The following is a 72,089-nucleotide window of genomic DNA, read 5'->3' on the forward strand; positions in this document are numbered from 1 at the left end:
GAAGGTTAACACAGCAATCCCCATCTCTGTGCACCCGGAGCAGGGATTGGAACATACACAACCTTCTCAGAGTGGAAAAGGGACAATAAAGTTAACAATACAATGTTTGTCTATATCCCTTAACTCAATAACACCCCCACCTTAAATAATAAAAGGCCAAATAATTAAGACCATAGACTGCTTAACAAATCTTGGCCATTCACCACCTTGTGGTGAATAGTGGACTAATACTAAGTTATCAGTAAATATTGGCCAGACACTTGCATTTTCCCAACAATCCCCCACAAATGCAAGGGAATGATAAGAATGCTAATACTCTGAGAATTATAAAGGTTTGACACTTAAGTGCTAGTGAACGAATCTTGAACTGGCACGAAGTGACACATGGTATCCTCTGATCTAGTGAGTGAACAAATCTTGAACTCTTCGACTAGAGGCTTAAACCAAGTGGCACGCATCACACCTTAAGTCTTGTGTAAGTTCCGCGAAAAACTACATATATATTTAGCCCAACTGAACTTCGGGTTGCTCATGAGTGCTCTAGAAAGATAGCCCATTATCTTTCATAAAAGGCGGCTAACCCTTTTCACTCAAGTAGGTGATCTTATTAAGTCTATCTCAATATAGACTATACCCAAATTTGGGTATGAAATCATTAAGAGCATTTTATGCTCACCCTCTCAATTATTAAGCGATGAATTCATTAAGTCCATCTCAATAGGACTACCCATCTCATAGGGTTATAAATTCATTAAGAGCTGTAACTCAAGCTCACCAGTACACACATCATAAGAATGACCAATTAGTGTACTACTTTGTGACTCTTTCCATGGCTTCGTTTGACCACAAAAGTGGGATCCACCACGAATTCATCACCTCTTGGGCTTTGAGTCATTTCATCAATAACTCAACAACTAACCTCATAATTAGTCTTCTCTATTAAAGTAAGTTGATCCTCTCGATCAAACTTACACTTTAACATGTACTTTATTTACTCACACCTTGAAATTTTCATGTTCAACACTAAACATTCTCTTTTACCATTATTCTCGGTATCACAAAGAGACTTATAAGAAATAAATATATATAAGGAGTTAATTACCCCCACAATGCATCACTTCCAAAAACTTTTCTCAAAAGTATTTGATCGCTTACCTAGTTTGATCTTTAACGACCAACATTGGCTCCTTTGTAGACTGAGTTTCACAAATTTGTTTTGTGAAACATAGTAGCTCCACGTACACTTCAATTAATACATACTCAATAATCGAATATATTTCAACAAACCTAGTTATCTCAACCCATCATAATTACCCTTTAACCAAGAATTATAGGTCTTTCAAGATGACTCAACCAAGAATTTAAATAATATATATACAAACGCTCATTGTTAGTAAGCCATAGAGATAATGTTGTCCGCATGCTGCTTCAAGTTGAACAACATAATCACAAATTTCACATCATATTCTTACAAGAAATTAATCTCATACGCAAAGAATATGTTCAAACTAACATTTATTAGGGAATATCTCTCAATAAGGTGAATTCAACAAGTAATAGTTTTAATATTTAAAACTGTTTCGACTTCACCATTTTTCTTTACTTGCTGAGAAAATTCATAACTCATAAATAGCATTGATATAATACAAATCAATTCAGATTTCATATTTATTCCTCAAAGAATAAATAGCCCCACTTAGTAATAAAATGATATTTAAATCAATGCTATTATTATAATACTTAAGCAATATCTTTTTGCAAGGCTTATATTTTAACATAATGTAAAAGTCAATCTCATTTAGGTCAGGATCAAGTGGCACTTTAACTAGCCTCAAGATCAACGCCCTACTTCTTAAAATTCCCAAGTCAAGTGGTGAAACCTAAGTTTGCTTAAAAAACCTCCTAGACAGAATATTTAATAATGATGACTCTTCCACGTATTAACAAAATTCAACAATTTAAACTAGCTAGCCTTTGATATGTGCTTATAATAAATCAAGTACATGCTTCAATTTCTATTTTTTTTTTATTGAAATAAGTACATGCTTCAAATCGAAGTTATATGACAATAACATACATGCATCTCATATCCTCAAATTTTTTTTTCTATGCATGTTAATCTAAATTACATGTGACTTTTCATTTGAAGGTTCACAATAATACATTATTTTCGTGCAAAGGAAAATTTATGATACACAACTACATATATCACCATAATTATAACTTCTTGTATTTAAAAATTCAAGAGCATAACACCATATAAATTCAGAAGGATATATGTGGTAGATAAAGCATCACCTTAATTGTAATATAGACTAAGTCATGATACATTATGAAAAATTAGCACCTTTATTGCATTAAAGAAGCTAAACCCCTAGTTATGCAAATCTCTTGCAATCTTAGTCCATAGGATTATATATATACATGTATAGCATGCATGCACATCCAAATTAAAGGGACCAGAAGTGAAACTTAGAGATAGAGGATTCATGCATGTATTATTGACACCCATTAAATGATAAAATGATTAATCACACATGCACATTTAAACATTAATAATATATAATACTTAGCTCAAGTAGGAGGTATTAGACAGCCAACCATTGTTCTGAGATGACAAAGCCAAGGATTTCTTAGAAAATGCTGAAGACGAGACCCCAGAGAACAATGGGCAGCGAAACAGCTTCTCAAACAGCCACTTTTACAAGAAATTAATTCTTTCGCTTTGCCAACACAAGAATAGATCATAATTTCCTCAACAAGTGTTCTTGATCAAGGCATTTGGAATTCATCTTCCACCTTCCACCTTGAACAGCTACACAACTTGCTTCACCTGCCACCGCTTGAATCTCACCAAGCCCAACTGTTTTGAGAAAGGCTTTAGCAACGCAATTGAGGAGAGAATGGTCGAGCTCATGGAATCCACACTGTTTAGAGTGTCGAATCTCATCCAACAACAATGAAGTCTCCAAGTTAATTTTTGATGTTGTTGTAATCTCCGATCTTCAATTCTCTACGATGCAAACCAGTTAATGGTTGCAAAGTGCCATTGATACATGATTTTCACTCTTCATCAGCAAGAATTTCGCTTCTATATTGTTGGAAAAATAGACTGATAAAGTGAAAATTAAATAAATGTTGTGTCATGGTATAACCACTGCCATAGAATCGAATTCGCCGCTACCGGTGCAGGCTCACAACAGCGGCGTCGCCCCCGAAGGTTAACACAGCAATCCCCGTCTCTGTGCACCCAGAGCAGGGATTGGAACATACACAACCTTCTCAGAGTGGAAAAGGGACAATAAAGTTAACAATACGATGTTTGTCTGTATCCTTTAACTCAATAACACCTCCACCTTAAATAGTAAAAGGCCAAATAATTAAGACCATAGACTGCTTAACAGATCTTGGCCATTCACCACCTTGTGGTGAATAGTGGACCAAGACTAAGTTATTATCAGTAAATATTGGCCAGACACTTGCATTTTCCCAACAAGAACGGCTTCCATCTGAACCTTCCAGATAGAAAAGCTAATTTTCCCGTCGAACTTCTCGATATCGAACTTGGTAATAGTCGACATCTTTGAAAATAATTCTCAATTAAACCGCTCTGATACCACTTGTTAGGAATATAACGGAATAATGCGGAAGCGAAGAATCGAAAATTGAGAATTATAGGAAGTTGAATAATAGGGAAAATAATATAAATGAAGAAAATTATATTAAATGACAAATGAATAAAATAATATATATATGATAATCTCTTAAAAGAGCATACAAAAATTATATATATATATATATATATATGAATACGTGGGAAAGCTAAAAGAGGAAAGAAGAATGAATTCTAATTGATGTGTGAGGGGATTACAAATGCAAATTAAGTATGCTATTTATACAAAATGAAAGGGAGAGTATTGCGCATGTGATGGGAGAAATGATGCAGCTACGTGGGGAACTGGTGCAGTACTGTAGTACGTGGGTGCTGGAGCGCAATGAGGATGGCCATGCGACGTGGACAACAAGCAGAAAAGCTTCATTAATTTGAGCCACACATTATTTTCTTAACACAAACAAGTAGAAAACAACCCGTTAGCACGAAGCTACGTATAACACCACTCAACCCTGTAAAATACTACAACATATACTTTTGGAAAACATTCGTTTCACACACTTAGATCAAGTATTCTCAATCACTTAAACAACATTTAAACACACTCAACAGTATTTCTATATGCTTGCAACCTAATTATCAAATAGGCATACTTCCTCAATCATTTAACTTAATTATCAACAAACTCATTCTTTCACATACATATCTTATCATGGCGAAATACACTAATCATGCTCAAACTGATGGGTAATAATATACTTAAACTTTAACAAGCAATCTCATAATATCATATATCTCAATAAGCAATCTCATGCTATCAAATATCTCCATAAATAATCTCATGTTATCATATATCTCAATAAGCAATCTCATGCTATCAAATAACTCAATAAACAATCTCATGCTATCATATATCTCAATAAGCAATCTCGTGATATCATACATCTCAATAAGCAATCACATGCTATCATATATCTCAATAAGCAATCTCATGTTATCATATATCTCAATAAGCAATCTCATGCTATCAAATAACACAATAAACAATATCATGCTATCATATATCTCAATAAGCAATCCCATGCTATCATACATCTCAATAAGCAATAACATGCTATCATATATCTCAATAAGCACTCTCATGCTATAATATATCTCAATAAGCAATCTCATACTATCATATATCTCAATAAACAATCTCATGTTATCATATATCTCAATAAGCAATCTCATGCTATCATATATCTCAATAAACAATCTCATGCTATCATATATCTCAATAAACAGTCTCATGCTATCATATATCTCAATAAACAATCTCATGCTATCATATAGTGAAGAATCGACAATATAAAGTCATGCTTCTTATCCTACTTTCATGCAACACGTGCAAATCATTTAATCATGCAATAAAATGAACATGATGCTTTAGTATAAGTATAGATAGATATACATATACACTCCTTCTTTTGTAACAAGGAACACTTGTTATGTGGACGTTTCTTAGAGTCACAATGACTCGCTTTTCTCTTCTTTCTCTAGAGTCACGTTGACTCGCTTTCTTTCTTTCTTTAGAGTCACAATGACTCGCTTTTTCTCTTTACTTTTACTCGTGAGCGAGGTAGGAACTTCACCATAATGTGAACGGACCTATCTGGTCTCGGCATCTAGCCTGCCTAATACTCATCTCGCCCACAGAACCATTCTCTTGGTTATTTTCTCAAACTCTGTGAAATCAGGTATACCGAGATTCCAAGCCCGGCGGGTAGTATCCTACCTAGTAACTCGGGAATATCAACCTCGTTACTTCACATCGGATCACAATGTCCGTTCCTTTCTTTACTTTTTCTTTTCTTCCGAAAGGACATAGTCCTATCGAGCCTCCAAAACCTCGGATTACTCACACTAGATACATATAGATATAACTCGTGCAATTCATTCTCATGCAACAACTTTATTTATGAAAACTTATGCACATAGCTTCTCCACAACTTCTTTTTTCTCACAAATTGAAGTATTATGCAACTAGATAATGATTTTCCAAAATAGATATAGGTTTTTGAAAGAATACTTAGGCTTACTTAGAGCCGCTAAAACACTTTAGATTATGAAATGCTAAACAAGCTCTTTTGCTCTAAGAAATAAATCAATTTCTCTTTCACTGTAAAGTACACAACAACTTTTCTTTCATTATAACCTAAACAAACATAGTGCTGCTTCATGCTTATAACTCATTACTTAGCAAAACTTCTTAGCAAATACTTATCAAGTATTGATCATGCTCTTTAAACTAAAAATAGACATCATGCTCTAATAGTTCACTTTACTGAACAAATAAGTTCATGTACTGTACAACCAAATATCTCATATTCTTGACAAAATTCTCAATAACTCACAATGGATATTTAGACATGCTAATCAAGCAAACTTAACAAATAATGATCATGCTTTTCAATCCAACAATCAAATAATGATCATACTTCTCATTCAAATAGCTAAGTTCAAACACTTCACATTTTCCTTCTCTGTAATCATACAAATGCACTTCAATAGCAATTCTCAACACAAAATCTACTGTAATTTGCTCATTTCAACTCCAAATTCAACGAAGTTAAATTCTACTACTGCGTCGTAACGAACCCGAGTGTCCGAGCCTCAAGGGCTTGCGAGTCCCGGACCAAACGACACGTATCTTAGCCACAGAGGGCCCGGCCACTACACTGACTTGGCCTGGCGGGGCTTGAGGAGCCCCGCCACTTGGCTCTGCCAAGCGGCGGCCCTAGGCGGATCTCCTCGAGATCCGTTGGCTAGTACCGTTAGGCTATCTGGTGCACACTGTCTGGTGCACCAGAGCCTTTCTCTTCACTTGCAAACATGCTCAGTGCAATCCAACACTCCCAAATCCTCAACAACACAATCTTTGATTAACAATAACTCACAAATATCTTCTACAACAACATTAAGTTAACATTTCTAGGCATTTTCATCAATAAACTTGACTTCACAGAGTCTAAGTAAAGAGGTGGGAGTCCATGGGTTATACCTCTTCTTGTTCTTCCTTTTTGTGTGGATCTCAGCCTCCACTCTACTGAAACACCACTTCCTTCACCTCTTAAACACCTCAAAAACCAATACAAACAACACATACAAGGCCTAAGAAAAGATCTCAGAGATTGAAAGCTAGGATGGAAGCTTAGAAGGAAATGAAATGAATGGAGGAGATGAGAGCTAAAAAACCTTACTAAGAGTTTTCTTCTTCTACAGAGAGCTTGGAGAGGCAAAGAGAGAGATCAGGAAACACAATGATGTTTTCTAAAGTCTAAAAATATGATTTTGGATAACTTAGGGTCAAAAATAGATTTTCTAAAAATAGTTTTAGTTGAAACACTTGGTTCAGGTTTCACAGGTTTTTTCCGGTTTCACTTAAACTGACTTTTGGGTCAAAACTTAGTACTTAATGTACCCGACAATTTAGGATTTTTGAAATAGAACAATCTCAGTGTTGAATTTATTTAAAACATAGCTCAAATTAATTAATTCAAACACCGTTTCCATCGTAAAAATTTTGGAAGAGTGAGAAATGACTATTTTGGAATTTCTTAAAACGGAATTTAGAAAATTAAATTTTGGGTTGTCACATTTAGTGTAGTAGTCATTGATGGACATATTTCCCTGCTTCAGGTTACTGATATCGTTTTGTAAAAACGAGATCATGTGTGCAAAACGCTGTGAGAACCGCCTCTTCAGATCATTCCAGATATCCACGGCTTTGTCCATGTGTATTACACTCTGAGCGATCGATGGTAGCACCGACTTGAGGATCCACAAACACACAATCAAATTACAACTCCTCCAAGCAGGATATTGTGCATGAGTTCTTTCCGGTGGTAACAGGCTCCCATCAATCAAACTCCATTTGTTCTTGACTTCTAGGGCTACCTGCATAGAAATACTCCATGATCCATAATTCGCACTACCTGATAGAGGAGGATTGACCAGAACAGCGCTTGGATTTTCATTGATGTTGAGATACAGGGGATTTTCGATGTCGTCAGCACCACTGTTCCTCTACGGAGCATAATTTCTCTGTTGATCGGCTAAGGATGAATTCTGTATCGGGGACTACAGAATCGGCGGCGTCGGATGAGCTGCTGGATTGGACTCACCAGAGCTGGTGACCATGGCGGAGTAGCTGAACCGCGGTGGCTCTGATACCATGACGGAAACACAAGAGGGAGATCACTGAGAGGTTATAGGTTGAGAATACATGGAAAGGAAGAACTGTTTATTTAGTCTGGACAAATGAAGAAGACGAAATCTATATACATGGAAACTAGCACCAAAAGCGGTTACAACAAAAATAAGAATAGAATTACAAATAAGCCCTTGCTTATATCTTTGTATGTCCATGCTGCCCTTGTATCTTTGATACACACTTATATATATTGTTATTAGTATTCATTTATTATATAATATAAGTTTATGTATATTTTATAATTAAAAATGCATAATGATTTAAACTTCTTAGTTTTTTGTTAATGAAAATTGAATAGGAACAACACAAATAACCTAATGAGTAAACACTTGCCATTGCCATCCCTAGATAGTGCCAAAACAAGTACTCCGAAACTTTCATTGGAAATAATAAAATCTGAATTTCAAGAACAAGTTGTACTCAACCGTTGGTTAAAAGTCTACCCTTATCAAATCTTTGCAGGAATAAAATATTGTAAGTTGCTTTGTTCAAATTTGTCTCACTCCCACTGACAAATTTGAAGTCCAATATAAATAGGAGTGGAGCTGATGAAATGTAAGGACGTGATGATTATGTATATAGTCATTTTAATTAGTCAGAGAAAATAGCAATATATTTGAATCTTGAAATTTCACCTATCAAATAGTCCATACAATACAAATATTTACATCATAAATAATTACGAATTTTATTAATTGACCAATAAAAATCAGTTGGTAATTGAATATTTACGAAATTTTTAATTGATAAATTTGGTATTTCTTCTAGTTGTAGATTCAAGCCATATATGTCAATATGAATGATTCATATATATATGTTGACGTGACCTCATAATAAGTACAACTGTTAAAACAACCCAAATGCATCATGCATGCCATGTTGGTAACTTGAAATGGATGAATGAATCCTCAGTGGCTTTAATTTGCTCAAACAACCCATGAGTCATTATTTTAGCATTATTGGTTTAAACCCTAAACATGAGGGTCTCTCACCTCTTGTTTGATCTGGAAATTCTGGGAGTAAGTAAATCGCGAAATGTGTCTCAATCACGCAAGGTCTATGTGCTTACTTGTTGCCCTAAGTTAGGCTGAAATGCTCCCATATTGAAGATTCCAAGCAGGTATTTGTTGGGTCACTACACCCGCACTCAACCATTCACAACTGAGCTATGCCGGGGCTTATTTTAGCATTATTGAGATTGGGATGGCATGGTATTGACGTGCATGGTACTATATTATCGGGTGCAAGGAAATGTGGTAATTCTTGGATTGACACAACATAACCGCAGGTGGTGGGGTTTTCTGTTGGTCGTGCAGTGTGATTTCTTTGCATTTTCCTTCCTTTTCTCGTTTTAGGAAATTACTTACGTTGTTGCCAGTTCATGATGTACGCCAATCATCTTGGCTTTTTGACCCACGCAGTTCAACTCAATCGTCGAAAAATTAAAACCAATTTGATAGATGGTGATGGGGGAATGGGGAGAAGAGAGGAAGCTTCTTAGTTACCTCTTGTAAGAGACAATACTTCACGGAGTAATATATACAAGATTTGTACATACACAATTTATATATTGAATGTTCACAATTTACCTGCTGAATGTTCACAATTCAAATTGTGAACATTATATGTAAATTATGAATATTTAGTATATAAAAGTTGTGAACATTTAATATATAAATTGTGAATATTTAGACGTGAGTCCACCTTGCAAGGTAGATCCAAATCTAAAGAATAATTTGCGGGGTAGAAAAGGTCATATTCAAACTATTAAAGCCAATTTTAGGCCAGCCTAGAACTCCTAGTTGCTTACTCGTGCTGAAGACTACAGGTCAACGTACAGTCAATCACACAATCACACTTCAATAAGTTCATACACGTTTGTACACATTAGCTAGGATGGCCATGTTATCTCTTAGAATCACCAGAACTGAAATTGTTTCATTGAGGCATCTTTGGAGTGGGGGCAACACATATATTGTTTTAACCATTCTGGGCCTTCGTAATATTTCGCAATCTTGAATCCTGTTAGATATATTAAATATAATATATTTAATATAATATATATATATATATATATATATATATATATATATATATATATTTGAGAAGAAAGAGGGAGAGAGAGAAATATGAATAGATGTTTATTCACTTGATATCTTTGAAATGCTTTGTAATTGAACCTATTTATACTAAAACACGAATAGCAAAAGTCCTAAATTGATGCTAATAAACTCCACGTACTGCTGCGAACTCCATGCTACAATCCCACGTATTAAGCATGTTGCAATCCCATGTATTAAGCAAATAATCCCACTACTTGGTTTAATAAATATAATACTAATAATAATAATAATAATAATAATAATAATATTATTATTATTATTATTATTATTATTATTATTATTATTATTATTATTATAACATTGCCTCCTTTAAACCAAGTTAGAAATATTGGTCATCCCAATATCCTTCTTCAATTTAAGAAACGTCTCGGTCTTTAACGGCTTTGTAAAAATATCTGCAACTTGACATTCACTCGAACAGTACTCAATGTTGATTTGCTTTTCAGCAACCAATTCCCTGATTTTGTGATACTTGATATCAATATGTTTGCTGCGACCATGAAAGACAGGATTCTTGGACAACGAAATTGCTGACTTGTTGTCACAAAAAATAGTTGTAGGTGCTTCCTGCTCGTGTTGTAAGAACTCCAAAATTCTCCTCAACCAAATTGCTTGAGTAGCACAATTTGCTGCTGCAATATATTCTGCTTCTGCGGTTGAAAGTGCTACAATCTGCTGCTTCTTTGAAGACCAAGAAAATATAGCTAAACCAAGATAGAAAGCATATCCTGATGTGCTTTTTCTAGTCTCAACATCTCCAGCCCAATCACTGTCTGTGTACCCAACAAGTTCCACAGCTTCATTAGTAGAGTAAAAAAGTCCATCATTACTCGTACATTTGACATATCTCAGAATTCGCTTTGCTGCAGCCCAATGTGATTCTTTTGGTTCCTCCATGAATCTGCTAAGTATCCCAACTCCAAAAGAAATATCTGGCCTTGTTGCCACCAGATACCTCAGACTTCCAATTAAACTTTTATAAGCTGTAACATTCACATTCTTACCACACTCATCTTTGGACACCTTTAACTTTTCAGCTAACGGCGTTGAAACTGGTTTGGTGTTTTCCATTTTGAACTTTTTCAAAATATCAGTAGCATACTTCTTCTGTGAAATAAAGATTCCACCATCTATCTGAATAACCTCAAGGCCAAGAAAGTAAGCCATAAGGCCCATATCAGTCATTTCAAACCTCTTAATAAGTGCCTCCCTGAATTCTGAGATTAGCTTCAAGTTGTTTCCAGTAAAAACCAGATCATCAACATACAGACAAATTATCACAATATCACCAGAATCCGTGCATTTGACATACAAAGTGTGCTCATGAGGACATCTCATAAAACCACTTTCAACAAAATATGAGTCGATGCAACCATACCACGCCCTAGGCGCTTGCTTTAAGCCATACAAGGATTTTCTCAACCTGTACACTTTATTTTCTTCCCCTTTCGTCAGAAATCCTATAGGTTGCTCAACATATATTTCTTCTTCAAGAAAACCATTCAAAAAAGCAGACTTGACATCCATTTGATGCAATTTCCAATCATTTTGAGCAGCAAGAGAAATAACCATTCGAACTGTATCAAGTCTACTTACAGGAGCAAAAACCTCAAAATAATCAATACCTGGTTTCTGCTTGTAACCTTTTGCTACTAACCGTGCCTTAAAACGGTCAATTTCTCCATTTGACTTGTATTTCGTTCTGTAAACCCACTTCACTCCAATTGGCTTCTTTCCAGGAGGTAAATCTGTTAACTCCCAGGTACCATTCTTTTCAATGGCACGTATCTCCTCACCCATCGCCTTAAGCCAATGAGTTTCTATAGCAGCCTCCTCAAAAGTTAAAGGATCACAATCTGCAAAGAGAGCAAATTGAACAATCTCTTCATCAGACAGGTCATTATCATGACCCAAAACATAATCTTGCAAGCGAGCTGGTAAGTGGCGCTCGCGCTGAGATCGTCGAACTGACGACTCTGGCTGTGAAGGAGACTGGACATTATCTGGAATCGGTGGCTCTTTAACAATATTGTCAACAGCAGGAATAACAACTGAACTTTCATCTTTAGCTAACCAATCTCAAGCACCATATTCATCAAAAGTGACATCACGGCTTATAACAACCTTTTTAGTTTCAGGATTATATAGTTTATAAGCCTTGGAAGCGTCACTATAACCAATGAATATACACTTCTCACCTTTATCATCCAACTTCTTTCTCAACGGATCTGGCACATGTGCATATGCCAAACATCCAAAAACCTTGAGATATTTGATAGAGGGTTTTTTCCCACTCCAAGCTTCTTCGGGTGTCTTATCACGAACACTTTTAGTTGGACACCTATTCAACACATAGACAGCACAAGCAACAGCTTCGGCCCAAAAAGGCTTAGGCAGATTCTTAGATTTCAACATGCACCTCACCATATCCATGATAGACCTATTCTTCCTCTCAGCCACTCCGTTTTGTTGTGGAGTGTATCTAGCTGTCATCTGGTGTTGGATACCCTTCTTCTTCAGAAAATCATCACAGGCAATATATTCTGTACCTCTATCAGTTCTCAAGATTTTAATTTCATAACCACTTTGCTTCTCAACAAAAGTCTTAAATTGTTTGAAAACATCACATGCTTCAGACTTTTGCTTCAGAAAGTAAACCCATGTCTTCCTACTGAAATCATCAATGAAAGTAATAAAGTACTTACAACCTCCATGTGAGGGAACCTCCAACGAACACAGGTCTGAGTGAAAAATCTCCAACTGTATTGTGGCTCTCCTTAACTTGCCCACAGGGAATAGATCTCTATGCTTCTTCCCAATCACACAAATCTCACATATACGATCAGGGACATTCACAACAGGTAAATCAGAAACAAGTTCCTTTCTCGCAAGATAGTGTAACCCAGAGAAATGGAAATGCCCAAATCGCCATATGCCATAACCAATTTTTATCACAAACTTCAGAATTAGAGCAAGCAAGGAGAGTATGCTTAATTTTCAAAGGAAATAGTCGATTCTGAGACATATTTACCTTTGCAATCAAAACTCCTTTATCACCAGCAATGGTACAACACCCCTGAGCAATATCTATCTTATATCCTTTTTCTGACAACTGTCCCATACTCAACAAATTTTGGTGTAGTTCAGGGACATAGAACACATCGGATATAAAATTGTGAATACCATCCTTCAACTGAATGGAGACTTTACCTTTTCCCAAAATTGGCACCTTTGACTTATTGTCAAATGTCACTTCAGACCGGACTGATTCATCCAGTTCAGAAAACAATTCTTTCTTCCCACACATATGGTTACTACACCCAGTATCCAAGAACCATATGTTCTTATGTGCAGAAAAACTATCGCTGGCTAAAAGTAAAGTTTCAGAACTCTCACCAGACTTTTCAGCAGTGTTTTCAGCAATGTTTGCTTGATTTCCACGATTGTTGTCCTCATTATACCAACAATCTGCAAGCTTGTGCCCATACTTGCCACAATTGTAGCAATGAAATGGAAATTTACCTTGTTTGGTATTACCTCCACCTCTTCCTTGGTTGGAGTTACCACGTCCTCCTCCTTGGTTGAAGTTACCACGACCTCTTCCACTAGAACCTCCTCGTCCTCTTCCACGACCTCTACCAGATCCTCCACCTCTTTGATTAGTGCCAGCCACATTAAGGGTGACTTGACTCTTCAAAGCTTCCTCTGCTAGTGGTTCCGATTTTGACGCAATTCTGTCAATATGACTTTCTACCATACCTTTCAGCTCTGCAATTGACAAGAGCTCGGTGTTGTGTGACTCTGTGATCGAAGCCACCACATGGTCATACTTCATCGGCATAGTTCGAAGAACTTTCTCAACCACTGCACCATCTTCAATTGTATCTCCGTATAACCTCATCTTATTCACCATATCAATAAGACGAGTGAAATACGCATCTACTGTTTCTGTAGAGGTCATCTCACAATTATCATACAACCTTCTCAACGACTGCAACTTAGACTTCTGCGCCCGATCAACTCCTTTGTGTGACACCTTTAAGATGTCCCAAGCTTGTTTTGCTGTTTGAGCATGAGCTAATTGCCCAAAAATGGAATAATGAACACCTTGGTGAATCTGACCCAAGGCCAATTTATCTCGCCGTATAGCGGCTGCATCAGCTCCTTCGGGTAGACCGGGATCAACAAAGCTCCAAAGATTTTGAGCTTGCAAATGTGTAGACATCATAATTTGCCAATAATTGTAATCGAGTTTCCCGTCCAATTTGGGACCCGACCATACAATATTGAAATTTGTTGCCATATTTCACTACGGGAAATATTTCGGGGTTGAAAGGTTGACTGGCTCTGATACCAAATGTTAGATATATTAAATATAATATATTTAATATAATATATCTATAATATATATATATATATATATATATATATATATATATATATATATATATATATATTTGAGAAGAAAGAGGGAGAGAGAGAAATATGAATAGATGTTTATTCACTTGATATCTTTGAAATGCTTTGTAATTGAACCTATTTATACTAAAACATGAATAGCAAAAGTCCTAAATTGATGCTAATAAACTCCACGTACTGCTGCGAACTCCATGCTACAATCCCACGTATTAAGCATGTTGCAATCCCATGTATTAAGAAAATAATCCCACTACTTGGTTTAATAAATATAATAATAATAATAATAATAATAATAATAATAATAATAATAATAATATTATAACAAATCCTTTTCCTTTTGGGGCCTATTGTAATGGTAAATTATATTGTGCATCCGTATGCACCATTGGGGCCTATTGTAATGGCAAATTATATTGTGCATCCGTATGCACCATGCATGGTGCATACGGATGCAAAAACGACGTCGTTTTAATAAAACGCGCGTCTCCCATTAAAAAAAAAAATCAAGTTCGATTCCCAGCAACAACATATGAACTAAAATTCCATAATCGATGAACTATAGTTCCATAATCGATGAACTATAATTCCATAATCTAATCTATGAACTAAAAATATTCCATAATGAATGAACTAAAATTCCATAATCTATAAACTAAAATTTCAGAATCGATGAACTACAATTCCATAATCGATGAACTATAATTCCATAATCAATGAACTATAATTCCATAATCTATGAACTAAAATTCCAGAATGAATGAACAATATAATGTTGTTGCTGGGAATCGAACCTGAAATTTTTTTAAAGGAGAGACGCGTGTTTTTTAATAAAACGACGTCGTTTTGGCATCCGTATGCGATTGTATTGTAATGGGAAAGCGAGTACAAGACATAGACGAGCGTAGGTTCTGGGCAAACTACAAGTTAAGAGGGGGTTGAACAGACTTAAACAATTTATGAAAAATAATTTTAAGTGAGTTTGAATTCAGAAATGGAAAATAAATTTTCTTGTAATGAATGTCTTTTGAGCATGCTAAAAAGAAATTGTAGCTAATTTTGATAATGTTAACGTTTGAAAAAGCTAATTATAGTAGTTTGGAAAAAGTTAATGTTCTAGTCCTTGTACCTTACAAAGTGATACAATTAAGGACAATAGTTAACAATGTTAATATTATCATTAATTTAACTTATGTGGCGCTGATATCATAATATTTATATTTCAAAATCTTATATTGCTGTCACAATCTTGAATCCTTTTCCTTTTGGGGCCTATTGTAATGGGAGAGCTAGTACAAGCCATAGACGAGTGTTGGTTTCGAAAAATAACTTTAAGTGTGCTTGAATTTAGAAATCAAAGTAAGGAAAATTAATTTTCTTGTAACGAATGTCTTTTGAGCATGCTAAAAGAAATTGTAGCTAATTTTGATAACGTTAACGTTTGAAAAAGCTAATTATAGTAGTCTGGAAAAGCTTCCTACTACAATACTCTTCCCCCTACAAGAAGGATTTTCACTATGTATTCTAGATTACAACAATACAAGTGAAATAGAATACAACTTGCATCTTCTTCATTGGCTGATCAGAGCTACCCAAGAGTCAATCACAAACTTGCCTTGCTAGGTTGATCTCCTAACTTCCTTATCTTGAAAGATGGAGTTCGATCTAGTTGAGTGCTGGACTTTGAAAGAATCAAAGTGATTCTCTTTTTAGCTTAGAATACTAGATTTTGCACCGTAGTAGTTTATCTCAATAACTTTCAGTACTTGATCATAAGAAATTATTTTCCAGTATTTTCATCTAAGCTTGGGGTCCTCCTTTTATAGAAGATGAGAGGTGAGTGCCAACTTGAATTTGAATTTGTCCGTTGTTACTTAGCAAGTGGTAGCCGTCTAAAAGCTGCCACAATTCCCTAAAATTCGTTGCTAAATCCTATTACTTGTGCAGCTTGAAAACCATATGGTAAATACCGTTTTCCTATTAGTGCTTCGCTCAACTTTACTCTCTACTCTCCATTTTTTTTAAGTAGATAACTTTTTCTGGACCCACATGATGAAAATGTCCTATACTTGCTTGCTACATCAGGGTCAAAATACTTATGAGGTCCTTATACTATAATATTTTGTTCAGTTTAGTCCTTGTACTTTACAAAGTGTTTGTTCAATTTAGTCCTTGTACTTTACAAAGTGTTTGTTCAATTTATTCCTTGTACTTTACAAAGTGATCGATACAATTAAGGACAATAGTTAACGATATGATGTTAATATTATCGTTAATTTAACTTAATTATGTGACGTTGACATCATTACTGTCACATCATAATATTATATTTCAACTCTTATATTACTTTATAAGTATTTAAAATTAATTATTTTTACGATTAATATATTATATTTTTTGAATGCTATAAAATAAGTAATTACAATCATCTTCTCAATGAGATTTGAACACTTTGATATTAACATGCTTCTAATTATTTATTTTGGATATATTAATGTAAACATAGTAAATCTTTATTTGGGTAGTTATTACAGGTTTGTGATGTGTATTTTGCTGGTCAGAGGAAAAGAACTAATAAAGGTCATTCAATCTTTGATATTATTACAATTTAACTAAAAAACAAAAAAATTATGGTGGGACTAAAATTCATTAGCAAAACAAGAAAAATCATGATTCGCGACGGAAAAATTCTGTCGCAAAAACGCAAAATTCTGTTGCAAAACGCGTTTTGCGACGGAATTTTGCATTTTCGCGTCAGAATTCATTCCGTAGCCTCCAGGCTTGTCGTATTTCATTTTGCGACAGAAATAATCCGTCGCGAGTGGTGGTAACAGAAAATGGCAACGGAATTTTCCGTCGTGAAGTTGGCGACAGAAATCATTCCGTCGCGAATCCGTCGCAGTTTTGGCAACGGAAATGTTTCCTTCCGTCACCATTGCATTAAAAAATATTCCGTCGCTAAACTCATATTTCCTCGCCTATTGCTGTCGTGAAGTATAACGACGGAAATAATTGTTGTCGCTATTCCGTCGCCTAACTTTTCTGTTGCAAATTTTATATTCCGTTACAAAATTCCGTTATAAGAAAACGATGTAACAAATTTCCGTAGCAATTCCGTCGCTAAATATTTCATCATAAAAAATTAACGGAACTCATTACTGTCGTGATTTTGTCGCGATTATGCTAAATTATCCTCTCTTTTTTTTTTTTATAAATATTTTGATAATTATTATTTATTTTATTAAAATTCTAATGCTTTTATTTAAAATGTTAATATTCAATTATATTTATAAACAAAAGCACTATTTAAACTAAAATACAATCTAATTTGTAATATAAAAGTAATACTATTTTTTTTTTTTTTGGAAACAATGTAATACTACTTTATTGTTCAATAAATTGAATTTTATATTTAATACCAAATTTATGTCTAAACAACAATATAATAATCCTTAAAAAATTCAATATCAAGTTTAATCCCGTTGTGATGAAGGTGATGAAGTACCAGCTCTCTCACTGTGGTGACAAAACTTAATTCCGTCGCAAAATCCGTCACCAAAATGTGGGCGCCAAAATTTCCCTCATTTTTTTTCATTTTGCGCCAAAAATCGCTACGGAATTGAACTCCGTCACCATTTCCGTCTCAAAATCGCAATGGAACATATTCCGTTGCAAAATCCGTCACGAATCTACAACGGATAATGCTCCGTCGCGATCTTCCCGTCGTGATTTGTGATTTTTCTTGTAGTGTACTTTTTTATATCTAATTTAAACATAAGATCTCTGATCTTGACGAGCACGATAACTCCAATCTGGTTTTGACCCCCTCTTCCATTGCAAGGCAATGATCTTCTCTAGCTCACATGGCCTACAAGGATGTTGAAAATTTATATAGTAATGGAGATTAATGTTTCAGATGGACTATCATGAAAACTTAAATAATATTTGGAGTTGTGAAGTTATAAATATTATTTTAGTTTGGTAGAAAGTAAGTTGGGAAAATTGATTTGGAACCGAAGCTTAATGATTCATTGGTGTTAACGAATCGTTAGTTTTAACGAATCAATGCATTAATCAATTCGATGGTATCGAATCTAAGTTTGACGAATTTATGTACAATTTGTTAAAATTCGTATTAATGCACACTTCGTTATTTATTCAAATGATTTCGGTGAAGGCTTAACGAAAATTTGGTTCCGTGCTCGACTCGTGAAATGAATTAGCGAAAGTTGATGGTCCTTTTGTTAATTTCGTTGGTTAAGTGCGAAATGAATTCGTCTTAAACTATGAGTTACACGAATCTTTTTATGAAATGGTTTGCACCTTTCGGCCAAATGAAATTAACGAAAGCATTTTCAAAAACCTTTTGGTTTGTGCCTACAGCATGCATGTAAATATTAATATATATTATTTATTTATTTGTTTTGCATGTTAACATGCAATGAGTTTATAAATGTATGTATATATATATATATATATATATATATATATATATATATATATTTTACTTTGTTATATTGTATGTAGTGCATGAACCTATCTTATGAAAATATATAAGATACTGTTAATTTTTTCTCATGTCTGATATATCAGATAAGATATATCTTATGGAAGTTGAGTTTTAAATTCAAATAATTAACTTCCATTTAACTTCTCCAACAGTTATATTTTGCATCTATAAATATATGGAGAAACATCTGAAGAAAGACATGCAAAAACTTGCATTAAACTGAGAAAGTTCACAGAACTACATTTCTACAGGAAATTCTTAAACAAAGAACTTAAGAATTTCATCATCTTCTTGTATCCCATAAGATTAAATCTTAAACCTTGTTGCTTTATATAAGGGAGATTTAAAACTTATAGGAAAGTGATTACACGCCTGAAGATCTCTTTTCCTCACTTCCCTATCATCAAACACTCCTATTTTTCTAACAATCTATAAGCTTTAATTTAAATTTGTTTCTGAGGAAGGATGAGTTCTGGTCTTCTAGACTTTGCAACCAACTTCCCTAAGTTGGAGCAGTTTTAAGGCGTGGGCTTCCGTAGGTGGCAGAAGAAGATGAAGTTCCTCCTTCCGGCTCTGAACGTGGCATACGTACTAAGTACCCCAAAGCCGGAGGAACGAGAACATGAGACTCTCGAGGCAACTCGCTGGAGACTCAAATGGGAGAATGATGACCTTGCCTATCGTGACCATATTCTGAACGGTATGTCTGACACCCTCTTTGATATTTATCAGTATGAGGAATCCTCAAAGGACCTCTGGGATGTACTTGAAGCAAAGTACATATCTGAGGATGCCTCCAGTAAGAAATTCCTGGTAAGTGAGTTCAATGATTATAAAATGGTGGACAATCGTCCGGTCATGGAACAATTCCATGAGATTGTCAGGATACTTGGGCAAATGAGGCAACATGATACGCATATGGATGATTCCATTGCCATAGCCAGTATCATTGATAAGTTTCCCCCTTCCTGGAAAAAGGTACAACGTACCTTAAAGCATAAAAAGGAAGCTCTTACCATGGAACAGTTGGGGGTCGACCTTCGGGTTGAGGAGGGAATCAGACTGCAGGAAAGTAAGAATGCAGGCAGTGCAAAAGTCACCGGGGCTTCAGGTTCTGTCATCAACTATGTTGATGAAGGCAAATCAAGTGGGAACCGTAAAGGGAAATTAAAGGGAAGCCGGGAAAGGCCACAAATTCTTCAAAGTTTAAGAAGAAAAGAAAAGGAAAAGGAAAGGCATCTGTATCATGCTGGGTGTGCAACAGTCCACACTTTAAAAAAAACTGTGAAATCTGGAAGAAAAGAAAGGCACAGATGGAAGGTAAAAATTCTGGTGATCATGGCCAGGGAAGTGGCCAATGGAAACAAGGTAAAACAATTATTCTTGTTTCTGATAGTACTGAAAATTCATTGCTATGATATCTGAAATTTGTGTCATGCAGACTGATGACTCGTGGTGGGTTGACACTGGGGCAACCAGACATGTCTGCAAAGATATAAATCTCTATAAGATTTATTAAAGTCTGAATGATGGTACAAGCCTGTACATGGGAAATGATTCCATGGTGAAAGTCAAAGGCATTGGACAAGTTGAGTTCTTGCTTACTTCAGGAAAGAATTTGACACTCACAGATGTGTATCATGCCCCAAATGTTAGAAAAAATTTAGTTTCTGGCATTGTATTAAACAAGTGTGGTTTTAAACTTGTTTTTGAAGCAGATAGATTTATTTTATCCAAGGCCGGTATCTTTATAGGCCAAGGCTTCCTGTCAAACAATATGTTTAAGTTAAATATTAATGATAGTGTTGGTTCTGGGCATGGTTGCAAAAATCGCGCCTAGGCGCCCGGCCGCCGCTGCGAAGAAAGCCGGAATCGGCCTCCTCCGCGGCCAGCCGGCTAGGCGGTCTAGGCGACCTCCTAGACTGCCTAGCCGGCTGAACCGGCGCCGAACCGGCGTTTATATATATATATTTTTTTTTTTTTTTTTGCGTTTTAAATTCTGAAAAGTTCGGGAAGGCATAACTTTTGACTCAGTTGTTCGTTTTGGACAATTTTTTTTTTCAAATCGCGTATTTTTCAAATCGCGTATTTTGGTCCACTAATTTCTCAAAAAAAAAATGCTTCTTTAGCTCTTAATTTTAGTTTTTTTTATATATTTAGATGGTTTAAACAATCTTTTGAACACTTTTACAACTACTTTCGTAAATAGTTTCTAAGAAATAACTATGGAAACCTTATGATTTCTTACTAAATTTTAAAAAAATAAAAAAAAATAAAAAAAAATCGGCAGCGCCTAGGCGCCCTAGGCGCTAGGCACCCCCTTGCCGCCTAGGGGGCGCCTAGCGTGTTTTGCAACATTGGTTCTATGTATACAGTATGTTCATCTTCTTTTATGGCATTTTCGTTTATGTCATGTAAACTATAAACGTGTATGTGAGATGGCTAAAGATGGATTAATTTCATCCTTTGATCTGAACATGGAACAATGCAGTGCATGCATGTTAAATAAAATAACTAGGAATCCTTTTCCTAGTATAAAAAGGAATTCAATTTTACTTGAATTAATTCACAATGACTTGTGTGATTTTCATAGCACCCCATCTTTGGGAAATAAAAAATATATAGTCACATTCATTGATGACTATTCAAGACTCTGCTATGTGTACCTCCTGCATTCTAAGGATGAAGCCTTAGAAAAATTTAAAATATTTAAATTATAGGTGGAATTGCAAACTAGTCAGTTAGTAAAAATTTTACGTATTGACAGAGGTGGTGAATATTATGACCCATTATATTTCCAATATGTTGGTATCATTCATGAGACCACAGCTCATTATACACCACAACAAAATGGTGTAGCAGAAAGGAAAAATAGAGTACTCAAAGAAATGGTAAACTGCATGTTATTAGTTTCCGGTCTGAGTGAAGGTTTCTGGGGAGAAGCCATGCTAACTGCATGTTATATTCTCAACAGAGTTCCTAACAAAAGAAATAGGGTAACTCCCTATGAACTTTGGCACAAAAGAAAACCAAACTTGAATTATTTGAAAGTTTGGGTATGCAGGGCCGTGGTACGGTTGCCGGAACCTAAACGGAAGGCTCTGGGAGAAAAAGGCATAGACTGTATTTTTATAGGATATGCAGCACACAGCAAAGCATACCGGTTCTATGTTATAGAACCAAATGACTTTATTTCGGTTCATACCGTAATAGAGTCCCGGGATGCTATCTTTAATGAAAATCATTTTTCATCAATAAATAGAACTAAGGATTTAATTCCTAGTTCAAGTGGGTCCAAAGTTGATGATCAAATTTATGATCATGCAGTTTTGCAGGAACCTGAACTTAGAAAAAGTAAAAGAACAAGAAAGGAAAAAACATTTGGACCAGATTACTAAATGTACTTGATAGAAGGGTCAAGGGAGTCTACAGAGACTAAAAATCTATATTATTTTAATATAGAGGATGATCCTAAGACCTTTGAGGAAACCATGAATTCTCAAGATGTTGCTTTCTGCAAAGAAGCAATAAATGATGAGATGGATTCTATAATGGGGAATAATACGTGGATTTTAACTAATCCACCGAATGGTTGTAAACCAATAGGGTGCAAGTGGATTTTCAAAAGGAAAATGAAAGTTAATGGTACCATTGATAAATTTAAAGCCAGACTTGTCGCACAGGGCTTTAAGCAGAAAGAAGGAGTTGACTTCTTTGACACTTATGCTCCAGTAGCAAGAATTGCTACTATTAGATTGTTAATTGCCATTTCGGCTATACACAATCTAGTGGTTCACCAAATGGATGTTAAGTCTGCATTTTTAAATGGTGAATTGGAGGAGGAGGTTTACATGAAGCAACTAGAAGGTTTCGTGGTTGCAGGCCAAGAAAATAAAGTTTGGAAATTGATTAAGTCACTTTATGGCTTAAAACAAGCCCCTAAGCAATGGCATGATCGGTTTGATCAAGTGGTGCTAGCGAATGGGTACAGAATAAATCAGTCTGATAAATGCATCTACAGCAAATTTAATAACCAAGGACAAGGGGTTATTATTTGCTTATATGTAGATGACATGTTGATTTTTGGTACTGATTTGGAAAAAGTTAAGGAAACTAAGGATTTTCTTAGTTCCAGTTTCTCCATGAAAGATTTAGGAGAAGCAGAAGTTATTCTTGGAGTAACAATAATCAAGTTTCAGGATGGTGTAAGTTTAACACAATCTCATTACATTGAGAAAGTGTTAAAAAGATTTAATCACTTTAGTGGTTCCCCAGTTTCTACTCCAATGGATCCTTCATTGAAGTTAATACCAAATGAAGGTGATCTGGTCTTACAATTGGAGTATTCTAAAGTGATAGAATGCCTTATGTATGCACTGCCAAGTACTCAGCCAGATATTACTTTTGCAGTAGGGAAACTGAGTAGATACACTAGTAATCCTAGTGTAGTACATTGGATGGCATTAAAAAGAATTTTTAAATATCTGAATAAAACCATTAATTATGGTTTAAAATATTCAAAAGATATTTCCATCCTTGAAGGATATTCTGATGCCAGTTGGATATCAAATCAGGAAGATTATTCCTCAACTAGTGGATGGGTATTTCTGCTTGGAGGGGGTGCTATCTCCTGGGCTTCTAAAAAGCAAAGTTGTATTTCAGACTCAACTATGGCATCTAAATTTATTGCATTGGCAGCAGCATGCAAAGAAGCTAATTGGCTAAGGAATTTAATTCTTAAAATTCCAGTTTGGCCAAAACCGATGCCACCTGTTTTAGTACATTGTGACAGCGCTATTACGCTGGCCAAAGCATATAACAGTGTTTATAATGGCAAGTCAAGACACATAGGCTTGCGACATAGCTATGTGAAAGAGCTCTTAAGTAATGGTGTTGTAGCACTAGACTTTGTACGGTCCCGGTTCAATCTAGCGGATCCGTTTACAAAAGCCTTAGCAAGGGACATGGTTTTAAGGACATCGGAAGGGATAGGTTTGAAACCCGTTGATAGTCAAGAGATGAAGGAAAGCTCAACTCACGCCTAAGTTATCACGTTAGGCCTTGAGTGCAATGTAGATGATTACTTCATTTATTGGCGGCAAATACTATATTAAAAAGTATCCCTAAAGTAAGTACTTGGTCTGCATTGTAGTAGGGATGAGTTTTTACTCTTAACTGATCTTTTGAAAAAATGCTTGGTGCAGGGCATGAAATAAAAGATTAGCCTATGTGAGCATGAAGTGTGGCCGCTTCAACAAGTTTGGGTTTGGCTTGGAAATGCTTATGAATGGATACGGACACAGGGCCTTTAATAGTGTCAAGTTATTTTGAGTTGTAGTAACTGTAAAGCTTGTGTGTATCATATCTACGTTTCTTCAAAGAGACTGCGTCACTCAAGGTTCGTCCATCACTGCAATCCGAATTAATGTAACGCATATAATACTATGTGAAAGTTCAATCTGTAAGACACTTTCATTTATGCATGAGTTTTGGATCTATCTTGGTACAATGTTAATTTTTACTATATAAATGGAGGAGGAATGTAGGAAATTTATATAGTAATGGAGATTAATGTTTCAGATGGACTACCATGAAAACTTAAATAATATTTGGAGTTGTGAAGTTATAAATATTATTTTAGTTTGGTAGAAAGTAAGTTGGGAAAATTGATTTGGAACCGAAGCTTAATGATTCGTTGGTGTTAACGAATCGTTAGTTTTAACGAATCAATGCATTAATCAATTCGATGGTATCGAATCTAAGTTTGACGAATTGATGTACAATTTATTAAAATTCGTATTAATGCACACTTCGTTATTTATTCAAATGGTTTCGGTGAAGGCTTAACGAAAGTTTGGTTTCGTGCTCGACGCGTGAAATGAATTAGCTAAAGTTGATGGTCCTTTTGTTAATTTCGTTGGTTAAGTGCGAAATGAATTCGTCTTAAACTATGAGTTACACGAATCTTTGCATGAAATGGTTTGCACCTTTCGGCCAAATGAAATTAACGAAAACATTTTCAAAAGCCTTTTGGTTTGTGCCTACAGCATGCATGTAAATATTAATATATATTATTTATTTATTTGTTTTGCATGTTAACATGCAATGATTTTATAAATATAATACATACATATATATATATATATATATATATATATATATATATATATATTTACTTTGTTATATTGTATGCAATGCATGAACCTATCTTATGAAAATATATAAGATACCGCTAATTTTTTCCCATGTCTGATATATCAGATAAGATATATCTTATTGAAGTTGAGTTTTAAATTCAAATAATTAACTTCCATTTAACTTCTCCAACAGTTATATTTTGCATCTATAAATATATGGAGAAACATTTGAAGAAAGACATGCAAAAACTTGCATTAAACTGAGAAAGTTCACAGCACTACATTTCTACAGGAAATTCTTAAATAAAGAACTTAAGAATTTCATCATCTTCTTGTATCCCATAAATTAAATTTTGAACCTTGTTGCTTTATATAAGGGAGATTTAAAGCGTATAGGAAAGTGATTACACGCTTGAAGATCTCGTTTCCTCACTTCCCTATCATCAAACACTCCTATTTTTCTAACAAAGGAAGCATGAGTGCGCCTTCATGTTCAAACCCATACTTCTCTGCACATTTTTCCAACAGCCTTAAGAAAGTAGGATGCGTCAAACAACTTATAGGAACGATGAATCTCTTAAGCTTCTCATCGTGGTCCACTGCCATCACGGCGAAATGTCCTTCTTTAACGTCATTAGCCACATCCTTGGAGTCCTCGAACTCGTCAAAATGATTCGGGGATGACCTATGATCTGCTAAAGAAGTCTTTTTTTGAAACATTTGTACCATTGTCTTGAGGTTCATGCCATTCTTTTTCTTCCAGTTTGATCTGGACAACTTTTCCATGATCAGCTTTTTGCGTAATTGTATTTCTTTTCTAGTAAATGAAGAAAGAATTGATGAATTGGGGTTGCATATAAGCATGTTAGAGTGGGCTATATATATACAGAGGATACCGTGGCATGCATGTGAATGAGGTTTAATTTTAGTCCTTAAAGTAGTAAGGAATTACAAATTTCAATCTAGAAAATTTCCAAGTAAAAAACATACACATGAATAGTTTTCTAATAATATAGTTAACATTTGAGAAAATGCATGTATACGCGTTTATATACTACTTTATATTCGCATATCTTTCTAATGTTGTAAAAACTCCATTATATTGATAGCTCATTAAACCATTAATCAATACGAAATTAGTCTTTTCACTGGAAGATCTTTACCCCACTTAAAATAATGACTCAAAATAGAGTTCTATTACATGTACTTTCAAATCTTATTCGCTCAAATTTTTGCTCGTCTTGATGTGGCCGAAGCTGATAGGTTATTTTCTTCATATGATCGAACCTATGTAAAAGTGTCTACATCAAAATTTTAAGTGTGGGAGTACGTAAAGAAAGGGAGTATTTAGTATTTTTCTTCAAAATACTCACCGACCAATTTTTCCTAAATACCAACACATATATTAGAGGTGAGATTTGAACTTCAAATTAATTTCACCGGTCATCCTTAGCTCAAACTAACAACCACATCAGATGCCCTTCTATAATATTATTAAGTTATACCTCTCCGGCGGCTCTCCTGTATAACTTATTATACCATAGATAAAGATTATAAAATTTACTAACAGGGTAAATGTGTTTAGCAGCCGGAGTGGACAGGACTTATAGCCAGTTTTACGCCAGTGTAGAATTCCATGCTCGACTATAGGTCAACGTAGTACAATCACACTTCAATAACTCCATACACGTTTGTACAACCCTTTATCTAAACGGGTACGGTTTGTCTTTTTAAGTATTCCGGCCCTTCACAAACTTTCACAATCTTTAATCATTTTCCTTTTGTGGCCTTGGAGAGCTAGTACATGTTAGATATACAATAGTCTAACTATATGAACCATAGTATACGAGAAACCTAACCTCGTATGATAGCGGAAGCGTAGCCGTGTTGATCTCCAGCCATAGTTGGTGTTTCTGTTGTGTTGTGTTGCCTCTTAACTGTAGACCGTCAGCTATGTTTTGCCTCAGACCTGACTCAGAACCCTAGATGGTGTATTGGTATCTACGGTCTGAGTACCGTAACTCAATGTGCTAACAGCAACAACCATCCTGTATCCCATCAATACAGGATTATATTAGGCACAGAGTTTGGTTGATTAACAACTACTAGTTATTAAGTCCAACCACACCACTTAATAAGCCTAGTCAACTTGCACCACTTAATTAAGGCCCTAATATATAATATCAATATATATTATAAGGGAAAATCTTACATTCTCCCACTTGGTGCAAGTTCCAGCACAACCATCATCAAAGAACAAAACACACGAATCATAGTGATATGTCCTCTATTTAATCAGAGTAGTATCCATTATGGTCACATGCATTTTAATTCTTCAACTTAGGTTGATACGAGTACATCCACGGGTGAAAATCAAGAATTGGGAAAAAGAAAAGAAACAACCCAAGCTACTAGGCCAAGGAGAGAACGAAGGAAACCGGCATGGATGGCTGATTACATTTGTTAGACTAAGTTTATTCATAATAGGATACATTAGTTTAGTCCTAATACGTTATTATATCATATTAATTAAGAATCATAGTCCTAAGCATAATAGGAGTAACTTAGTATATAATCACCCTACATGCTAGGGGAAAGACATGCGAATTATTATTATCTTTTTCTTCTCTACTATCATCTTCCTTCTCTGAAATCTCTCTCCCTCTCTCTCCCTCTCTCTCTCTCTAACTTTCCCCTCCCCTAATTCCATCTTTGGAGTCTGCATCCACTCATGCTGTTAATCTCCCCATTAAACGATTAACACCTGCAGAAATGCGGGAAAAACGAGAGAAAGGTATCTGCTACAACTGTGACCAACGTTGGTCAACCAATCATAGGTGTCGAACCAGATTTCTAATGTTAATGGGGACAGAAGAGGATGATATAGAAGATCCAATCTTAGAAGAAGAAATCATAGTGCATGGACAAGATGACATAATCACAGGAGATATTTCCAGTCTAAACTCATTGGCAGGCCCGGGTAATCCCAGATCGCTTAAACTTTTGGGAGAAGTTAATGGCCGAAAGTTACAGATTTTAATAGATAGTGGCAGCACCCATAACTTTGTGCAACCCAAAATTGCTGAGCAATTACAATTACATACTTTGAAGGTCACACCATTTCGGGTATATGTTGGTAACGGAGATTCTCTAGCTTGTACCCACAGCTGCAAACAAGTATCATTGACACTACAAGGCACTGAATTCTTGGTAGACTTCTTTGTACTCCCAATTCAAGGCCCAGACATGGTATTGGGAATTCAATGGTTACGGGGACTTGGAAAAGTTGAGCATGACTATGCTAATGTGTCCATGGAGTTTGAATGGAAAGGCCACCAGATTAAATTGCAAGGAAATCATTCATTGACACCACAAGAAATAACTCTGAATCAGTTAGAAGCTCCAGTAGTAACAAGGGAAATACTGGAACTCTATGAGTTACTCTTAATACGTGGTCCTGAATCCCCGCCAGAAGAAAATAATACTGAAAAATCTATAGAAGCGGTAGAATTCCCTACAGATATACCACCAGAAATTATAACAGTACTTCAACAGCATGAGAAACTATTCCAAACACCTGCTACGCTACCCCCACATAGATTTTTCAATCACAGGATTCATTTAAATCCGGGAACCAAGCCAATCAATGTTCGCCCATATCGCTACCCACACTTCCAAAAAGAAGAAATTGAGAAGCTGGTTACAGAAATGCTAGATCAAGGAGTTATTCGACCTAGTCAAAGCCCTTTCTCATCACCAGTCCTACTCGTAAAAAAGAAAGATGGGACCTACAGGTTTTGTGTAGATTATAGAGCCTTGAACGCTGCAACAGTACGTGACCAATTTCCTATTCCTACTGCAGATGAGCTCTTTGATGAATTAGGCCAAGCAATGGTGTTTACAAAATTAGATCTTAGAGCGGGCTATCATCAAATAAGGATGCATGACCGGGACATATATAAAACCGCCTTTCGAACTCACGAAGGACATTACGAGTTTCTTGTCATGCCTTTCGGAATAATGAATGCCCCGTCTACCTTCCAAGCAACTATGAACCGCATGCTCCACCAATTCTTGAGAAAATTTGTAATCGTGTTCTTTGATGACATCTTGGTTTATAGCCAAACACTGGAGGATCATATTTACCACCTACAAGAAGTGCTTGGCACATTAAAACAATATGCATTCTACTTAAAGTTGAGCAAGTGCAGATTTTGTCAAACTTCTATCGAATATCTTGGTCACATAATAGATCATGAAGGTGTGCATGCAGATCCTAACAAAATTGACGTAATGATAAACTGGCCAACACCGAAAACCATCCGACAATTAAGGGGATTCCTGGGACTAACAGGATATTACCGTCGTTTCATAAAAGGTTATGCCAACGTTGCAGCCCCGCTAACTGACTTACTTAAAAAGGATGCATTCCAATGGGGACAGAAGGCAGAGGAAGCATTTACAGCCCTTAAAACGATAATGACAAAGACTCCGGTTTTAAGGCTCCCTAACTTTAGTAAGCCTTTCATTGTAGAAACAGATGCATCTAATGAAGGCATCGGAGCAATTCTTGTGCAGGACGACAGACCAATTGCTTTTTTTAGCAAAAAGTTGGGATTACGCTTAAGAAACTCATCAACATATAACAGGGAGCTTTTTGCCATTGTAGAAGCGGTACAAAAATGGAGACAGTACCTACTTGGGAGATTTTTCACCATCCGCACAGACCATAAGAGCTTAAAGGAGTTGTTACAACAAGTAGTGCAAACCCCAACTCAACAGCACTACGTTAGAAAATTAATGGGGTATAATTTCAAAATTGAGTACAAACCTGGCAGTAATAATAAAGTAGCAGATGCTCTTTCAAGGAGAGAAGAAGAGACAACTCCGAACACATCGTATGGGGAAGTATTCCTCACAGTAAGTAAACCAATCCCAGAACTTCTAGAGACCATACGAAAGGAAAATAATTCAGAACCTGACATACTACAACTTCACCAAAAAAATACAGAAGGGAGACTACCTAATCATTATGAAATCAAAGAGGGCTTAGCTTTCTATAAAGGTCGATATTGCATCGGAGCAAACTCTAAGATGAAATCTCACATACTACAAGAGTTCCATTCAACCCCAATGGCAGGTCACACAGGGGTAACCCGCACACTGGTACGGCTTGCAGCTAATTTTCATTGGACAAACATGAGGGAAGATGTGAAAAAGTTCATTGCAGCCTGCCAAGTATGCCAACAAACCAAATATTCAACACAACCCCCTGCAGGACTACTCCAACCACTCCCAGTTCCTTCGAGAGTTTGGGAAGATGTAACCATGGACTTCATAACAGGATTACCGGCATCACGAGGACAAGGAACCATCATGGTAGTTGTGGATAGGCTTACTAAATATGTGCACTTTGGGACATTACCACACCAATTCAGTGCACAGAAAGCAGCTAATGTATTTATAGAAATAGTGGCAAAACATCACGGTTTCCCTGCAACAATCGTCTCAGATCGAGACCCAATTTTCCTAAGCAAATTTTGGGATGAATTATTCACATTAAGTGGCACAACACTGAAGAGAAGCACATCATACCATCCACAGACCGACGGGCAGACAGAAGTAATGAATCGAGGCTTAGAGCAATACTTAAGGGCTTTTACTCACATCAAACCAACCAATTGGACGTCATACTTGGGATGGGCAGAATTTTGCGCCAATACAAGTTACCACAGCAGCATTAAAATGACTCCATTTCAAGCACTATATGGAAGACCACCACCCACCTTAACACCGTATACAAAAGACACAACAACAGTGCAAGCACTAGATGAATTATTGTTGGATCGTGATAGATTGATAAGGCAACTGAAACACAATCTTCGGGAAGCTCAGCATCGCATGGCCCAAAAAGCCAATGCCAAAAGAAGCGAAGTGGAATTTTCAGTAGGAGATAAGGTCTGGCTTCGTCTACAACCATATAGACAGATATCAGTAGCACGTAGAAGCTCTAACAAACTAGCACGACGCTATTATGGTCCATTCAATATCTTGGAAAAAATAGGGAAAGTTGCATACCGCCTCGAGCTACCACCACAAGCAAGAATTCATTCAGTATTCCATGTCTCACAACTCAAGAAACACATAGGAACTGAAGAAAATATAGAGGTCCAACTACCGGAAGAAATTGTGGGCCAATCACCAGTTTCAACTCCACTAGCACTATGTGGGGAACGGAATGTTCTAAAAAATGGAAAAATACAACGCCAAGTCTTGGTGCAATGGTCAGATAGTAATCCAGAAAACGCCACTTGGGAAGTTGCCGATGAAATGGAACGATGGTACCCGAATCTCCACCTTGAGGACAAGGTGGTCGTCGAAGGGAAGGGGAGTGATACGAGTACATCCACGGGTGAAAATCAAGAATTGGGAAAAAGAAAAGAAACAACCCAAGCTACTAGGCCAAGGAGAGAACGAAGGAAACCGGCATGGATGGCTGATTACATTTGTTAGACTAAGTTTATTCATAATAGGATACATTAGTTTAGTCCTAATACGTTATTATATCATATTAATTAAGAATCATAGTCCTAAGCATAATAGGAGTAACTTAGTATATAATCACCCTACATGCTAGGGGAAAGACATGCGAATTATTATTATCTTTTTCTTCTCTACTATCATCTTCCTTCTCTGAAATCTCTCTCCCTCTCTCTCCCTCTCTCTCTCTCTAACTTTCCCCTCCCCTAATTCCATCTTTGGAGTCTGCATCCACTCAAAGCGGTGCCGGCTTGATACGGGTTCGTATCATAGGTCCTTAATGAACAAACCCTATGTTTATTCTCGGTACCTTAAGGGATGTTTCTAAAAATACATTATGTGCACAACTGAAGGAGAAAACGCATCCAAATTGTACAAAAGAGTACACTGTATAATCTCTAAAACTTTATAAGCATGCCTTAAGTAGAGATCTCTTAATGTTGGCATAATGCTAACTATATTCCATTACTTCTTTATAAGTTAACTTTAAGTACTATCTCTAACAGCTAAGAGCTTGGAGTTGACACGTCTGTCACTCCCACTCATCAAAAATAGCCAAAAGATAGTCAAGTCACAGAAGCATTCCAATAACTTAGACAAAAAACCAAAGGTCTAAGTCCATAAATTTGGAATCTTAATCTACACCATAACTTCCCAAATAACTTCAATGTCCACTTTAAACGAACTGAACATAATGAGTCTTACTTATATGTCTCACAAAATTGTTTTGAGCCTTACAAACCAAAATGGCTCAGTATCAATTTTGAAGAAACTAAAAACTCTATTAATCACCGAAGAATTTATTAAATTACAGTGCACAAGTTAAATGCTTTTGTTCTAATAAATTCCTTAATATTGTTGCAACATTTTCATAAATATGTTGCACAACCAAATGTTCAATAATCTGAACTTATGAATTTATATGAACAAATACAAGATTAATACTTGTGCAGTCTTTTAGACTTATTGTTTGACATACAATCCAATATGGGATGTATGAATACAATAATTAAATCCAAAAACTTTAGTGGAGTATCTTAATGATCTTTTTTCTAAATGATCACTCCCACTGATTGAAACATTCTTCAGCGAAATTAATAAAATGAACTTAATAATATACATACTCGTAATTGATTTATTGACCAACTAACAAATGAAGACATAATTCCCCACCATTAGTTGGACATACTAAATAATCAATTTTTGGTTCCAATTAAAGTCCAACTAAATAATGAAGATATATTTCCCCACCATAGTTGGACATACTAAAATAAACAAAATACATCTTTCAAAACCAAGATAGAATTTGGCTCAAAAGATACATTTTATCATTATTGGAATCCAAGAGGTATGTCAAATCACGTAACTTACTACAGTTAGTCCGAAGAACCGAGCAAGATTCGTGGATTAATTAATAGAAGTGACTAAATTTTGGGAAGTGACTAAATACATGTTTTGCCTATGCAAATCATGAAACTTAGAATTATAATTGAACTGGATTTATAACTCTAAGAAATTGTGATAAAATTATCATCTAATGGGTGGTGGGATTTATTGACATAAAACTTGCCTTTGGGCTAAAGTTTTAATTCTATTAAATCCAATTAAGAAACCCTTATGATAATATTTTTCACAATTACTAAAGAGTCAGAAGAATCTAGTGACATAAAATTTGCCTGTGGACTAAAGTTTTACTCAATTAGACCCAACTGAAAAATGTTATTTATGATGAAACCATTATCAAATGAGTTGAAGAATCAAATGACATAAAACTTGCCTCTAGGCTAAAGTTTTAGTCAATAAGATTCATTGTTATCATTATGATAAAAAACTTAAAGAGATCATGTTCCTTTTCTTAATCCCTGTGGGCAAATTAAGAAATATGATCTAAAGTTTACATCATAAAATTAAACTTCATGATAGAATTGGAAATTATTTACAAATAACCATAAAGTAAATAAATCGATTTATTTTTATCATCACTGATAAAACTACTAAACTACATTCTGATACATAATTGCCGGTGGGCTAAATTATGACCGTAGCCCAGTATTTCATACTGATTAATTATACAAATATAACGAAATTGCCTGTGGGCTAAATTTCATCATATCACATACAATTAATCACAAATGATATGTCCAAAACTTTATGTGATCAAAATAAACCGCTTAATATATAATTTTAACAGATTAAGGATGTTGTGGCTACTCCCAAACCAAATTAAAATTATAAGATCACTAGACAATTATCAAATTCTTGCCTAAACTTTATGTGATTAAAACTTAATAATCTTAGGTAGCTGAATATGCTGTAGCATTTCCTTAATTAACCAAGATTGAAAACTCAAGATATTTCAGTAAATTAAAGATGCTTTGGCTATTCTTTAATAAACCGAAATAAAATCAAATTGGCAAGGAATACTTAAAAATTTGACAAACAGATTATACCAAATTGTGATGGGAAAATCTGAATATACTCCGAGGAAAGGTGGTTAGAGACTAAGTCTCACTGAAAACCAATTCCTTAAATAGACTATCAATTTAAGGAGACTAGTGGCACAAGATGTTCTTAAGTCATGGCCATTAAAAATAGTATGTCTCCCCGATTCATATATACTTAATGTATAACTGTTTGGGGGTATGAACCTAAAACTGTAGGGTATACACCAAAAACTGTATGGTTCACCTATGATTAAAGCTTAAATGGTGAACTAAATTAGCAGACTAAACGTGCTTAAATTCAGGCACTACCGCAACTAAAGTTTATGCATAAGTCCAACTTAAATAGGAACTAATATAATTCCATCTATGTATGCATTGCTAAATGCATAATAAAATTGCATAATTTAAAACATAATATTATGCTTAGGACAAATATGCATAAAATTAAACATTAAACTCATATACTCCAAAGAAATTGCATAACTTAAAGCAATTTACAATATGAGATTTTAAAGTATAAACTTAATATTCAAACACCGATGAGTCCAAACCAAAAGAGACCCAACATTTTGAATAATAATGTATTGAATATATACTTTAAATTTTTTTTTAAACTATAAGCCCATGGGAAAATGTTTTAATGCATAAAGATCAAATTCATGAGAAATAACTGAATTTACAATTTCAAACAATATCAAACCAAAAGGATATGCTATCATTTGTAAAGCAAAATCTCACAAACCCTAATTGCATAATAAAACTTAATATTATGTACTTAATGTGATCGAATGCATAAAACAACCTAAGGAGTATGAACCAAGTAAAGAATATGAATTTAAACAAAATATTCATATATTCATACTTAACCAAATATGGACAGTTATAATTCAAAGAACTAAATGAATTATGGAATTAATGGCAAAAGTCAAATGCCTAGAAAATATGTTTTTCCAACATTACTAAATTGATTCAAAATCACTCTCCATAACTCAGTTAATAATAATATTATTATTATTAATGGCAAAATTGCAAATAACCAAAATAGCAATAAATAGCCATAATAATATGATCACATTAAGTAGGAGACTAAATATGAAAAAACAATGGTTAAAACCGCTAACATTTATAAACGTTTTCGGATAAAATTTTAAAAACTTGATAAAATTTGAAGTCCGAAAAACATTAATGTCAAGAAAATTATTTTCTGTACTGGAATATTGTCACATAAATTTATTTGGAAACAGTTCAAGGTGCATAACTGAATACCATAACAATATTAATGTCATCATTAATTAATTATTAATAGCAATAAGTAACATTATAATCACTATTAACATTAATAATAATGACAAATCAAAGTATGGTAATGCACCTTTTAATGTTTCCATTTTCCTAAAGATAAAATATGCGACTAGTCCAAATTAGCGGTTAACTGTAACTGTAGCACTAATTATCAATAATAACTGTAAAAGATAATTAATGGCTAACCTTAATGATGCAAACCGCATCTCTCCATTGCGCTAACAACGATGATGATCCACAAGAGAAGAAAGACTCCATAATTCTCCCAATCTTCACTATCAGTGTCAATAAACTCGATGCAGCGTCCAATGGTACGTTAAAAAATTTATTGGTAGGACTTAATTACCAACATTAATAGTCATGTAAAAATGGAGTGGTAATCATGCCAATGTACTAAATATAGCAGATTACCATGAAATGATAATTATTATGAAAAGTAATAAAATGAGATTAGCCCTTAAACTTAATAACAGTAATTAATAATGCCAATTAATAATAACTATAATAAAGGCAAAACTGTAATTAAGGGATGCCAAATACAAATCTCAATTCATCACATAATAATTAACCATGACTATTATGATACTTAGGGAGACTGAAGTTAAGGTAATAACCAAATTACCATGTATTACCAAATTACCATGATACACAATATACCAACTATATTGCTTTTGCCATAAAATTAAAGACTTAATATTATTATTAAAGCCCTGAAAAACTATTGATAGATTAAAAATTTAATCAACTTAAACAATAGTTATAGTTTTAATGGCCAAACTAACAATTAAATCTTTAAATCCTTAATGTCTCAAAACAGGCCAAGACAATAATTATAGCACTTAATCACTCAAATTAGGCACATAAACCTCAATGACCCAAGTGAATTATAACATGAATAAAATGGTCTAAATACTGAAATAGACCCAAAACTTAATATTATTACCAACGATGAATACCAAAATATGGTAGTTAGTAATAATTAAAACTTAATAAACATGTTATAATCAAAAGGAGCTATAATTATTATTTAAATATCCATCGATGGGATCTATACTTTAATGACCCAAGATAGGTCCCAAATAGCTTGTTCAAAATAGGTTCTAAAGTCCCAGAGACACATAAAACTAAAATGTGCTCAAAATTAAGGGGAAACCAAACCAAGCTACCTTAATAGGCTATAATGCTCAAAATTAGCCTAAGAATCCAAAATTGAATGATATTTAATAATGAACTTATGAATTAATAATATGTTATGTCCAACCTTAACGCATGCTTTTATAAATGTATAATTATAATAATAAAATAATTATTTAATAAATATACGTAGCATGCTAGGATTTGCATATTAATGTATTATTAATCCATATTTTCTTAATAAATTACAATACTTCATGCAATTTAATATAAACCTCAATATTAAATTAAAATTCAAATAGCAAATTAAAACTTAATATTTGCCCCAAATTGAATGATAATTTAATCACTTAAGGAGGAATTAATTGGACAATTAACCAGAAGAAGTCCAAATATGATGATAGAAAACAGCTAGCAAGACCAAATAAACCATATAGGCCCAATTTTTTTTTTAAGTATTGGACCAGGCCTGCCCCAATGGGCATGACCCGGCCCAAACTTTAAGTTCATCATCATCTTCTTCACGTTAATCGACCAGGCGCCCTAGCAGCGGCGGTGAATCGGCAGTCGCGAGGAGCAGCATCTTGATGTCGCCGGCTTCTCCTCTGTTCGCGATGCTTCCGCCGACCGACAACCTTAACAGCTGCACGGAGATGGAGTAGCGGCAGCCAGTCGCCGGCGTCACCTGAAAAAGAAGAACAAACGGAGACGTCGCCGGAAAAATCCAGCTTCTCCTCCGTCGTCCCTCCTCTGTGCAACACCAACAACCGCCACCTGCAAACCAAGGTCGCGCCGCCGTCACCTGAAGGACCAGCGTCGTCGTCTAGCATCGCCTGAAGGAGGAGAGGGAGACGCGATGCCCACCACCGCAGTCCGCTACCGTCCTCGCTCCCAGTTGCGTCACCGGTGGCGGTTGCCGGAAAATTAGTAAAACCGGCAAAAAACACTAAGGCAGAAGGTGTTCTTAATACTGAAATTCAAGCCATCCAAAGGAAACAATCACAAGTAATTGAATCTCAGGCAGTAGGTAACAAAATAATTTGGAAGAAACTATAATCTTTGCTTAATGTGGAAATTAAATTCCAATCGTCCAAATTTTTTTTGAAGAAATTCAAATACTGTCTTAAACCAATTACGGATAATTCATTCAAAATATACATAATATTTTACTCAATTATATCAAAAGATATATTTTTATATGCATATTTTGATGAATTAGAATGAATGTAATTGTAAACCAAAGCATATACTAAACTTCATGTATATGAAATTAATGTTGATTTTTAGGCAATACAATCAACCAGGCAGAGATTATAATGGCTCTGAAACCAAATGTTAGATATACAATAGTCTAACTATATGAACCATAGTATACGAGAAACCTAACCTCGTATGATAGCGGAAGCGTAGCCGTGTTGATCTCCAGCCATAGTTGGTGTTCCTGTTGTGTTGCCTCTTAACGGTAGACCGTCAGCTATGTTTTGCCTCAAACCTGACTCAGAACCCTAGATGGTGTATTGGTATCTACTGAGCGATTTGAGTACCGTAACTGAATGTGCTAACAACAACCATCCTGTATCCCATCAATACATGATTATATTAGGCACAGAGTTTGGTTGACTAACAACTACTAGTTATTAAGTCCAACCACACCACTTAATAAGCCTAGTCAACTTGCACCACTTAATTAAGGTCCTAATATATAATATCAATATATATATTATAAGGGAAAATCTTACAGTACAATCTTTAATCTACTACAGTTTAATTCCGCAATCATGGTCCACATAGCGATGTGTGAACCATGATTCACGGTATAACAACTAGCTGTTCTTACACCGTTTAGAAAAATAATAAGGAGCCCATACGAGTAGTTCAGTTCGAACTCTAGTTAGCCATCCAACTGGTCTTAGGCTCTAATATCACTTATTAGGATTAAATGTTTACCACTAACGCCAAAAACCATAACCTGTAGTGAATGCGCAACTTTTTTTCCTTATATTGCCACACATTTTAATTTCGAGACGTTAGGTGCTGGACTTGGCCCTTTAAATCTTTTTACCGGACTCCGCCCAACACAACCTAATGAGTGATTCAGTCATTGTGATTTACCACTTCACAATCCTGTCAAGACGTGGTGTGAGGACTCTTGGGGAGAGAGATTTGGCGTTTTTGGGCAAGAAAAAAGCATAAGCATGCAGATCAGCACAATCCATTATGGGATTTTAATTTTAAAAGACTTAAAACACTTATACATGCAAGCATAAAACCGGAACATTTTTCATTAATCTGATACAATGACTCGAAATTGATCGAAAACACAAATTGCTCGTGTTACAATGAAGATCATCCCTCCTAGCTTTCTTTGAATATAATGCAACTCTTATTGCCATGGTTAAATCCCATTCATAAAAGATGCGGATCAACTGTAATTGCCCAAACGTTGGACTGTCACTACAAGAAATTTCACATTTTGGGATAACAGAAGTTGTTACCAAAAATATCGATTTTGATCACTATAGAAATTAGTGACCAATTTTTAAAGTAATCACCTGTTGTCACTATATCCTTCGTCGACTTTTGGAAAGTTTTCATTACATGTAGTCCGCGCTATAGTGTGTAGAATTTTCTTAGGTGGGTGATTGATATTTCTGTGAAAGATAATCTATTCACGTCAACTCCTTTAATTTCACCAATAATTCCCCAAAGATATATAGGAATCATTTGAAATCCCCGCCTTAGCTCTTTCATTGTGTGATTGAATATTTTAAAGGACTTCTCAAGTATAAAATGAGAAAGAAGGAAACTTAGCAAATTTATTGTTTTGCCTTCAATTAAAATTTAAATTTCTAACACCTTAACATCAAGATTTGAAATTTAGTCTCTTTTAAAAAGTTGTAGCCTCATGAGTTACCATTTCAATGTTTGCTAGATCCATATAGAAGATAAAGTTATACATGGTCACGGTGACAGGGGCAGTGTTTTAATTAATTTCTATGGTAGGTGGGGAAGAAGACTAATAGGGAGATCTAATGGAAATATAATGAGATTTGAAACCTTATGGTTATCCAGTTACCAACCCTCTGATTGAATTGGTTGAGGTTGCACCCATAATGTAAGACAAAGGATCGGAGGTGTTAACGCGTGGCAATAGAAAATTTTCAAAGAAACTAGGGCCTATTTTATGTTTTCTAATTTTTCAGTTTTCATTTTCTGTTTTCTGTTTAGAAAACTTGTTTACCACTTATTTTTTCAAATTTATTTTTTTGATTAACGTTATAAAATTAACACAAGTTTAATTTCGAGTATTTTTTAGATCTTATATTTAAAATATTTTTAAATATGTTGGGTTTAAATGGAATAAATATTAATTTTTTTTTACTTTTAAGTCTAATATATGTAAGATTTTTACATTTGATATCCGAACAAAATTTATATATGTATATAACATAAAAACTAAAAAATATATCTGAACCAATAGCATACTAAGTTCACCTAAAATTTAGTTTAAATAATATTAATATTTTTTTGAGCTAATTTTTTTTTAATATATTCATTTGAATGGCATATATATGAATATATATTTTTTACTTTAAATTTTAATATATGTGAGATTTCAATATCCGATATCCGGACCGAACTTGTATTACTGATATAACATAACTAAAAATATCCGACTAATAATCTATTGAGTTCAATCAAAATCTAAAACATTGTATAGAGTTCAATTGTTAATTTTGATCATGTAAATAATGTATAATTTTAAAGTGTAAACAAATAATTTATGTATAAATAAGTAAATTAAGAAAAGAAGAAAAGATAATAGAGCTAGTAGCATTTTCAAAAAAAAAAAAAAAAAAAAAAGTAAATTAAGTAGAAAAGATAATAGATGGTGATAACTAAAAATGATGATAATGAATGTAATCATAGTAATGTGGTTATAGTGACATATAACCAAATTGATGATAGATGATAGATGATTCTGTTTTCCATTTAGAAAACAGTTTTAAAAGTGTTTCAGTTTTCTAGAAAACTTATTTTTTGTTTTCAAAATGAAAAACTGTGCTAGTAAACATGTTTTCTGTTTTCCATTTAGAAAACAGTTTTAAGAGTAGAAAAATGAAAAATTATTTTCAGTTTTCAAAATGAAAAACTATGCTAGTAAACATGTTTTCTGTTTTTCAATTTCCGAAAATTCTTGAAAATTTCCTGTTAGTAAACGGCCCAAACAACTCAAAACATATAATATTTTATGTCATCCCTGTCAACTTACATATTACAAGTTTACAACGTAACTATTTATAGGATATGAAAACTGAAAAGATAGTTTTAAATGCTATACCCTTAGGAAAAATAGACAAACTTTTGGGAAATATATATATATATATATATATATATATATATATATATATATATATATATATATATATATATGAAATCTATAGTATCTAACAAAATTATTAACCATTACCCATGCATTTAATCATCGAATCTTGAAAAATTGGATTAATAATCTTGTGTCTCCCAGATGAGGTGTGTCAAACTTTGGATGAAGACAAAATGGGTTGTTGCTGGACTAGAAGTGTATGTGATGGTGAGGAACCTCTCTTGAGGTGGTCCCGGGGTCTTCTCCCCTCCTTTTTATCCCAAAAAATCATCTAATTAATCTTGAGATCGAATTCACACACTGCTAGTTTGGGAACAATGGATTAATTATTATTGTATCTTGTAAGGATAATTGTTCTAAGAAATAAACATTTTTATTGATTCGAGCCCCCCACCCACCCACCCACAAAAAAAAAAAAAAAAAAAAAAAAAAAAAAAAAAAGTTGCTGTCAAACCTTTGTTGGTATATAATAGCTGGATATTTCCCATTGATTAACAATGCTGAACAAAGGGAAAGAACGGATGAACCCCTTTGATCAATACAATTTGAACTAAAGAATTTTATGGTGGTAATACTATGAAATTAAATCTAAACTACTTTATATTTAATTTAAACATATAAGAGTTCTTGAATCGCACAAGAACCCAGTCCTGTTTCGATGAGCCGCTCTTCCATTGCCTGCCAATAATCTTCTCCAGCCCACTTGGCCTACAAGGAAGCATGAGTGCACCTTCATGTTCGAACCCATACTCTCCTGCAGCTTTTTCCAGAAGCCTTAAGAAAGATGGATGCGTCAAACAACTCAGCGGAACGATAAATCTCTTGAGCTTCTCATCGTCCACCGCCATCACCGCGAAATGCCCTTCTTTAACGTCATTAGCCACATCCTTGGAGTCCTCCAACTCGTTAGAATGATTCGTCGACGTTGACCTCTTGTCTGGTAGAAAACTCTTATGAAACAATTGTACCACAGTCTTGAGGTTTTTCTTCCCGTTTGATCTGGAAAACTTTGCCATAATAATAATCAGCTTTTTGGGTATGTGACTGTGTATTATATTTCTTTTGTAGAAAATGAAGAAAGAATTGAATTGAGGGTTGCATATAATTAAGCATGTTAGAGTGGGCTATATATAAAGAGAGAGTTAGTAACAGTACTGCAGTACTAAAGAGAGATAAGATAATAAGAGGAGACCAATGTATGTGAATGAGGTTTGATTTTATCCTAATTGCATTGCAACTTGAAACGTCCCTTTTGATTAACAGATAAACACGTATATATTATCTATCATACCTACATTTAATTGCATGTGTTTTTTTAAAGTGGGTGACAGATTGCCAAGCACATTGTGCACATTGTGTTCACATGGTATCTCTATGGCCTATCTTAATGAAAGTTATAGAATCACACTCTGGAGGTTTTATTTGTGTACGCGGGCACGAATGTCGATGGAAAATGTAGTTGATCTTGTGGATTAAGTTTTGTCAACTTTTTGAAAATATTTTTTTTCCAACGGGAGTGACTACTCGGCCAACTACTGCTCGTATTTTGACTCCGTTCGTACTGCTAAAAGTACTCGATCTTCATTTAATTTGGATGAGGATACGATATATCTGAATAATAATGAATGAGTCTGTACAAGAGTATATCTTATAATAATGAATGAGTCTGTACAAGAGTATATCTAGTAGTGAATAGTAAACCTATTACAAGACGAATACTAATAATAATAGATAACGAATACTAATGATAATAGAGTCCTAATACCCCCCTCAAGCACAAGGTGGGCTAGCAACGACATTGAGCTTGCCACACAAAGTAGAGAAACGCGGACCAGGTAGAGCTTTAGTGAACACATCGGCCAACTGATCCTTTGTTGAAATGAAGCTAACCTGCAACTCTTTCTTAACCACTTTGTCACGAACAAAGTGGTAATCAATTTCCACATGCTTCGTACGAGCATGGAACACCGGGTTGGAACAGAGATAAGTCGCACCCAGGTTGTCACACCAGAGAGTGGGAGGAGCAGCCAGCGACACCCCAAGCTCGTGCAACAGAGAAACCAACCAGGTGACCTCCGCAGACACATCAGCCAGTGCCGTGTATTCAATCTCTGTAGACGAACGAGCAACCGTACGTTGCTTCCGACAAGACCAGGAAATCAGATTGCCACCAAGAAAAACCGCAAAACCACTAGTGGACTTTCTGTCAGCTGGATCACCAGCCCAGTCCGAATCCGAAAAGGCATGAACCGCAACAGAGGAGGAAGGACGAATAAAAAGACCAAAGTTCAGAGTTCCTTTAACGTACCGTAGGACATGCTTGAGCATAGCCCAATGCTCAGTAGTTGGAGAGTGCATATGCTGACAGACCCGATTCACGGCAAAAGAGAGATCCGGGCGAGTGATAGTAAGGTACTATAGAGCCCCAACAAGACTACGATACTGCGTGGGATCCGCATAGGGAACCACAAAATCAGAAGAAGGTCGGGACATAGGAATCGGAGTAGCCAACGGTTTATAGTCCACCATACCTGCACGGCTCAAAATATCCCGCATGTATCGCTGCTGAGAAAGGAACAAACCACCATCCTGGGAGACCGTCTCAATGCCAAGAAAAAAAAGACGGAGCACCCATGTCATGAATCTTAAACTCCGAGGCTAAGTCAGCAAGGAGCCGAGTAACACGCGAAGCATCGGACCCCATAACAAGGATATCATCAACATATACAAGCAAATATAAACAGACAGAGTCACGAGTATAGATGAATAAAGAAACATCTGTCTTGGAGGGTGAAAAACCAACCGACACCAAGAAGGCATGCAACCTATTGAACCACGCTCGAGGAGCTTACTTAAGACCATAAAGGGACCCCTGTAACAAACACACATCATCCGGCCGTGACTGGTCTTCATAACCGGGCGGCTGTCGCATGTAAACTGTCTCTGCAAGATTGCCATTGAGGAAGGCGTTGTGAACATCCAACTGTCGAATGAACCAATCGCGAGAGACGGCTAAGGAGAGAAGAAGCCTCACGGTGGTGGGTTTGACGACAGGACTGAAAGTCTCGAAAAAATCCTGCCCAGCCACTGATTAAAACCCTTAGCGACCAACCGAGCCTTGTGCCGCTCAATCGTTCCATCTGTCTTGCGCTTCGTTCTGAACACCCATTTGCACCCCACAACATTCATGCCTGGGGTGCGACTAACCAGACGCCAAGTGTGATTCTGGAGCAAGGCATTAAACTCAAGATCCATGGCGTCACGCCATTCCGGATACCGAACTGCCTAAGAATAACAAGTCGGCTCAGGAAGTATCATAAGTGCCACAGGCTGCATCGGTCCCTGAGAACGGGTTGCCATAACATGAGACCGAGGCTGAACAGTCTTAACCGTACGGCGGCCTCGCTTGGGCCCAGTAGGAGCACCCGAGACCGCACCTTCCGTAGCCACGGCAGTCACGGTGCGTGAACCCAAATCAGACGCGGCAGCCCCGGAACCCGCGTCCAACACCGGATGAGGGTCCAGTCCAGTGGCACATACATCGGAGCCAACACCAACCTGAACGGCACCAACACCCCACGGCTCAACCGGGCGAGAGCTAGAAACCTGAGAAGGCACAGAAGAAGCAAACGGATATATGGTCTCATCAAAACGCACATGGCGGCAAATGAATACCTTGTTAGTACTAGGATCAAAACAACGATAGCCACGAAACGAAGACGGGTAACCAAGAAACACACACGGGGATGACCGATACTGCAACTTGTTACGATTCTATGGGCGCAACAGAGAATAACAGAGACAGCCAAACACACGCAAGAAGGAATAGGAAGGACTAGAATAGTGCAAACGATACTGAGGACTGACATTATCTAGGACACGAGTAGGCATTTTATTGATGAGATAGACCACAGTCTCAATGGCATAATCCCAATATCTTTGGGGAACCGAAGCCTGAGCCATGAGAGCCAGACCCGTTTCCACAATGTGACGATGCCGACGCTCAACTCTACCATTCTGCTCATAGGTATAGGCACAAGATTGCCTATGATTGATACCCAAAGAGACAAAAGTACGGTACAACCGTTTATACTCTCCCCCTAAATCAGATTGTATAGAGACAATCTTACGACCATATGAACGCTCAACAAGTGACCGAAACTGTTAGAAGATAGCATACACATCAATTTTTAAACGCATAGGATAAAACCATACATAGCGTGTGTAGTCATCAACAAACAAAACAAAACAATGAAAACCATTGACAGAAAGAAAAGGCGTTGGGCCCCAAATATCAGTATAAATAAGCTCTAAAACATGCGACGTAGTAGTATTGACACGAGGCAAGGGAAACCGAGACGATTTCCCAAGCATACAAGCACGACAAGACACCGAACTATTACTAAAACTAGAATCATTAGAACACGAATTCAAAATCTGACGCAAGACATGCACGAGGATGCGGGTGACCCAGCCGACCATGCCAAACTTTAGAGGAGACACGAGAGGCCACTAACACAGCGGGACTCACACGAGAAACAGGCCAAGAATAGAGACCCCCCGAAGCCTGCCCTCTATATAGAACTTCCCTGGTTGAACGATCATTCACAAAGAAACAATCAGGGTGAAATTAAAAAAAAAAAAAAAAGACATTATTATCACGTGCAAACCATTGTACAGATAATAAAGACGCAGAAAGCCCAGGAACATAAAGGACATCAGACAATGAAACAGTGTTTTAGAAGAGGCTACCGAAGACGAACCAGTACCAATAATAGGTAAACGCTTCCGTCACCAACACGAAGATGATCCGGACCGGTATAAGAGACCGCCGAGGACATCAAAGACGGATCCAGGGTGGCATGGTTCGACGCACCAGTGTCGGGAAACCATTGCTGAGTGCCAACCGAAGCTGCATCGTCCACGGGATACGCAATGTGCGCTCTCGGCCCCGGAGCTCCATCATACCGGCGAAAGCACGAAGCGGCCGAATGGCCTTCGCCAGAGCAGATCTGACACTGGACAGCACCGGCACAACCTCGACCACGGCCACGCCCTTTGCCGCGACCATGGCCGCGGTTGCCGCCTCCACGCTGCTGCCCGCCCGAGCGGCCTCCACCTCGCTGAGCCGCCATGGCGACCGGAGCAGCAGCAACATCACCAGCGTCATCGGCACAGATAAAAGCCTACGAAACAAGAAAATTGGATAGCTCGGGCAGAGACACCGGAGCACCCCTTGTCAGCGACGCCACCAAAGAGCGATATTCGGACCGCAAGCCCGGAATATATACATATTCTGATCCTCCAACGTCACCGGACGGCCGGCAAGAGCCAAATCCTCAATAAGAACCTGTGCATGGCCAAGATAGTCCGGGATAGAAGCATCCCCCTGCCGCAATCCCTGTAACTCGCCCACCAACCGGAGAGCACGAGCCCATGTCGTCAAACCAAGCACCTGTTCGATCGCCAACCACAGATGCCAAGAAGTGGAGTTACCGATGGCGAGGTGCATCATCTCGTCGGACAAGGACGAGATCAGCAAGGAGAGCACGACCTTATCTTGACGGAGCCATGCACTCCGAGCAGCGAAAGACGAAGTCGACGGAGGCACGGCAGCAACAGCCCCCTCGGCGGGCGGCACGGCAAGCATGGTGATTGGCGGACATAATGAAGTACCATCGACAAAACCCAACAACCCTTGGCCATCCAAAAACGGAAGAAGCTGAGTACGCCAAAACAGAAAATTGCGGGAGGTCAACTTGATGGAGACAAAGTGATGCACCGAGGAGAAGGACACCCCCGACTGCTGCGGTGCAACAAGCGCGGCCTCAGAAACAGTCCGTTCGGAACTACCAACAGAGCCGTCATCAGATCCGAGTTGCGCCATGGAGAGAGGGAAAAAAACCTGCTAATACTAGATGAGGATACGATATATCTGAATAATAATGAATGAGTTTGTACAAGAGTATATCTAATAGTGAATAGTAAACCTATTACAAGACGAATACTAATAATAATGGATAACGAATACTAATGATAATAGAGTCCTAATAGTTGTACTATTCGGAGCGTATTAATTTTGATTCTAACGGAATTGATTTTGAATGAATTTCAATAAATGTTTGTCTGTCACAAATGTTACATAGACTGATTTTATTATCTATATAAATTAAATATGATAAGTGATATTAATTCTTCATCTCCTATATATATATATTCGTAGGATGAGCAGGAGATTTTACAATCTGCACATCTTCCTCCTCAAATTTATGTGTTCTAGTTTTCTGGATTATTTTGTTTGAGTGCGTGCTCAAGCATAGAACTGTAGTACGTTTTATCCTGATAAACCTAAAGTACAACCATCATAATATAGTACCAATTAAAAGGAAATAGCAAATAAGATTTTAAAGAAAGAATGTTTAGCTCGACTTGTACTAACCCCTTATCTTTCATATATTGTGCTGGTTATTTTCTTGGAAATTATTGTTTTCGTAGTAAATTAAATGTGTTTCTTTGCTTATCAAAGAGATTAGTTTTTGTCTTATGAAGACAAGTGTTACACGTACACTTTAATTTATATGATTCAGTGAATTTGTTTAGTCTGTAATGGAAGCGTGTGACACTTTGACTTTCTTCGATTTCTCAAGATGCATTGGGCAGATTGCTAACAAGTAGTGAGCTTTAAGCTTTCGTTCTCTGATCTCACTTACATAATTGGAAAAGTTCAAAAGCCATATTTCCCTATTGCACACGAGTTCAAACATTTAAATACACTATACAATTCAAACTCTTCAAAATTATATATATATATATATATATATATATATATATATATATATATATATATATAGAGGGACAAATCCAAAAATTGTTTTAGTGGGGACAAAGTTCAGATATTTCTCTTTGATTAACAATGCTACACAAAGGAAAGCAATTGATGAAGACCTTTATTTTAATTGTTACCTACAATCTTAATTTAAATTAAAATTAAAGCGCTATTAAAACAAAATATAATCTAAAAGCTAAAGACTTGTGGTCTAACCACTGTGACTCTTCAAATGGAAAGTCTTATGTTCGAATTTATTTCAGTAAGTTTAAAAAGTATATATGGACAAATATATATATATATATATATATATATATATATATATATATATATATGAATTAAACATAAAGCTTTTGACTTGTACGAGAACTCCAATAATCTGCTGATCTTCCATTATATTGCTTGCCAAGAACCTTCTCCAACTCACTTGACTTGCAAGGAAGCATGAGTGCACCTTCATGTTCAAACCCATACTCCTCTGCAGCTCTTTCCAATAGCCTTAAAAAACAAGGATTCCTCAAACAACTCAGGGGAACGATGAATCTTTTGAGGTTGTCTTCGTCCTCCACTGCCATCACTGCAAAATGCCCTTCTTTAACGTCGTTGGGAACATCCTCGGAGTTCTCAAACTCGTCAAAATGATTCGCGGGTGACCTCCTCTTGCCCAGTAGAAAACTCTTTTGAAGCTTTTCTACTACTATCTTCAATTTCAAGCCATTCTTTTTGTTCCCATTTGACCTAGACAACTTTGCCATGATGTTTTTGTGTAAATGAAGAATGAATTGAAGCTGCGTATAGCCATGTTAGATTGGGCTATATATACAGAGTGCTGGTAACAGTGAAAGTGGATTGGGTGTTAATGTATGAGGAGACCATTGCATGTGAATGAAGTTTCATTTTATTATTAGTTGAAACGTCCCTTTTGATTAACAAATAATCATGCCTATACAATATTATAGGTTTTATAATGGGAATACATATGATTTGATTTAGGAGAAAGTTACTGTTACACGATAGTGCACTCTAAACTAAAACCCGGTGACTTTGTGGTCTTATATGGCAAAGAACCACAACAATATAAATCAACCTAAGTTATTCATAATTGACCAACTCAAACTAAAAAGGTCAATAGGCACTCTCATGCACCAAGAAGTCATATTTAGTACTTTATAATTATTAATTTATCTATCAAACTAACAAGATTGATTGTTGCTCCCAAATCTTGTTGGAAAAAATAGCTTAAAATTGTTGGAAAAAGGACTTGTAATCTGTAATACATTTGAGATACAACAATAATACAGAATACAACAGGCAACAAAAACTGGATCATTTGATATCTTCAGGCGTGTAATCACTTTCCTATAAACTTTAAATCTCCCTCTATAAAAGCAACAAGGTTCAAGATTTAATCTTATGGGATACAAGAAGATGAATGAAATTCTCAAGTTGCTTTCTTTGAGAATTTCCTGAAGAACTGTAAGACTGTGAAAATCTCAGTTTAATGCAAGTTTTTTGCATCTTCCTTTCAGATGTTTCTCCAAAATATTAATAGATGAAAAATATATCTGTTTAGAGAAGTTACATGGAAGTTGCTGTGATTTAAAACTCAACTTCCATAAGATAAGATATATCCTGAATGATATATCCATCACTGCAGAAAAAAATTAAATTTATTTTGAGTCAGTAACTGTATGCAAAATTATATATATATATATATATATATATATATTCCTTACGCATGAAAACATGCAAAGAATAAATATAAATAATATCCATATATGTAGTTTAATAATCCCAAGCATATATAGCTACATATCTCAAGCATATAGCTATATATCACAAGCATATAGCTATATATCTCAAGCATATAGCTATATAAATCTCAAGCATATAGCTATATATCTCAAGCATATAGCTATATATCACAAGCATATAGCTATATATCTCAAGCATATAGCTATATAAACCTCAAGCATATAGCTATGTATTACAAGCATATAGCTATATATCACGAGCATATAGCTATATAAATTTCTCCCAGTATTTTAATTAACTTTCTACCAAACTAAAATAATATTTACAACTCCAAAACTCCAAATATTATTTAAGCTTTCATGGTAGTTCATCTGAAACATTAATCTCCATTACTATATAAATTTCTAACAAAAATGACATAAAATGGCATGTTAAGTGTCTATTTTGTGGTACAATTATCAGTGGGGTCCACTTCCGATTTGGGTCGGGTCAAAGTGGATTCTGGTTTTTCGTAGTGAGATGAAGAGATTGATATATTGTACACTCAAAACGGATAATGGGTGAATGAGATATTGATTCTCAAAGTAGACCCATCTGAGTTGGAAAATGAAGTCAAAAAGTGAGCTTTTCTCCCACATTGGTTTGGGAAGAGGATTTGCCCCACTATTTATACAAGAGCTCTTTTTAATATTATTAAATTGTATAGTATAGAGGCTCTCACTCACGCGTAGGGGTTGTGCAAATTAAATGTGTGCGGGCACAAATTTCATCTCAAGCTTTAGCTTCGTGCAACGGTCTTTTCTAGCCTCAAAACTCTCTGCTTCTACTCTTTCTTAGCCGAATTGTGTTCAAAATGTTGCTCTCTCTCGTTCGCCGGATTCCTTGTTTGGGTGCTCAAACATCGAATCGTAGCAAGTTTTATCCTGGGGAGCCTAGGATACAATGCTCCTAGCACTTGTGGGAGGTAGCAAATAATCTCTTCATCTTTCCTTCCCCTTTTTCTACAAGTTTTATCCTGGGGAGCCTAGGATACAATGCTCCTAGCACTTGTGGGAGGTAGCAAATAATCTCTTCATCTTTCCTTCCCCTTTTTCTACAGAAAATAAATTTTTTTTTTGTGAGATTATTATTCGATTTTACCAACGAGTTATCCAACAAATCTCACGTACTTTGACCTAACATCTACTTGCCAATCTAGGACACCTCATAACATAACATCACTTAAATTTCTAAACTTGAAACTTCAATCTTAGCTTGTCATTTGTACTATGTATGTGTACAAAATCTTCATTAGATCTTATACGTACCACATAATTTATCACGGGAATTTCGTTTGGCAATAAACTCATTTTGATTTATTTTTGGCAACGTGGTGTATATTTGGTGACAACTACCACATCCCGACCCGAATTCTTGTTCGTACACTCACAGTCCACGAACATTTGTCCTGTGATCCAAGTCAAAAGATTACAATAACATAAATTAGTTTATATAATCGAAAAGGTTAATAAATAACTCTCATAAAAACTCAAATTTAAAATCTTTTGATTACCAAACTAATTTCTCGATTAACTCAGATGTGATTGCCCACTTAACATAAACTTACATATGACATTGGTGCATTTGCACTCGTTGTTACCTTAATCATGCTTAACAAGCAATCCAATCCAACTTTATGTGTTTGGTTAACAAGGGTTAACTGAAGTTATCTTTAATTCAATTTTTTTAATGTTATGTTTAATATTAGTATATAAAATTTATTATATTTAAAAACAACATTAAAGTACTATTAAATAAATACAAAATATCACATTTAAAAATAATTAAAAACTAATTAAAGAAGAAAGAGTTTTTTTACCAATAAATAGTAAACAAGACATGTAAAATGATACGGACAAAATATCTTTTTTTTTTTTTATGTAAAGATTAATAAATCACGAGACTATATATTAAATAGATCGGAAAAATAAATTGTGAAAGAAATATTTTTAAATGTTCAGTCAAAAATTAAACAAGATTAATTATCAAATGATATTGATTGAAAGACAAATTCTCTGATGGGATTAATAGGAATGTGATTTAATCTTTAAATAGAGACTAAAGGATGCTGCCCTTTTTAAATATTCTTTATGACTATGATATATCATATATCAGGCACATATGCTAGTTGCAATTAGGTTGATATTTTGTGAGCAAACAAAATTAAGAAAAATGGACCACCCTTGTATAAGATCAGGAGTGAGCACTGTATAGTCTTGTCAGAGGGCAGGGTATCAAATTAACATGGCCTGGTGCAATAATGCACAAATTATCATATACTCCGTATTCATTTGTCCTTGCCTATCTAGCTATCTAAGAATGTCTTAGACAAATAATGTTCTGTCAATTCTAAGAGTAATGTTTATTAATATGATAATATCCATATCTTTAAATTTGAGTTGATTATTCAATATTATAATGTCTAACACATATAAGCTAAGAGCATCCTCAATAGTGATTTTTGGGGAGGTTTTGCATGCCTAAAAACTTGAACATGATTTTTCAAGAAATGGGCTGGGGTAGAGCTTTTTGTTGTTTTTTCATTAGATAAAGACCTGGTTTTTGTCTCCATAGTAAAACCCAACAAGAAAAAAAATACAAAGCAAAGACAGCGTCGCCTGAGATGCAAAACTAGCACCCAGCCGGGTGCGTTAATCAAAAGATTTTTTTCTTTTCAAATTACTTTTTTCAGATATTGTTTTAATTTATTTCATTTTTTCCTTTTTCCTTTCCCTCCCGTCTTCTCTTTCCTAATCACACATGTAATTATGCAAGTCAAACTGATATTGTTGCATGGAGCTAGGCTTGGAGGAATATGGTGTTGAGTGCTACACCACAAGTATAAAGAAATAAATTTGTCTTCGCTATTGAGTGCTACACCGCAAGTATAAAAAATAAATTTGTATTTGCTACTTGTTATAACTTTCGAAATAGTAGTAAGTATTTGATTAAGCTATATTGATCTCTCTCTCTTTTTTCTTTTTTTTTTTTTTTTTTTTTTTGGGGGGGGGGGGGGGGGGGGGGGGGGCAAATTTAGCATATTTTTATTATAGGTGTTTATGAAGCTTTTTGGACATATGCATGCTGGGAGAGATTTGAGGCATTGAGTTGTAAACATCCAACGTTCGAGCTTTTGATATATTTCAACATTATAATCTCTAATAATACATCTAAATTAATGTTATTTGTTATCAAAATCCATGCAATTATGTGAGTCAGGCTTTTGATGATCACCCTTGGCGCTTAGTGTGACAAAAGGGTGAGTATTTTGGAGTTACTTTTGGTGGCTGCTAGTTGAACTGATAATAATGTGTAATAATGTGATTTTTTTGCTACTTGATTGCTGCTATGCTGTGCTAATATGTTTTTGTGATTTACTTCGTGAACGTTATGTGTTGCTTAAATGATAATCTGTCCATTGCTTACTGGCTGTGATTAATTTAAATTTTTGTACAATGTGTTGTGTGAATGTTTGTTGTGTGGATTATTAGTTTATTGGTAGTCATGCATGTGAAGGTTGGTGATTGCTAGTGTGAAAGGAGTATCAGGTTGGTTGTGCTCAGGCTCTTTCTGAGCTACAAAGCTGCTCCTGACTCTGATCCAGATTCCAGACTGAACGTGTATCTAGCTTTTCATGATATAAGAAAATATACTCAGACTATTTATCAATAAAGCTTTATTTGAATTATGTTCTAGCCTTCAAGTATATTTGTATAGTTGTATTTTGTCAACTAATTGCCAAAGGAGAGATTGTAAGTGTAAAAATGTTACACATTAGATATTTAGACCCACTTTTGTTGGCTTAATTAGTTATCAAATTAAGTAGCTGTTAGGCTCTGAATCACAGTCAGGATGCACTCCAGTACGGGTGAAAAACTCATTCAACAAGATTGTTATCTTGAGACCCTATTTCAGTGGTGATTCAAATCGTGTGGAGCAGCTTCTCTTGAGGACTTAGTTGCTGCACACTTTCAGACAAGGGAGTTCTAAATCTATTCTATAAATAGCTTTCTCGGATTTCTCTATCACTTGAAGATTTACGGATTAAAATCTCTACATATTATTCCTCAAGTCCTCCTCTGGTTATTTTCATTATATACTCAGTGTGTTGAAGACATAGTGGCTTGTTCATGTTGTGTTGATGATGGCTTGCACGTCTAGTCCGTGTGGTGATGAAGGATGCACTGGAGTAGTAGTAGTTATACTTGTTAGCAATATTTAATTCTGATATTTTAGTTTGGACTATTATTAGTCTTTATTATTTGAAATAGTTAATAATGATTTAGTCTTCCCATTATTAATGCTAGTCTTCATGCATGTGGGAGCTTTATCCTAATTTTCAGTATATTATCGTTAGTTTTTATATATAAAGACATTTCTGTAAACAAGTATTCAACAGATAATATAAGAGTTCTCTTCTTCTGTGCTATAATATTCTTAGTCTCATGCATTAAGTGTCTTATTACTTCATTTCACACCCAACAATTGGTATCAGAGCCATGAACAAATACAACTCAACTTTCAGTTCCTGTTTTGGATGGGAAAAATTATAATCGATGGAGTGCCCAGATGAAGGTATTATTCGATTACCATGGATTGCTTGAGATCGTGGAAAACGAGGTAGCTACTTTTGCTGACAATGCTACTGAGGCACAAAAGGCTGCCCATCATGAGATGCAGAAAAAGGATAAGAAGGAACTATATTACATTCATCAAGGGATGAATGATGAGACTTTTGAGAAGATTGAAGGAGCGACTACATCCAATGAAGCGTGGGATGTGTTGCTGACTTCATACAAAGGTGACGAAAAAATTAAAAGAGTGCGGCTCCAAACCTTAAGACGTCAATATGAGCTTTTACATATGGAGCCTTCTGAACCAGTTGATGCCTATGTCAACCGCATCCTTGCTTTGATGAATGATATGAAAGGAAATGGAGAGGCTTGTACAGAACAATCTATGGTAGAAAAAATTCTAAGAACTTTGAATCCTAGATTTGAGCATATTGTAGCAGCAATTGAAGAAGCCAATGATGTATCCAAAATGACAGTCAAACAATTATCTGGTTCCTTACGAGCCCATGAGCAACGTATGAATGAAAACAAGATTGAAAACCCAATTGAGCAGGCTTTTCAAGCTCAAGTCTCCATTGCCGAGACAAGTCGAAATTCCGGTGGTTCCCGTGGTAGAGAACGGGGACGTGGTGGTAATCACTCCAATAGAAGTTTTGGAGGCCATAATAGCAATCATGATGCACGTGGTGGTAATGATCAAGAAAAACCAAATCATCAACATAATTCAAGAGGACGAGGTCGTGGACGCGGTAGAGGAAAATATGACAAGTCTAACATTGAGTGTTATTGTTGTCATAAGCGTGGCCATTATGCAAGCGAATGTTGGTATAAAAATGGTACACTGGAAGCTCATTGTGTACAAGGAGAGGATAACAATAAGGATGAGGATAGTGGTGGTCATGCTCTTTTAATGGTCGTAGCAACAACTGAGACATCAAGTTACCACACATGGTTTCTTGATACAGGGTGTACAAATCACATGTGTGGCAAAAGAGAGGTATTTGCTGATACTGATGAATCATTCCGCACTAGCGTCAAGTTTGGTGATGGGAGGACTGTACCGGTGATAAGAAAAGGGCAGATTCTTATCAATCTAAAAGGTGAGACCACAAGTACATTTCTGATGTGTTCTATGTAACAGATATGAAAAGTAATCTGCTGAGTGTTGGTCAATTAGCAGAGAAGGGATATACCATGACTATTCACGATAGTCAACTCTCAATTCTTGATAAAAAAAAGGTACACTTATTCTCAAGTCTTGCGTATCAAAAAATCGCATGTTTCCTGTTGATATATCTAAGGGTGAATATAAATGTCTTAATGCTATTGAGGATGACGAGTCATGGCTTTGGCATCTCCGTTATGGACATTTAAATTTTCGGAGTTTGAAAATACTCGCCAAAGAAAATATAGTGAAAGGCTTGCCGAATATTCAACACCCAGAACAATTATGTGAAGCGTGTGTATTGCGTAAGAGTCACAGATTGCCTTTTGTAGGAGAACAAAGACGTGCATCACATCCATTAGAAATTATTCATTCTGATGTTTGTGGCCCTATGAATGTTGTCTCAAATGGTGGCAACAAGTATTTTTTGACTTTTATTGATGATTTTACCAGGAAAATTTTGGTGTATCTTTTGAAATTAAAGTCTGAAGTCTTTGACTATTTTAAAAGGTTTAAAGTGCTGGTTCAGAAATAGATTGGTGGTTCCGTCAAAATCCTTCGAAGTGATGGAGGTGGAGAATACAATTCCAATGAATTCAATGAATATTTAGGTGCGCAAGGAATCCATCATGATGTTACGTTTCCTTATACTCTGCAACATAATGGAGTTGCAGAGAGGAAAAATAGAACCATATTGGATATGACACGAAGCATGCTAAAAGCAAAAGGTATGCTTAATTCTTTCTAGGGTGAAGCTATTGCATGTGCTGTTTATTTGTTGAACAGGTCTTTAACAAAGAGTGTACCAAATATCACCCATATTGAAGCTTGGAGTGGTTTTAAGCCAAACGTGCACCATCTTAAAGTGTTTGACTCTATTGCTTATGCTCATATTCCAGCAATGACAAGGACAAAACTAGACGATCGAGCGGAAAAATGTGTGCTTATTGGGTATAAACAAGGGGAATACAAATGGTTTAATCCTGTCAGAAAGAAGGTGATCGTTAGTCGAGATGTAACATTTGCGGAGAAAGAAGCTTGGAATTGGGATGTAGCTACTCATGAGGATTCTCAAAAACATGTTATATATGCTCTTGAAGAAGAAGAAATGCCTGTTAACAGTGGAGTTCCCTCATCAAGTTCTTGTGAGGTGACTTCTTTGCCTCAAGCTCCTATAGAGTTAGGAAGGTCCAGGAGACACCGTCAGTTACCTATTCACTTGCGAGATTATGAGGTAATTTCTGATAATCAAATTGATAATGATAGGGATATGGTCCATTTCACATTTTTAGCAGATGTTGAACCTGTCACATTTGATGAGGCAATCCAAGATCCTAAATGGGTAAATGCAATGAATGAGGAAATTTCAGCAATTGAAAAAAATAATGTGGGAACTAACTGATATCCCACAGGGACAAAATGTTATTGACGTGAAGTGGGTTTTTAAGATAAAGGTAAAATCTAATGGTGAGATTGAAAGATACAAAGCCAGATTAGTGGCAAAGGGATTTGAACAGAGACTGGGCTATGATTACCACGAAGTGTTTTCACCAGTGGCTCAGATGGAAACAGTCAGACTTCTAATTGCTTTAGCTGCACAAAAGCAATGGAAAATCCATCAAATGGATGTTAAATCTGCCTTTCTTAATGGTCCCCTTGAGAAATAAGTGTTTGTGAAGCAACCATTGGGTTTTATCAAGAAAGGAAGTGAAGGGAAAGCGTATAGGTTGAAAAAGGCATTGTATGGCCTTAAACAAGCACCGCGTGCATGGAATATGCACATTGACTCGTTTCTTCATGCAACTGGATTCAAAAAAGGCCCATCTGAACATGGATTATATGCCAAGATTAATCATTCTAGTGATATATTGTTATTATCTTTATATGTTGATGACTTAATATTTTCAGGCAATAATCCTAGAATGATTGAAGAGTTTAAAAAATCCAAGATGAAGGAGTTTGAAATGACGGATCTTGGTCTCATGTCATACTTTCTTGGCATTGAAGTAGATCAAAGAGATAACGGGATTTTTATGTGTCAAAAGAGATATGCCACTGAGGTTTTGAAAAAGTTTAATATGTACGATTGTAATCCTGCAAGAACTCCTATGGAGGTTGGTACAAAATTGTCTAAAGAGAGTGATGATCAATATGTTGATCCTACTTATTTCAAACAGATTGTGGGGAGTTTAAGGTACTTAACATGTACTAGGCCTGACATTTGTTATAGTGTTGGTCTAGTCAGCAGATTTATGGAGTCGCCTCGACAATCACATCGATCTGCTGGCAACAAAAAGAATCATGCGTTATTTGAAGGGTACCTATGATCATGTATTATTTTACTCATCATCTGACAATTAAGTTCTTACAGGATATTCTGATAGTGATTGGGGTGGAGATATTGATAATGACAGGAAAAGTACTTCCGGTTATTGTTTTATGCTTGGAACTACAGCCTGTTCGTGGTCCTTGAAAAAACAATCAATTGTTGCACTTTCAACCTGTGAAGCAGAGTACGTAGCAGCAGCTTCGAGTGCATGTCAAGCAATATGGTTGAACAATGTGTTGGAACCAAAGTTATGTTCCTGTCCAGTGTCCATTGAAGATTTACGTCGATAATGTTTTTGCAATTAACTTATCCAAGAATCCAGTCACGCATGGAAGAAGCAAGGACATTGACATGCGTTATCATTTTTTTATGGATCAAGTTGACAAGAAAGTGATTGAGTTACAATATTGCAAGTCTGAAGAGCAAGTAGCCGACATACTCACTAAATCCTTGAAGTATGAAGCCTTTATCAAGTTAAAGCGCATGCTCGGGGTGGTAGAAAATCATAATTAAGGGAGGATGTTAGCAATATTTAATTCTGATATTTTAATTTAGACTATTATTAGTCTTTATTATTTGAATTAGTTAATAATGATTTAGTCTTCCTATTATTAATGCTAGTCTTCATGCATGTGGGAGCTTGATCCTAATTTTCAGTATATTATCGTTGGTCTTTAATCTATATAAAGACATTTCTGTAAACAAGTATTCAACAGATAATATAAGAGTTCTCATCTTCTGTGCTATAGTATTCTTAGTCTCATGCATTAAGTGTCTTATTACTTCATTTCACACCCAACAATACTCTATTGTGTAATGTGTTCTCCCCTTGTACTCCTTGTTGACCATTTAGTGGATTGGGCTGACGTGAGTAGCCCCGCAGACGTAGGAGTGTGGCTGCGAACTGCGTGAACATTTCTTGGTGTCTGGTTTGTTTTATATTTCTTGTACTTGTTCTTTATTCTTTCTGGCATATAGAGATCCTGTAGCTAATCCAGATTAATAAGTGAACTTAAAATTTAGTAGGAACCATTAGGAGTGTGCTTGCATTCAAGATCCACAATCTTTTTCAGAACCAAATGTCCCACCAGGAGCTTAGACATGTCAATACGAACAGGCGAAACCGAACGGGCAAAAACCCGTGACCCGTTGTTTGGTAGTGACCCGTTGTTTGGTAGGCCTCCAATGGCTTGGCTCACCCTGCCCAATTATACTTATCACCACCAAGTTATCCAATAACAATTCTCTAAGGTTTGCTCTTTGACGAACTGTTAAAATTGAAATTCACTCCCTACCTATATATATAGGGGGAAGCAGGGCAGTCTGGCTCAGCAGGTAAACCCTATTTTGAAGGCTCTAAATGACATTGACTTCTTTCTTCTTCAATTCATCATTCATCCTACAATACAATAACAAACACACACAAGGAATCTTTTAGCAATATATTGACATTTGAAAAATTGTGCAAGTAGTTATATACTAGTCATAACTACTCATATTTCTTTCCGCTAGTACGGACATAACATTTTTCAAGATATACACACTTTGATATTGAATTTCACCTACACCAGTTAATTATTTTGAGTAGGCAATTAAAATATTAAATCTCCTCACATAAGCGAATTTAAATCAACTTAGATCTAATCAAAACGGTAGATCCCACTTAAAATAGCTAATAATAAATTAATTGTTTTCAAATCTTCCAACATATAAGAGGTGAGATTTGAATTTCAACTTTCACCATTCAAACAATCCAGACTATGCAGCATGCCATGTTCTTGAGCGGAGGCTAGTAAAAGATCAAGTCCTTCAATTGTTGGCTAGGGAAATTGTTGGGCAGACGCGGGGAAGGGCAAAATGACCAAGTCTAGCATCCTGGCTTTCAAAAATGTGATTGCGATTAATAAAGAAATAAAGTTGTTCTTTTGCTAATAGTTATAGCTTTTGGCGTAGTGGTAAGCACCTAATCTTAACAAGTGGTATCAGAACCAAGTCACGAGTTATAGATGCATCACGCATCCATCCCATGTTGGTATGGATGAAGGAATCCTCAGCTCAAACAAGCCAGATACGATGCCATGTTCATAAACAATGTTGCAAAAGACGCTATGCACTAGTTGGGCGCCTAGGTGCTTCCTAGGCGATCGAGTAATTCGAGTATATCGCCTCTACATTTCTCACTCAGGGTTGTGAATTGTTAAAATATTATAATCCCACAAACTAGTCAACTACATATGTTAGATGGTTAGTTGAGTAAATGACTGGAGGAATATAGAAGAGGTAAATTGAGGAGGCAAAAAGAACCACTCAGCCGAGTTGGGCGCCGATTCAGCATAGTTGCGCGCCAATTAGGCAGAGTTAGACGCCCAACTTGGCGCCTAGTCCGCCGCTTAGTTGGCCAACCAACTAAAAGTCGCCTAGGACTGAAATTTCTGTGGCTAAAACAAGTCAGATAAGATGTGATCATGTTCATAAACAATGTTGCAAAAGGCGTTAGGCACTAGTTGGGTGTCTAGCAACTAGTCGGCCGCCTAAAATAGGCTGATTTTACAACACTGTTCATAAGAAACAAGGGTCCTTATTTTAGCATTATTGAGATTGTGATGGCATGGTTGCCGTGTATAGTGTACTAACACATGCACAAAAATGCGGTAATTCATGGACGGACACAACATTATGAGGATGTTTGGTAAATGACGGTTAGCCGATTGAATTAGTGGGTTTGACTAGTTGATAATATTAGCTGATTGTAAAAAAGTGTTTGGTAAATTAGCTGTTAGCTCACTAAATACAAATGATTTTTCTCAAAAAATTAGTCGAAAAATCTACTTTGAGTATCTTTTTAAATTTTAACATTTTGGAGCAATAAATTATTACAAAAAGCTAATTAATCAAATACTCATATTGATTGTTTAATAAGTCAAAGAGTTGATCAAATAAGTTAAAATTGATGGATAAACTATTTTACTATTAGCGCTGGTGGTGGGGTTTTCTGTCTGTCCTACATGTGATTCCTTCAATTCGCAATTTCCTCGTTTTTTTCTTTCGTAGATTACTTGAAGAAGTGTACGTCGTTGTTGCCAGTTCATGATATACGCCAATCCTCTTGGCTTATTGAGCCATGCAATTCAAATGATAGGAAAAAAACAATATATTCTGATAGAAGGGAAAAGAAGAAAGAAGGATCGATTTGCCAGCTTTACGCCAGCGTACAATTCCATACGTACGTGTGCCTAACCCAATGGTGGTGATATATGATAAACAAAACAAAATGCAATTTATGTGGCAGGATTGGGATATGGTGGATGAAGCTGGTGCTCTAATGGCATCAATCATTTTACCATTGACCATGGTCCACTTTGTAAATTAAAGTGGATCTGATGTGCATCCAATTGTGCACATTTTATAATATTGATTTAATTACATTTGTTAAGCTTAAGTTCATAATTTTGGTAATTTAATTGCATAATCCTTTATTTTATTATTTATTTATGGTTCACACTTGTTTTGAATGTTTTACGGTGTTTGTTAGTGTTTTTGAACTATTTTAGGTCAAAGATATAAGAAAGGGGAGTTCAAGGATGAGTTTGGAGCAATTTTGAACGAGTTTAGAGCCAGAAGACTCGATAGACTCGACGGGTCGAAATTTTACAGTAGCTATTCTGTTTGAACACAACAGTGCTCGACGCGTCGAATGACGATGCGCGGTATTACTAAGAATTGCGCTGCGCTGATTTTAAAAAGAAAAGAGAAGCGCTAGCTTAATTCCAAATTGGCATCAACGACTACTTTAATTCCAAATTTCAAATTGCAGCAATATTTTCCAAATTGAAGATGGCAAATTTCCAAAGATTTGAGGCGGCAATTTCCTAATTATAAAATAGAAAATTTCAATCTCACCCCTACTTTGTACTAGCTATAAAATCTCAGCTTCTCCAAAGACAAGAAAGAGAGAAATCAAGAGTCACAAGTTGTCTTGGGGATCAAGAAGAAGACTAGGAAGATTTGAAAAAATCGTCTCGTTCATTCTTGTACTCTTTTGATAATTTGTATTTTCTTTATTATTATTTGCTATGTATAATTTAGCCATGCTTGGCTAAATTTCATTAGAGATTATTGGGTAAAAGTGTTTATGAATCTGTGTCTGAGCTCTCAGTTTCTTTAATATATTATTATTTGGGTTTAATACTTGTGTTGCAATTGTGATAATATTGTTTGATGCTTGTAATTAGTGGACATAGTTACTTGTTTCGTTTGCTATCTTTGTGTCACAACAAGAGTTGGGCATAATTTAGGGCACACACAATTGCACCTAACTGTTGCACCTTGAGAAAGGGTAATTTGTTAGAGAGTTTAATTCTTGATTATTGCGCATCGAGAGATGGTAGTAGTTAGGAATTTATGATGCTTGATCTTGTTTTATTGGGTGTTTAAGCCACGAGAGTGGAAATTCACTAGTGTTAGTGACTACGAGAGTAGCTCTATACCACATTGCATCCTCACACTTGTTAAACCCATATTTTAATATTGTCCTTAAGATTAGGCACTAGGTGATTAAATACTTGAATCCCAGAAATCTCATCTTCTCTAATTGTTTTCAAAATCTTGAATCTCTGCTTTATTTTATTTATTTTATGCAACCAATCATCCAATCAATTGTTAGGATTAACTCTAATGAATAAATTAGTAACTAGTACGTGATACAACCACTTTCCTGTGGATCGATAACTCGTACTCCGAGTATTATTTGTTTGCAAATATACTACACATTAGGATCCTTATATAAAAAAATATTTTTAATATATTAAATGTACATTTTTAATAAACTGAACGACATTATAAATGTACACATAGTTATTCAAATGGCATCTTGTTGTATCAGTCATAAGGGACTAAACTTAGCTCCGGTGGTTTAAATATGGAGCGCAAATATGAAATAGGCAATGAGTTGAAGTAATAGCAGAAACAATTTATACGCTGCAAGTATAAAGAAATAAATTTGTTTTCGCCACTAGTTATAGCTTTTGACATAGTAGTAAGTGTTTGATCCAGCTATATTGATGTCTCTTTTTTTTTTTTTTAAGTAAAAAATTTCTTCTTTGTTTTGTTTTTTGTTTTTTGTTTTTGTTTTTTTTTTTTTGGCCAAATTTAGCATATTTTCAATTATAGGTGTTTATGAAGCCTTTTGGACATATGGGGCATGCTGGGAGAGATTTGAGGCATTGAGTTGTAAACATCCTACGTTGTTCGAGCTTTTGATATATTTCAACATTATAATATAAAATCTCTAATAATACATCTAAATTAATGCTATTTGTTACCAAAATCTATGCAATTATGTGAGTCAGTAATATTGTTGGGCAGAGTTTTGGAGGCCGGTTGAATCTAACATCTTACTGTAATTATAGTTAGTAGTGAAGATGTAACTTTATCTTCAAATCCACTCTAATACCAACTGTCATATCAATCACTTCTATCGAATGCACAACTTTATTTCTTTATACTTGCGTAGTAGTCAGCACCACGTTTCGCTGGTAGGATGCTGGATTTGGCTCTTCAAGCCGCCACCCAACACCTGTCATTAGAATGCGGCGCTTACTATTACGCAAGTATAAACAAATAAAATTACACATTCGCTACTGGCTAGAATTTTTGACATGGTAGTAAGCGTTCCATCCAGCCATATATAACACATATGTTGCATGCAACAAAGAAGACGGCAGGGTGTTCTTCCAGCTATTGGTGTCTCTTTAAAAAACAAAAATTTGCCAAATTTAGCATATATTCAATTATAAAGTATTTATGAAGCCTTTTGGACATATGCAAGCTAGAAGAGATTTGAGGCATTGATGAGTTGTAAACATCCAATGTTGTTTGTTGTGAAGTTGGAGCAGAAGGATTGAAGATAAAGAAGAAAAAAAGGGAATTGATTAACTACCAAAAAGGAAGCTCAACATGAGCTTATATACAGAGTACAGAGATAAGAAAGAAGCAGTTATAACTGCCAAAAGCGTCTACTAAAGACGTCTACCAAGCGCGTCTACGAAAGGTGTCTACCAAAGACGTCTATCAAACGCGTCTACCAAAGGCGTCTACCAAAGACGTCTACCAAGCGCGTCTTCTTCATTCTGTTGCTGCACTTGATGTTAAGCTGTCCTTCTTATCTCCTGAGAGCCCCCCTCAAGCTGGATTGTATATGTTGAGCAATCCAAGCTTGGAAACATAGCTGTAGAAGGTGCTGGGACAGTGAGCCTTGGTGAGGATGTCTGCCAATTGATTTGCAGAGCTAACATGGAAGAGTTTGATAACTCCTTTGTGAGATTTCTCTCTGACTAGATGGCAGTCAATTTCAATGTGCTTCGTACGCTCGTGGAACACCGGATTCTCAGTTATTGCTATGGCAGATTTACTATCACAGTAGATAGCTGTAGGAATGGCAGGGTGCACTCCAAACTCAGCAAGCAAATAAAGCAACCATTGCACTTCACATGTAGTAGAAGCCAGAGCTCTATATTCTGCCTCTGAAGAAGACTTAGAAATGGTGGCTTGCTTCTTAGATTTCCATGAAATCAAAGCCTCTCCCAGGAAAACACAGAAACCTGTTACTGACTTCCTGGAATCAACACAAGCTCCCCAATCTGCATCAGAGAAAGCCTTCAACTGCAAGTCAGATGAAGCTGGAAAGAACAATCCTTGTCCAGGGGCACCCTTGATGTATCTCAATACCCTATGAGCTGCCTGTAGATGTAGATTAGTGGGACTGTCTAGAAATTGAGCCAGTTGTTGTGTGGCAAAACTGATGTCAGGTCTTGTGATGGTAAGATACAAGAGCTTGCCAACTAGCCTTCTGTATGGAGTAGTGTCATCAAGTAGATCTCCCTCATTTTTGCTGAGTTTATGAGAAGGAACTGTGGGGCTGTAAACAGGTTTAGAGTCACTGAAACCTGTTTCCTCTAATAGTTCAAGAGCATACTTCCTTTGTGACACTGCAACTCCTTTCTTTTGCCTTGCTATCTCCAAACCCAAAAAGTATTTTAAGGATCCTAGATCCTTGATCTGAAAACTGTCATTAAGCTGCCCCTTGATTTGTTTAATTAGATTCAAATCACTGCTGGCCACCACTATGTCATCAACATAAACCAATAGTGCCACAAAGGATGAGCCTTTACCTTTGGTAAACAAGGAATTATCTGGAACTGATTGCTTAAACCCCATTTTCTGCAAAGCAACACATAACTTGGTGTTCCATTGTCTGCTAGCCTGTTTTAGACCATACAAGGATTTGTTTAACTTACAGACTTGACCATCCTTTTGTCCTGCAACTCCAAGAGGGAGTTCCATGTACACATCTTCTTCCAAATCCCCATTAAGGAAGGCATTATTCACATCCATTTGATGAAGATGCCAACCCTTTGCAGCTGCTATAGCTAAGAGAGTCCTGATAGTGGTCATCTTGGCCACTGGACTAAAAGTGTCAAGATAGTCAATGCCAAGAGTTTGGGTGTATCCCTTAGCCACAAGCCTTGCTTTGTATCTGTCAATGGTTCCATCAGCCTTGTGCTTGATTTTGTACACCCATCTACATCCAATAGGCTTCTTAGATGGTGGCAGATCAACTAGAATCCAAGTCTGATTCTTTTGCAAAGCATCAATTTCTTCTTGCATAGCTTTTCTCCAACACTCATGTTTTGTTGCCTCCTTGTAGGATTTAGGTTCAGTAGTGCATGACACATTCATGATAAAGGACTGAAAGGATGGAGAGAGTTTATCATAGCCTACAACTGTGGAGATATCATGAGGAGATGTTCTTACCCCAGAAGTGTGACAAACATAGTCCTTCAAGTAGACAGGAACCTGCTTATGTCTAGTGGACTTTCTGGCAGGTTGTTGTTGTGGCCTTTGGGGAGAAGGACTGAATGTTTGTTCAGGTGGAGCATGGTTTGATTCTTCAACAGAAACTGTGTGCTCAGAATGGTGATGGTTGTGATTCTGTTCAGAGGTATGCTCAGGACTTCTATCAGACTGATAACAGATTTGTGGCTCATCAGAAACTGTGTTGTCAGTCAGGGCAGGAAGGATGATCTCAGAAAACTTGCTCTTCTCAGGATTATCAACAAGCTGAAAGGGGAAGATGTGCTCATAAAAGGACACATCTCTAGACATAAACACATGCTTGGAATGAAGATCATACAATTTGTAACCTTTAGTACCATTAGTGTATCCAAGAAAAACACACTTTCTAGCTCTTGGATCAAATTTTGACTTGGGACCCAAGGTGGCAGCATAAGCAAGGCAACCAAAAATTTTCAAGTGATGGTACTGTGGTGTCTTATGGAGGAGGACTTGATACGGTATCTGATTATTTATAGCATTAGAGGGCAGTCTATTTATAATGTAGGCTGCATGTAACACACACTCACCCCAAAAATATTCTGGTAAGTTGGCCTGAAACCTCAGTGCCCTAGCAGTAGACAAAAGATGTCCATGCTTCCTTTCAACTCTGCTATTTTGTTGTGGGGTGTAGGTACAGGAAGTCTGATGAAGTATCCCTTTTTGGTTAAAGAACTCAGCCATATCAAATTCTAATCCATTGTCTGTTCTAATGCACTTAACATGTGACTCAAACTGGATCTCAACCATACTGCAGAAACTTCTAATCAGATCTCTAGTTTCAGACTTTCTCTTCATCAAGTAGACCCATACTGCCCTACTATGATCATCTAGTATAGTAAGAAAGTATTGATGCCCCTGAAGAGAAGCAACTCTGTAGGGTCCCCAAATATCCATATGTAACAAGTCAAAGCAGGCAGCGGAAATAGAGTCACTAGAACAGAAAGGCATTCTCTTTTGCTTAGCAAAATGACAAGACTCACAAACCAGATCTTTATTCATGTAAATTGTGGGATCCACCTTATTCAAACATTGTAGCTTAGAATAGGAAGCATGCCCTAATCTATCATGCCACAAAGCACATTTATTCATACTTGAACTAACAGTGTGTACAGAAATGGAACTAGCAGGAAAAACCAAATAGTACAGCCCATTCTGAAGTTCAGCTTTTCCAATCATCTTCCCATGGACAGCATCCTGTATTATGCACTGGTTATTATGTAACTTCATGGTGCAATTGGAACCCTTAATGAAAGCCCCCACAGAAATCAAATTATAATAGAATCCAGGAATATATAAAGCATTGTGCAGAGTGAACTCATCAGATAAATGAACATTTCCAATGCATGAAATGGCAACTTGTTGTCCATTGGGTAGTCTGACATGCATGTTGTGGACTTTCCTGGGACTGGTTAATAGATCCATATGGCACACAATGTGGTGAGTAGCACCACTGTCTAATATCCATACATTCTTATTGTGGCTAGCAGATTCAAGGGAAGAGTTAGTACCTTCCATCTGATTAGCAGAGATAGTATTAGCATGTATATTCAGATCAAGAGGAGTGTTGTTGATTGGAGATCCCTTCTCTCCATGTGACTTCTGGACCTGCACAAATTCCAGAAATTTCTTAAAGTCATCTTGAGTAAAGGATATACCTCCATCAGAGTTTGACTGCTGAATCCCCAATGACCCCTGAGTATTATTCACATGCCCTTGATTCTTTGGTCTTGGTTTCCACCCAGGTGGATAACCATGTTTCTTGTAACACTTATCCTCTGTGTGTCCTGTGAAACCACAGAAGGTGCATATGGCTTTCTTATTTCCTCCTGTGAACTTCTTATAATTCTGTTGTCCATTATTTGTTCTGCTAGCCATAAAAATACTCCCTGCTGCACTATTTTCTCCAGATTGAGACAATTGACTGCCAAGACCAGTGGAAACCATGTTAAACTGCCTCTCCTGCTGTGCTATCATGGAGTAGGCTTCACTGACTTCCGGCAATGGCTTCATCAACATAATTTGGTTTCTTGCACCTGTAAATCTGTCATGAAGTCCAATCAAAAATATGGACAGTTTATCCTTCTCCATCTGATCATTGATCTCATCAATTTTCCTCCCACATTCACACCTATTACCACAATTGCAAAACATGAGCGGTCTGAGTATGTGTAGTTCGTCCCACAATAACTTCTGTTGAGTGAAATACTCATTCAAGGAGCTATCTCCTTGCTTAGATTGATAGATTTCGCATTTGATTTCCGCAATTCGAAACAAATCCTGTTGGCTGAACCTCTTTCTTAGGTCATTCCATACTCCATACGCTGTGTCGATCCAGAGGACACTCCGACCGATCATCGGTGATAAGGATCGAACTAGCCAAGTGACAACCATATTGTTACATCGCTCCCAATAGGGATATCTGCGATCATCTTTAGAAGGTTTAGTGATGGTGCCGTCCACAAAAACGAGCTTATTCTTGCACGACAGCGCCATAGACACAGCCCTAGCCCAAGGATGATAGTTTGGGCCTTCTAATGGTGTGGATACCAGCTCTAAGGCTGGACTTTCATTGGCATGCATGAAATACGGATTCGATTGTGCTTGGGAATCGAGAGATACCTCAGTAGTGTTTGACGCACTCGGAAGAGTTGGAGAAGCAGGTGTTGGCGCCGGACTTCCAATCGCCGGTCCTCCTGTTGTATTATCGATCGGAGTTGTCCGATTGCCGATTGACGGCCACGCTGCCATGGTAGTTCCTCTTCTAAACGGAGACTCCTCACAGGAGCTCTGATACCATGTTGTGAAGTTGGAGCAGAAGGATTGAAGATAAAGAAGAAAAAAAGGGAATTGATTAACTACCAAAAAGGAAGCTCAACATGAGCTTATATACAGAGTACAGAGATAAGAAAGAAGCAGTTATAACTGCCAAAAGCGTCTACTAAAGACGTCTACCAAGCGCGTCTACGAAAGGTGTCTACCAAAGACGTCTATCAAACGCGTCTACCAAAGGCGTCTACCAAAGACGTCTACCAAGCGCGTCTTCTTCATTCTGTTGCTGCACTTGATGTTAAGCTGTCATTCTTATCTCCTGAGATTGTTGGAGGTTTTTATTACATAATTTCCCTTTCTATCCTGCTGTCGATGCTATAAATGATCAAAAAGCAACTTGGTGGTCCTAATGATGAACTCTTTCCTCATAAAAGTGCAGAGAAATGTGCCTTTTGTTTTCTTTTTAAAAAATTACTTCATATTAATTCAAGTCCGAAGACATAACATTACAGATGATAGAAGAAGGATTGAAGAACCACTCAAAACAACCAGATTAGAAATGGACTGCCTTTCTAACAAATGGATTATTCGGTTTGCTGATCGTTTAGCAAATGTGGCCCTAACTGTAATAAAATTATTGTTCTCATCTTGTAAAACACTGCCAAAGCCCATCTTGCCACCTTACTTGTTAATGTGCCCTTTTTTCTTGGGAAATTGATTTTTCTTGGATGCATTTGGAAAATATCTAAAAAAGTCTTATCCATCAAACAACCTATTTTCGGAAAATATCTAAAGAACTCTTATCCATCAAACAACCTATTAAAGGCATTGTTGATCATTTGGTCGGGGTGGACAAAGAATCCGAAACCTTGCATGTTGCTTGCTCAAGAGATTTTCTACAAGATAAACTATTCCACTTAAAAGCTAGCAAATAGGAAATTAAAGATGATGACTTCAACATTAATAAAACGTTGCTTTTAGTTGTAGTCGGATTGTTATTAGTTGTACTTCAATTTTATTGAATCGGATCGGATGACCACTCATTATGAATTTATGATCATGTATACTTAGCCCGCATGGGTAGCTCAACTGGTCATAGAGGTGAAACTTTGAAATATTGACTAGGGATCAAGTCTCACCAGCGGCAGTGTGGGAGCAACCTCTCAAAGTGAGGGGGGCTTCTTGTGCGCAGTGAGTACTGGTCTAGCCTCTATGGTTCATGTTCTGTTGAGCCACCATGATTTACATTCTCCCAAATGCTTTGTCGGGGTGTGGGGGGATGCCTTTTGGAATAATGACCATGTATACTTATAAGAGCTGAAAATTGGATTGATGGTTGGATTTCAATTATTTATATTTGACAACGAAAAGTCTACAAAAGTCCTAAAATTTAAAAATCTACAAAAGTTCATAACTTGAATATCACATGACTTTTAAAAATTCTTTAAAAGTTTTAATCGAATACCACACGACTTTTAAATACTCTTTAAAAATCTTGATTGAATGCCGCCCAACTTTTAAAGACCATCTAAAAGTTTGAATTGAATACCTCCAAACTTTTAAAGTTCATAAAAGTCTTTAAAACTCTATGAAAGTCACGAAAGAATACACCCTCCTAAGATTCATCATTGTGTTCAATTCCCACAGATTATGTAGGTGTTGTATGGTCTAAATTATATAAATTTGATGACAAAATCATCATTCAAAAAGAAAAAATAATAATGATCAAATTGACTATTGAATCAGAGGCGAAAATTAAATACCAATTAAGCCAATAATATTTTTTTTAAGTTCCTTTGAAAATTCTAAAGTCGTGCAATCCATTCCAAATAATTGAAAATAGAGTTAGCTAAGGATTACATTAGACATGTCAATACGGACGTACAACATTATATTACAGCAGGTGATAGGGCTTTCTGTCGGTCCTTCATGTGATTCCTTCGCAATAATTTCCTCATCGTTTTATCTTTCGTAGATTATTACTTGAAGAAGTGTATAGTACGTCGTTGTTGCCAGTTCATGATGTACGCCAATTCTCTTAATTGGCTTATTGACCCATGCAATTCAATTCAATTCAATCACCCAAATGATACCAAAAAAAAAAAACAATATATAGGTCTCGTTTGGTAAAATAGTTAGTTTATAGGTCAATTTTGACTTATTTGACCATTATTAGCTTTTTGATTTGGTTAAAAAATTAATATAAGTGTTTGATTAATCAACTTTTTGTAACTCTAAAATGTTAAAATTCAAAAAGTTGCTCAAAGCAATTTTTTCAATTAACTTTTTGAGAATGAAAATTATACCAAACATCTACCAGCTAACAACTAATTTGCCAAACACCTTTTTACAATCAGCTAATGTTACCAACTAGTTATGGTCCTGTTTGGTAAAATGGCTGTTAGCTGATAGCTGTTTGCTGTTAGCTGATTGTGTTAATTAGAGGGTATAAATAATTGATAACATTAGCTGATTGTAGAAAAGTGTTTGGTAAATTAGCTGTTAGCTGATAGCTATTTGGTATAATTTCTTTTCTCAAAAAGCTAATTGAAAAAGTTGTTATGAGTAGCTTTTTTAATTTTAGCATTTTGGAGTTGCAAAAAGCTAATTAACCAAACATTTATATTGATATTTTAACTAAATCAAACAATTAATAGTAGTCAAATAAGCCAAAATTGGCCTATAGGCCAATTTTTTTACCAAACATAACCTATACCTTTAAGTAATCTAATCAGCTAACAACCATTTACCAATCAGGGCCATAATCTGATCGAAGCTAAGGGAAAAGAAGAAACAAGGATTTGCCAGCTTTACGCTAGCGTACAACTCCATATATACGTACGTGTGCCCAACCCAAACGTAGTACACTCACAGTACAATAATAATAAGTTCATACATTTTTTAATTTACACTACCTCATTTAGAATATTCACCAATTCCTCAGAAACATGACTTTTAAAAATTAAAACAAACTGAAAAAAAAAAAAAACAGTTTTTACATGATGCTGTCACTTCACTTGTCGGTAACTGAGAGAAAAATATCTATTGAATCAAAATTTAATTCCATTTAGCTTAGGGCACTTGGTAAGTTAAAAGAGGTTTTAGCTCCGTCAAGATTTTGCCTGAGAAAACTTTTGAATTAGTCTCACAATGGTGATGATATCGGATGAAACAAAAAAAAAATGCATTTTATGTGGAAAGATGGGATATAGTGGATGAAGGTGGTGTCATGTACAGCTGGAAATTATAGAATTCCTGACCACCTGAAAGTGATCTTAAATCAAATTGAAAGTAAAAAGTGGTCGGAAATAGCAATAAAGGTTTTTCCGGATACCAAAAGTGGTCGTAACAAGACTTTCGACTTGATTTAAGATCACTTTTAGGTGGTCAAAAATTCCATAATTTCCAGTAGTGTGTTCTAATTGTTAGATAATAATATTAAGGCTAACATAAACTATAGTAAACGAGTAGTCTGCCTCGTTACAGCGGAAGCTTTAGGATCGCCCGAATATCCCCAGCCATAGTCATTGGTATTGCCACGAGATGGTAAACCTGCATAATAAAGGCTAGTATTTTGTCTACCACTTCTCTCCCGAATACTCGATGGTGCGTGTATCCTGAACACGGGAGCTATGGGAGGACTATTTTGCTTAGAAGCCTACATGCCATCAATGTAGGCAGATATTCAGTTAAAGCTTAACTGAATATCCTGAGTTGCCTAACAGATTAAGTCACTAACTGACTTAATCTTCCACTTGCACCACAACCACCCAATAATACAATATATTATAATATATTGTATTTAGGAAAAATACTTACATTCTCCCACTTGGTGCAAGTACTGGCACAACATTCATTAAAGAACAAAACACATGAAC

General features: G+C 36.0%; 3 protein-coding genes across 3 annotated transcripts; all 3 read right to left on the reverse strand.

The window, feature by feature from the left end:
• Positions 1-25,507: 25,507 nt before the first annotated feature.
• LOC109153571 (auxin-responsive protein SAUR50-like) lies at positions 25,508-25,840 on the reverse strand. The gene has a single exon (XM_019301426.1). It carries the CDS (start codon positions 25,838-25,840, stop codon positions 25,508-25,510), a length of 333 nt encoding a protein of 110 aa, XP_019156971.1.
• Positions 25,841-41,454: 15,614 nt separating this feature from the next.
• Positions 41,455-41,953, reverse strand: LOC109153572 (auxin-responsive protein SAUR50-like). Its single transcript, XM_019301427.1, has one exon. The coding sequence runs from the start codon at positions 41,875-41,877 to the stop codon at positions 41,455-41,457; it is 423 nt and encodes a 140-aa protein (XP_019156972.1). The 5' UTR covers positions 41,878-41,953.
• Positions 41,954-48,025: 6,072 nt separating this feature from the next.
• Positions 48,026-48,442, reverse strand: LOC109153573 (auxin-responsive protein SAUR50-like). Its single transcript, XM_019301428.1, has one exon. The coding sequence runs from the start codon at positions 48,440-48,442 to the stop codon at positions 48,026-48,028; it is 417 nt and encodes a 138-aa protein (XP_019156973.1).
• Positions 48,443-72,089: the final 23,647 nt, after the last annotated feature.

This window comes from Ipomoea nil, unplaced genomic scaffold (assembly GCF_001879475.1).
Source record: "Ipomoea nil cultivar Tokyo-kokei standard unplaced genomic scaffold, Asagao_1.1 scaffold2510, whole genome shotgun sequence".
Lineage (NCBI taxonomy): Eukaryota > Viridiplantae > Streptophyta > Magnoliopsida > Solanales > Convolvulaceae > Ipomoea > Ipomoea nil.

Excerpts from the sequence above, each read along its gene's own strand:
- LOC109153571 (XM_019301426.1), bottom strand. The coding sequence starts at position 25,840 with ATGGAAAAGTTGTCCAGATCAAACTGGAAGAAAAAGAATGGCATGAAC.
- LOC109153572 (XM_019301427.1), bottom strand. The coding sequence starts at position 41,877 with ATGGCAAAGTTTTCCAGATCAAACGGGAAGAAAAACCTCAAGACTGTG.
- LOC109153573 (XM_019301428.1), bottom strand. The coding sequence starts at position 48,442 with ATGGCAAAGTTGTCTAGGTCAAATGGGAACAAAAAGAATGGCTTGAAA.